General features: G+C 41.9%; 1 long non-coding RNA gene across 2 annotated transcripts; it reads left to right on the top strand.

Moving 5' to 3' along the window:
- The first annotated feature begins 15085 nt into the window (after positions 1-15085).
- LOC113011588 (uncharacterized) lies at positions 15086-36013 on the top strand. 2 transcript variants are annotated; one of them, XR_003270578.1, is made up of 4 exons: positions 31861-32545; positions 32635-32728; positions 33067-35365; positions 35397-36013. It is a non-coding gene; the product is annotated as an uncharacterized LOC113011588 (long non-coding RNA). The 2 variants fall into 2 exon arrangements; XR_003270579.1 differs by lacking the exons at positions 31861-32545; positions 35397-36013 and adding an exon at positions 15086-15117 and having other exon boundaries at positions 33067-33940.
- Positions 36014-72089: the final 36076 nt, after the last annotated feature.

Below are 72089 nucleotides of genomic sequence, written 5' to 3'. Positions count from 1 at the left end.
ATAAAGAGTGGGGCTATTCTGGAATCCTTGAGGCAACCTTGTATAAGTATACTTTTGATTGTTAAAGGTGAATCCGAATAGCTTCTGTGAATCAGGGTGTAGAGGCACAGAGAAGAAAGCATTGGACAAGTCTATTACAGAGAACCACTGTTCTTTCGGTGTTACCTGATTTAAAATTGTGTGTGGATTTGCAACCACCGGAGGTATTTGCTCTGTTACCTCGTTTATTGCTCTTAGATCATGAACTAGGCGATATTTTCCTGTATTAGCCTTTTTTACTGGAAAAATTGGTGTATTACACGTGGCTTCATTAGTTTTCACGAGAATACCTGCTTTTTGCATATCTGCTATGACTGGTCCAATTCCTTCTCTCGCCTCTGCACTCAAAGGATATTGTGGTTTCACAGGCCTATATGTGGTTGTAGTTTTCACCACTACTGGATCTGCTTCTTTTATTAGGCCTACATCTGTGGGTCCTTGAGACCATAATGTTTGGGGTAGCTTTTCTAGTTCAGGATGTGTTTCAACTGTTAACACTTGTCATTCGTCTTGCTCTGTTGTGGTTAAATGTGTAGCTGGTGTGGCTGTCACCGGCCAACACAGCGTGAGTCTCATGCACCCTGTTCTACGGCCTTTTTGCCAGCCCTCACACTCTGTTTTGTCATACCTGTCCATTTCTACATTTCTCAGCACTGTGCCTAACTCAGACCAAGGTGTTTGGTCGTTGCATGCAACAGATACATGAGGGTTCAACATTTTATTTATGCGTTGCACTGCATCTGTCTGTAACACTGAGCATACTGCATTGCCACTCTGTGTTACATACAGGTGTTGTAGGACTAGTTTTTGTGGTCCTAGTCTATGCACTTGCTGATCATAAATTTTGTCTGGGCCTGGGACATGTTTATACCACAGGGTGTTGTGGTATGCTGCTGGGTCCTGCCTCTGTGAGTGCTCAGGTAAATACACATTAGCCTTGGCTTCCAGAGGTTCAAGTTTTGGTAAATCTAAGGTCCAGTAATAATTTGGCTCACCTGAACCTTCACAAACAAAAATGTCTTCAGTTTGGCTCTGACTTTCAGAGAGTAGGAGTCTGGCTTGCATGCCACTTTCTTCAGGGATAACTCCTATTTTTAATTTTGTTAAAGCATCTCTTCCTAACAAATTTAGTGGACAAGATGGGTCATAGATGCACTGGTTTTTGCAGCCACGACCACTCTCTCTATGTGACATAAAGAGGGGAACGGTTAGCTGTTGCAATGTCACATGTCCTGAAGCCGATTTCACAATTAAAGTGTCTTTTGAGAAAGTTACATTTGGGACTTCTACTGTTAAGACAGATCTACACGCTCCTGTGTCACAAAGAAATTTTACTGGGACACCATTCACGTGTACTGTAACTGTTGGCTTTGCTTCTGATCCTAGCAGTAGTTGTTCAATATTGTAAACTTCCCCTTCACTTGTTTCACTTCCTTCCTCTCGTGCTAGTCATTCATCACGGCGTCTGCGCCTGTCATCATCACTTTCTTGTTCCTGGCTTACACTTCTACAGTCTCGAGCAAAGTGCCCGTATTTACCACAGTTATAACATTGTATATCTCTTTTGTCTTTTCTTTGTCCTACTTTCTGCTTTCCCTTACGTGGCTTAAAACCTGCTGTGTGTTTTTGTTGTCCTGAGAAAGCTATAAAGCCTGTCTCTGGGTCAATCATGAAAACTCCTTCTGTTTTTTCTTTCTGTTTATGCACTTTAACTGCATGCTCAGCATATTGCAGGGCGTCAGGCAGAGTGCCTGTATTTTGTGTCACCCAGTGTTTGTCTACGTGTGTTTTTATTTTGGGCATTAGGCCATTCAGGAAGGCATTTTTTAATTGTTGTTGAAAAGCAGACTGTGGATTTGGATCGTGATTCAGTCCTGAATTTTGCCCGAAAACAGGACGTAAGCGATCCAGATAGTCTGATGCTGTCTCTCCTTCCTTTTGTTTGCACTCTCCTATTTTTCCATAATCTGGCCTTGGGGCTAAATTGATTTCTATTCTGCCGTACAAGTCATTCATTTGTTGATCTAACTGAGGAGTATCTGGTCCTAGGACATCACCGTTTTGGTCGTTTCCTGTGTAGGCTCCTCTAACTCTAGGAAAACGTAAACCTAATAAATCTTGAAGAACTTGGAGCATCTCATGACCATTCAAACCCCAACCTCTACGAATCAACTCTACTGCATGTCGCCACTGTTGAAAACCTTCATTAAGGGGTGGGACATCTTTTAGCACATTCTCTCTGTCCTTATGGGACCAGGGTCTGAACGCGAATATCAGAGGTTCTCCATCTATTGGTATGATTCCTTGGGCGTCTACGGGCCCACTGGGTTGCCCATACCTAGGATTTGATAAGGCAACCATTGGAAACTGACCTACAGTTCCTTCTTTTTTGTAGTGATTATGTTTCATAAGATTAAGCTGATGTTTTGCCTCAGCATAGGGATCTGGAGCAAAAGGATTGTGAGGAGAGATTACAGGAAGCGGTGACGCAGGAGTTGGTGCAGCTGCTGCTGCTGCTGCTGTGTGTGTGGGCTGAGAGGAGGGTGCATAAGGAGGGGGGTTTTTTTTCTCTCCTGCAGCTCTCTGTTTATCTTTATTTTCTTGTTTTTGGGCACGTTTAGCACTGCGTTTATCATTTTCTGCTTCCCATGCTTTGAAAAGTCGCCATTCTGCTACACGTTTTGCTTTTTTCTTTTGACTTTTTTCCTCAAATAGTTCTTTTTGCAAAGCAGCTTTTAAAGCAGTTATTGACTCGTGATTGCATTTGCCTTGCCAGGCTGGACAATAAATTTTATGTGGATTTCTCCACCTATTTGCACTGACTTTTCCTGCATTTTGACAGTTTTTTTCAAGCTTTTCTTCATCTGCTGTTAATTTTACTTTAGTTTTAGAATTACCCATTTTGAACTAATTACGTCAGAACTGTGACACCTTCTTTGGCATGCAAAAGTGAGAATGGGTTTTCAATAACAGCCTTCTACTCACTTGCTATTCGAGTGAGCGGTTATTGATTTTACGTGATGACGCACAACCCTTTTTCCACTTTAACCAATACGTGAGTGTACACAGGAAAAGTGGTTCGACCGCTTATTGGGTCGTAAAAACAACTCACTCCTCTATTTCAACACAAACAAAGCGCGTTTTTATAATTTTTATTGAGATTTTCCATAGGCCTATTTCATGTAACCTTCAACCTGTTCCGTTGCAGCCACTCCTAGAGTGACCGGAACTCGTTCCGTTACAGCTGCTACCCAGAGCAACCGGAACTTTTAATAGCGATTTCTAGAATATCGCTCTTGCCTGTTGTCTCCTTAAGTCCCTCTCTGGACTATGAGATCTGTCGGCGCTCACCAGGCTTACACTATTTTAAAGGAAAATCTCAATATCAACGTATTTTAACGCTTGATGGAATGCAGTGTTTCATATTCACCTTACTGTGGCGCTGCGTTTTTTTGGGTCCGGTTCATCTGGTCCTGGCGCCGTGGGGCCTGTATAAGACGCTGACCGGAGGTCGAATTCCACGCTCCCGGTTTTTCTTTTGCTGTGCACAGACTCTTTTCCAGCGCAGGCGTCACGACGTCAGGATCCGATGAAGACCGTCTGTTGGAAAACTAGACGTTAAAAATAACAGTCAGTTCTCCGGCTACGAAGGACCAATTAAATGTCAGGGGTTTAGACATTTGTTCGAAACACAAGTAAGAGAAATGAGACAACTGCAGTCCGACTCAGAGTGTAATTAGAAAACGTGCGCACGGGTGAATGTCTCTCTGAGAAGACACCACACCGAGCACAGGCTCGCTGCTTTATTTATAAGGCAAAAATGGGTTACATAGTACTTCCTCTTTTAACAGATGTTGACGAGAGGTTAAGCATTAAATCAACTTATCTGATCTTTCACACACTGGGATTACAAATACAGAAGTATATCATGCTTTATCTGACATCACAGACATTATAGGAAAGAATGCATCATTATATCATGCTGTCAAAACATTTCAAACATTTCAGACACTTAAGTAAGGAATGCATTATGTTCTCTTTAACAATAAACTTGGTTAGCTGATTCTTCAACAATAGGCTTGGTTATGTGAAAATATATGAACACACTAAATATAAGGCACACTTGGTTAGAATATAAGGCCTACTTGATTATATTGTATTATAGAGATTTGGTTATAGTGTATAATGTAGAAAATCTCTTAACAGTGTGGTTGTGAGAGTAACAGTAACATTAAAGACAAGTGTCTTGTAGATGATAGAAATGTAAGTTTAGTCTGCAGTAGTAAACATCTACCTCGTGTGGAACTAACAATGTCAAAAGGTGAAATAAACTATTTCCTGAAACATTGTACAGCTTAAGCTGCTGCACATACTGATCTCACGCATGGAGGTAAAGCACGAGCAACTAGAGCTAATCTTTTAGGATAGTAAGTTACTGGCTTCACTTGTGGAAAAAGTGCTGTTAGTTATTTTACAGTCACCTGGCATTTGTGCTGTTCACAGAACCACAAGTCCATCGCTGGACCTCCTCTACGCTGTCACTTTTTGGAGCTTGGCACGCTCCCTCAGCTTCCATCTTATGGGCGATCCTCTCAGTCACTCCTTCTCGTCATGGCACCTCACGACATCTACAAATTGAAAAAATGACACTCCTCTCGCCACACGGCTTTCGCCATGTGTCAACTTCCCAATGAGACATGTACAAGAATGTTGCACAGTCCCCCTAAAACAATCTCCAGGGTTTGTCCCTTGGAGCAGCTTCACTCCAAGCTGTAACCCTGTGTAAAAACATTAGTCAGCACTTAAATGTTCAGCTTGTTTAGCTCCCAGCTCCTGTATCACAGAAGACAAAGTCTTAAATTTAAAACAACTTCACATTTGCAACCAACTGTAGATCATAAGAGTAATAAAGTATTTAGCATCACAGAGACAAGTATCATTGCAGGTTTATTCTAAACTCATTAAACTCCTACTTTTTCCCATAATTTGTTCCAAATTATTTAACATCTCAATGTTATTCCACATTGTAATCAGTGACTTCCCTTAAGTTTGTCACTCACCATGAGCCCAACAGTGTGGTCAGATAATGAGCTCCATGTAACTATTCTGTAACCACTGCACATCTGTTCAATCGTCACTTGTCTGTCTGTGCTGAATCCTTTACAAATCACATGATCAACCATCTGCTGTAAAAAGAAATGTAAATGTTAGCGCTGCGCAGGTGTATACACTTTCTCACAGTAATGTCTGTGAGCACACAAGTTAGTCAATGACACACACATGGTAAATTCACAGACAGAGAATTTAAACTAAAAAGGTTAAATTTTCAGAGTTCACATAGTCATGTGACCCAAGTTTCCTCCTCTGGTCTCCTTCTCCTGCAACAGAGACACACACAGAGATACATCCACACCTTTGTCAGGTGGGGGTTGACTTCACACAATGGTGTTAAGTTAGTCAGTCAGTTCCCCATTTATTTTAAAATTCTTACTCATTCACTCAGTGATTCCTTCTTTTGCTAATTGTGGAAATTATCGTCGCATTCGTTTCCACGCTCAGCAAAACAACGTCATTTCAAAAAGAAAAATAATTTAGACTGGATTTCCTCGTTGAATCCTTTTGGACAGGAACTTGTTTCCTGATTGTCCCAAATAAGAGCCCATTTTAATTTTGGAGAAGCTCACTTTGCAACAGTTTTCTCGACGACGCTTCGATTCTAATCGTGCAGATCTGCTCAAACAGAGATCATCAAACAAAACTTTCAGTGCACCATGAAAGTAACAAAATAAAAGAAAGATAGGCCTTGTTTAAGTCATGACACGTGTTCTTCATGCCAGGGGGATAAATCGTAACAACCCAATTGGCAGGTTCAACTTAGTAACAAAAGACAAATCAACAGCCAGTTTAATCTCAAACATTCATCCAATCAGCCATACACACAACATACAGCATAACCCTGTTGTCTTAGCACATAATAAGTTTTAGTTCTCATGTAACTAAATGTGTGCCATGGTAAAACTTCTTCACACACCAGAAACTCACAATCAGCTCACTCAGCTCACTCATTTAAGACCTCTCATCAGCATTCTGTTTTCTCCTCTATGATGCAACCATCTGTCCTCCTATAATATTCAGTCCACTAGTCTATGTATCACTTTCATCTTACTAGTGACTTGGACAAGATGACAAATACAGCATAACCCTGTTGTCTTAGCACATAATAAGTTTTAGTTCTCATGTAACTAAATGTGTGCCATGGTAAAAACTTCTTCACACACCAGAAACTCACAATCAGCTCACTCAACTCACTCATTTAAGACCTCTCATCAGCATTCTGTTTTCTCCTCTATGATGCAACCATCTGTCCTCCTATAATATTCAGTCCACTAGTCTATGTATCACTTTCATCTTACTAGTGACTTGGACAAGATGACAAACAGAATCTCATGCTTAAGATGCTGATAGGTTTGTAGCTTGAACCCATCTGCTGGAACGTTGAAGACAATATAATTACACTGCAAGCAAGATGCAAGTAGGCAAACTTCTTCATGGTACTCGTGCACGGGAGAGAACCAGACAAACGCCGTTCCTTCGCTTGACCCCAGTAGCTCTCGTCCGTCCTCCCGTAACACTGTCCTTTTATTGAGGTTACATGAATATGCATAGGTTCATTAACATACAACGTCTACATACAAACAAAGAGTACCTTGCCTGTGTGTGTGTGTGTGTGTGTGTGTGTGTGTGTGTGTGTTGCTGATCAAAGGGTTAAACATCCTTGGTCAGGAAGAGGGTAGCCTCCCCCTCACCCTAGATGGTTCATCCTAGATAACACGGTGAGGAAGTCCTGCAGTTCATCTAAACAAAGAGCACTTAGACTAGAACAGATGTAGCTACGTTAATCCTACCATAAAACAATAAGACACGGTATGACCTCTCATGCTCCCAAAGTGCTGTCTAATACACACAGAGTTTGCAGACTATCAAGGATCAAAACCTCTACCAATCTACAACTAATTACAAAACTCTAAGCATATATAAGTAAATATTTCTAAGCATAAATGACAATCAACAATACAAATCTAACATTTCCCCCCTTTTTGACCTTTATGCTTGAAAAGTTCCCAGGTATGAATACCTCATGTCCGACAGTTTCAATGCAAACCTTTTTATACTCAGCATATGTCAAATCACCCTAAATTACTGAAAAGGTACACAGTTTAATAAATGTATTAGCAGTTACCCCATTCATTGAGCTCATCTCATGGCAAACTGCATCTTACGAGCAACCAAAGAAATTGTTAATTTAATAGTGAAACTAAAAAAGTAACATTTTCAAAAACATCTCAGCTTGGTGGTGCTTCCTCCGGGTGTGCACATCACATGTCTCTCTGCAGAGTGGTTTAAGCTCTGCAGGGCGTCATGAATGTCTCTTCCAGTTGTTTCCATCACTGTCCATAGGACCAGAGTCCAAATGTATGTAGAATAGACATTCAAACATACCAGTTGGTTTTGTTGTTCGTCAACATGGGTCTCAGCTATTTCCAAGCTGCAGACCTCTCAGCACTCTAGTTTTATGGCCTCTTACCAGCCCCCATCACCTGACTTCAGACCTTCGTCTTGTGAGGGGGATATTCATGACTCCTTAATTGTCCACGCTCTGCAGAAAAAGCTCTCTGTGGAAAGGGTGCTGGGTTCCATTATCTTACTACTGTTATGATCCCAGCAGCCTTCAGAGTGTCATCGTATGCACAGTATAGTGGCACCGCATTAGGTGATGTTCATAGGAAACTGCTGTCATCACCACCATAGCTTCTGGTTCCTGTGCTTTCTCAGAATCATGATGTCATCCTCGAACTCCTTCTGCGCTGTCGATGGAGCTTGGCACGCTCCCCTCATCCCACGAGTTTTCATGTTCCAACGCTGCTACGCTGCTGAAGATGATCTCTGATCCTCCTGAAGCCTCTCTCCTGGCCTCAGCTCCCATCCTGTGGACGATCCTCTCAGGCACTCCTTCTCGTCATGGATAGTCCTGATTTTGGCCCTGCTGGATCTGTCTCAAAACACTCAGCTTCTCTGCCTTCCTCCTGGTTCAGCTGATTCAGCCATCACGCCTCGCACTTGGTTGCCCTAGAGTTGATCAGAGGCTGGAGGTTGAAGTGCGAGCTTACCCTACGGGGGCTCAATCAGCACTCCCCCCTCACCACCGAAACAACCAAGTGTGAGATTTCTCTATTGTGCTGTCTTGAGGGTGCTGGGGTTTCCTGGGACCTCAACCTCTTTGCAGTGGATCTGATAAATCCAGGAGGGTCTCTCCGCTATTTTGCAGGCAGTTTCATGGTCCTTGCTGTGGCTCCAAGGTCTGATCTCATGATGGGCCCCAACCAGCTTGACCTTTGACCTCAACCACTGCCTGGGCTATGCCTGGAATGGTTCACGCTTCTCACTGGGCCTCTGAAGATTTCTCAGGAGATTACTGCTGCACCTGTATTTCCTTGCTAAGAAGAAAAACTTCTATTTGGAGAGCATGTCAACAATCATCAAACCACATTCTTTAGTTCAGTGAACTTCACTTATAGGCCATCAAAGCCTCATCTGAACATGGATGCACCACTTGCATAGGTTTAATATTTAATCACACAAATCACTGCAACAATAATAGTAAACATTGTTTAATGTTAATCCTTGCACTCCACCTCTTGACGCATGGACATTCCCATGCGCCAACACACCAAACCTGGATCCCTGTCTTAAAGAAAAAGATTAGCTAGATCATGTCCCAGGCAACATCAGGGCATCTCCTCTGGAGTAGCTCCGTAACCCTGCAATAAAAGATGTTAGCGTGTGTTGCATATTAAGTTTGCTTCACACCTGGCTCTCCCAGGAGCCTGCATACACACCATCACGGCCTGGAAAGCAAAATCTGGAAGTGAAATCAAACTTCATACCTGTAAACAATTGTATCATAAGAGTAATAAGCATTCAACATCAGCAAGACAAGTGTCATGTGCAGGTTTTCTCAAATCAGTAACTACAACTATTACCCTAATTCACCTCAGACATGGATTATCCCATGTACTCTGTTAACATTAATGTAATCAGTGACTTCTCTTAAGCAAAGTCACTCCACTCATATATTATTATTATGGGTTCAAAAGTGGCCAGCAAATGAGCCCATAATAAACTATTCCATAAATACCGTAATCTCTTATTTGTTTTACTCATGTCACTTGTCCGCTTCAGCTGAATCTACTACAGCATTCTCAAAGAAACAAACATTAGCAATACACATTGACTGTGGTCAGACGGAGGTCAGACACAGGTCAACAGATTCTAGAGGTGCCATAAAACGCCATAAAGTTAACACTCGCTGTGGAAACAGTAACACTGGTCTCATCACAGTATGTCTCAAACTATATTAATTTCTCCATCAACATATGCCTGTAACTACAGTTTTCTTCACACATAAACCCAGAAATCTTGTAGTAGAGAAACATTAGCCAGTATTCCTATAAATCACATGATCAAACACATGAAGAACCGTAATGCTGTAAAAACGAAAATGCAAATGTTAGCGCTTGCGCAGGCGTATGCATACTTTGTCACAGATATCTCTGTGAGCACACAAGCTAGTGAATGACACACACATAGTAAATTCACAGACACAGAAAATGGCATTTAAAATGTTAAATCATCACGCAACCTCGAGTGTTGCTGTCATCTTTCTGCTTCTGTAAAGGGAAGCACACACAGACTCATCTGCACCCCTGCCAGGCGGGGGTCAACTTCACACAGTCGTGTTACATCAGTAAAGTCTTGTCAGCTTTTGTCAGCTTTTACCAGTCAGTCAGTTTGTTTTCCTTTCACTCACTCATTCATGCATTCATTCTTTCTTTCTTTGCTGATAGTGGAACCTATCGTCGCATTTAGTTTCCACTCTCAGCAAAATGACGTCATTTCAAAAAGAAAAAGAAGAACTTTAGTTTGGATTACATCGCTGAATCCTTTTGGACTGGGACTGTCATTTAATAATTGTCCCAAATAAGTGGCTTTCTCCAGAGTCCATTTAAATGTGGAGAACTCACTTGACACAATTTTCTCGACGACGTGTAGCACTTTCAATTCCCGACGTGCGGATCTGCTTAAAGAAAAGAAAATAGACAAACAAAATCAGTGCCTGTTCAAAAGATAAAAATGAAAAATAACAAAGATTATCAAACAAAACTTTCAGTGCACTGTGAAAGTATCAAAATAAAAAGGCCTTGTTAAGTCATAACACAAACTCCTCATCTCAGGAGGGTAAATCATACCATTAGCATGGTTCATCATACCATCATACTAATCGGCAGGCTCAACTTCACAACAGAAGAAAAATCATCAGCTAGATTCACTCCAAGCCAACCATCAGCTGCACAACACACAACATAACCCTAATGTGTCTTATTAGCTATGAGTTTAATCACCAGGTCTGTGCTCTTCACTCATTTAGGCCACAGATCTATTTTATTCAATTTTCCTTTTCCCTTCATCATAAAACATGTGACATGCTGTCATGCACCTCATAAAAATAGTTTGTTCTGACGTATTCAGAGTTGTGTATCTAGATACAGAATTCACTCGCACATCAAAACAGGAAACTCAGTGTTTTAGAGTCTCCACTCAACACAACAACTCCAACACATCTCATTCACTCGTGCTAGAATTCAGTCACCTTTCATTAATCTAAGAACCGATCAACTAATTTGCATATCAGCTATTAACCCACTAAGTTGACAGGACAACAGGAAAGCATGTTCAAAATAGTATCACAAAAATAGAATTTCCCTCATACAGTAAATTACTTATGCTGCATTAATCAAGCAGGAAGCTTCTCCCAATTTACCATTTTAACACTAAATTTATTGTCTGATCACTGGTTGGTCAAACCAGGATCCTTTTTTCCCCACAAAGGTTAAATTGTTGTCCTGCAACCTAGAGAGTCAATTTTTTTTTCTTTAGGATAAATTCAGTATTTGATAACAAGTGTCTGCTAAATTGACACTATTTTAACACTGATGAAAGATAACAAGCTAATTTTCATTGCATGGGTGTTTGTGTTATTAGGCAGGTCTAATGCATGTCTGTGGAGCTGCATCTCCAGCAGAGCATGTTCTTAAACCTGCCTTTCCTACACACTTCTCTGCTATTATTTAATCATTTCTTAACTAATGTGCTATGAGTCTTCATGAGTTATTTTGTGTTTGGAATTGTTTAGTAGGGTTAATTCATGTTCTGCTTGTTGTGTGTGTGATTTTGTATATGTTTCTATTTTCGCAATGTTTCAGACTCCGTCTCAATTTTCCAACTTAAGCAGTCAGTTTTCTTTTCCCCAGGTTTGCTAACCCAAATTTTGATTTCCCCACATTAAATAATTCCTATGTGTTCTCACCTAGTCTTCTCACTCTGTTGTCCTCTCCCACTTCAACAGTCCAACAGCCGGCAGTTCTCCTTCAGCTTGTCCTGTGTCCCCACTGTCTCTTCTTGCCATTTTACTCCACAGGTGGCAAATGTCAAACCTCCCAACTGTTTACAGTTCCTCCTCAAACGTTTTCTTTCACATGCACAGTGAAGTTTCATGCTCTGAGTTGGAGAACACCCGTGCCTTCTTGCCGATAGTCTGGCATGATGGGTCCTAGCTGCTCTCTTCTTCTTGCCGTGCTGTTTGTCCCCCAACATTGCTGCTGCTCACTGGGACTTTTGTTCAGGACTTTGCTGCTGTCTCTTTATCTGCCATGTTATTGCTTTTGGAGCTGCATTCCTTGTCTTCAGGGAGGTGTGAGCTTGCTTGTGAGGTTGAGGAACACATGGTGCTGTAAATAAGTCAGCCAGAAACTTGGCCTGAACGTTTCCAATGATGTTAAACTATAACTTTCTTCCGACCGCTACATGTGGAAAATTGATTCAGGTCTGCTTTTCACCTGAAAGTGACAAACTAAGACATGTTCATTATCATCATCACTGCTTAATCAACACATCTCTCTCTCTCTCTCTCTGTTTGTGTGAACAATCCTTTCTTAAAAGCAAAAAATGACATTGTAGTTGTTTTTCGGCTGATCAACACAAAACCTTTTTCCTATGATTATTTTTCTTCGTCTACAATGTAATTTGTCTCTTTTTCACTCTTTTTTTTCCCTTTACAATAGCTTGTGATCTGCAAAATCACTGCTCTCACTCACAATCAGAGGCAATTACTTTTGCACAGTGCACAAAAACACTGTGATGTCAGACACATTCACACTCACTTTGTCATCTGCATAAATAAATCATATGGCTGGAGATATGTGCCATGGTGATCCATAGGCACGATCACACGTTTATTTAATTATTTTCAACCCAACAAAACAAATAAACAAAAACATGATGCTGATGCTATGAACACTCCACACACATGAGTCAAGATGCAGGAAAACTGCTCATGGAAACGCTGCACACTCCAGTTATCATATGTCTGTGAAGGTTCTCAGTCATCCAGGTCATCGTAGTCAAAGGAGCTTGCAAAGAAAAGCGTCTGGACTTCTTTAAGTTGCTTGAAGACGTTTCACCTCTCATCCGAGAAGCTTCTTCAGTTCTAAGGTCAAATGGTGGAGAGTCCCAGATATAAACCTAGTGGGAGTGACCCCGTGACCCCCACAGAGGGACAAAAGGACCCCCTGATGATCCTCTAATCACCTGAGCCAAGGTGTGAAATTGGGTGTGGGACCCAATCAGCCAGAGTTTCGTGTGTGTTAACACACACCCAGGAGTTGTTTGCTCAAACACTCTAAGAAATATCTGTGCTGTTAACACAGTTTCATGCTTCAAGAGACACTCTTTAAAGCCTCGTGCTTTGGCACAAACAGCTGGCTTTTCTTTCTCCCTCTTTTCAATGGCTTCCATCGTCAGCACTACATCAACGAAGAGGCCATCATCTGGTTTTCCAAAATGTCCAAAGATTTTCTGGAGGGCATCATGCTTGGCCCACCACCGTGTCTCACCTATTGGACTGAGGCGTCTGTGTCTTGTGTTTTTGGTTTGTTTCTCCCACTGATTAACCCTGTGATAGGACTCCTTGATGAACACAGCTATGTCATTAAGTAAATTAAAGAGTGATCCACTTTCAATGACACTTTGTGTTGTGTCAGCAATCACAAGATTAAGTATGTGTGCATAGCACCACACATGCACATGAGTTGGAGACTGGGCAGTCATGAGTGCTGAAAAGCCTTTGTACTGGCCCTGCATATTTGAAGCACCATCTGTTGCATTCCCAATGCACATGGCCTTGTCTAGATTCAGATGCTCTAAAACTCCGGAAAGCAAGTTTACAAAGTACTGCCCCGTGGATGCTTCGCACCTCACTATGGAGACAAGCCTCTCCTGCACAGACTCAGTAACATACCTGATGATTACTGAACACTGATCATAACCTGTGATGTCTTGGGTTGTGTCTAGCTGAACAGAAAACATCCCAGCTTTCTGGACATCACTGGCGATGCTCTCTTGAAGGAGATGGCCAAGTGCATCAATCACTGAGTTGACAGTTGTTTTGGAGAGTAGGGTGATGAGAGATCCTCTACCTCTTGATCCACTGGTCTGATGCAACTTCTTGCTTTTTTTCAATGCAGTCATTCAAATGTTCTCCAAGGCACATATCATACTTGCCTAATAACACAATCAGTTCCAGAAAGTTACCATGATCGATGGTGTTATCACCTAAAGTGTATGCAGCCTCATTCTCCACATGCCTATAGCTGAGTCCCCTCTTCCCAAGTACTTTGATCACATCCACTATACGCTCTAAAACTTGCCGTCTCTTTTTCACTTGTGCTCTGTGAGCTGACAACTGACTGCCAGCAAACAAGCTCCTGATGTTGCCTTTTGAGCACCTTAAGAAAAAAGCTTCAGCACAGGTCTGGTGTGTATTGCTCTTTTCATGCTCCTCTGTGCGCAGATGTATATGTCGCCAGTCACTCATGCCTGTTATAAATGTGCTGGTGTCAGTCAGCCTTGCAAATGCCAGACACACAAAGCAGAACAATAAATGGCGTTCTTTGCAATAAGTAAGCCACTTCCTGTTGGTGCCATCTTTACAGCTGAACACCCTCATCACAACTGCACTGCTACTGTTCTGCTGTGGGTGGTAATCTAAGAAGGCCTGTAATATGGCAGGTTCAGGGCGAGCAAAGTAATCGATGCCCTGGCTCTCTCTCTCTTGCTCTTCCATCTCTCTCTCTTGCTCTTCCATCTCTCTCTCTTGCTCTTCCATCTCTCTCTCTTGCTCTTCCATCTCTCTCTCTTGCTCTTCCATCTCTCTCTCTTGCTCTTTTATTTCTCTCTCTTGCTTGCTCTCTCTCTTCCTTTTCCTAAATCCCTCGTTTTGCACAGTCCCTGACGTGCTCGCCGTTGTTTTTTCCCTGCTAATTTTAGCATCACACGGCACAGCTTCTGTATCACGTGGTATAAGGCTCCGCCCTTGTCATTTGTTGAGCAGGAAGAGTGAGCGCTTGTTTTCATGCAGAGTACGTCCCGGATCAAAATGTGAAGTTTTACAAATCACCACTTCTTTAGTGAATATCATTTCAGTCTCAGACAATCTCGTTTCTCTTACAGAGGTTGAATGCACCTTCTGCGGATGGCGGTACCACACAGTGTGCGTGGACTTCCCCTGCACAGAAGGCAACTACAAATGATGTGAATGCTAAATAAAGAGAAACAAATGATCCCTGTTGTCTTTGCTTGATGATTGGTTTGAGTCTTGACAATCCACATTGCTGGCGTTGGATCTTTCAATGCCAGCAATGGCAGGTATCAGTGCTCAAAGCTTTTGTGTTTGTTTCCAACAAGTTGCCCACCTCGGGAAACAAAAATGTGTTCTTTTACTTGTCAGATGAACATATGAGCCACTTTGACTCTTCAGTGCAGTGTGGAGCCTAACAAAGATCTGTTTTGTGTCCCAGCTGATCAGCAGGAGGAGGAGAGTCTGACGGAGCAGCAGAGGAACATTTTCAGCTACTTGGACTCAGCTCAGCCACTACAGAGGAAACAATGAGCTCAACACAGAAGGTGACAGACAGAGCAGGACCATATGACCAAAGATATTTATCACCATATACATTTGAACATTTGCCATAACGATGTAGCTGACGATAGAATTGACACCAGACAAAATACTTTACAGCTGCACAACTTTATTAAAAACCCATCAATGTATTTTCACTGAAACAAGCAGCTGTTGTTTATGTGCATTAAAGTTATATAAAAATGTAACAGTGCAAATGCAAATTCCTCGCTGACAGTTTAACCAAAAGGCGTTTCCAGTGGAAACTGGCCGACACATCCTGAGCATAACCATGTATAATATCCACTAAACTTCAGAAGAGGTTATACAGTCGTGGCCAAAAGGTTTGAGAATTGCATAAATATTGGAACCTGGAGAAATTGCTGCTTAAGTTTTTATAATAGCATTTTGCCTGCACTCCAGAATGTTATGAGGAGTGATCAGATGAACTGCATCGTCCTTCTTTGCCATGAAAACGAACTTAATCCCCAAAAAGCCTTACCACTGCATTTCATTGCTGTCATCAAAGGACCTGCTGAGACCATTTCAGTGATCGTCTTCTTAACTCAGGTGAGAATGTTGGCGAGCACGAGGCTGGAGATCATCATGGCTGTATCCCGATTCAGGTTCTGCAGCTTTAAAGTCCTCAAGGGCCGCGTACTCAAAGACCGCTAAGGCCGAAGTGCGAGGCTCGTAGGCTCGTGAAATGGGACGTCTAGCCTCCGTCGCGCTGCCCAGGTTGCCTAGCAACCATGATACTAACAGCTGGAAACGTTTCATACAGCTTTGTTTGACAGAAATGAAGGAGAACATATTTAGTTCATTTGTTTCTACATGAGCTCTGTGTGATTTGATGAGTATATGAGGCTGAGACCACAGGACTGTGAAACATGATTGTTGGGCTTCATTTCTGTGCTGAACAGTCGTTTAAGATTAGCTGTAAATAACAATTAGCTGATGTTGTTCATGAGACTAAAGTCATCTCACTGTGGTAATGTAAATATAATATGGCCAATATTATAGTTATTATATTAATCACTTCACTCACAGACAAGTATCTGTGACAGTGTGTATACAGATGTATCATATATAAGAGACAAATATTGTTCATTTAATATGTTGGTACTAAATGTGGCTCAATGCTTACATATATGTGTAAAAAGCAAATGTAGGAGCTGTGATAACTGTGTCTGATAGAATGAAGAGTAGACTGATATATGAAATATTCCTTTATTGGGTGAGAAAATCAGACCATGTCATAACTGCTTTAAGTCACACAGAATAGATAAATTCAAATTCAAATTTTATTTGTCACATACACAATCATACACAGTATGATATGTAGTGAAATGCTTGGACAACTGCTCGTGACCTAAAGAAAACAAAAAAGGAAAAGGCTATGAATAAGATAGGAAATAAATATGAAAAATTAAAAAGGGTAAATTTAACTCGGAAGGAATAAAATATAAATTAAGGTTAAAAATGAAATAACTGTACAACACACTGGGAAAGAATAAGATAAAATATATAAATTAAATTGAAAATAAAATAACTGTACAACAAAATACACAATATAGAACTATATAAGAATGTATGAACAAAATACACAAGAAGTATAAATAAATATATACACAATAACAGCAGCAGTGATTTAAGTGATGAAGTGAAAACAAAGTCCAGAAAGTCCAGTGTGTGTGTAAGAACTGTATGTGTGGGTCAGTACTGTGTGGTGGTGTGATTGAGAGACCGTATCGCCTGCGGGAAGAAGCTCCTCCTCAGTCTCTCTGTGTTGGTCTTCAGGGAGCGGAATCGCTTTCCTGACCTCAGCAGAGAGAACAGTCTGTTGTTGGGATGGCTGAGGTCCTTCACCATCTTCCTGGCCTTGGTCCAGCACCGCCTGCTGTAGATTGAGTGCAGGTCAGGGAGCTCGGAGCGGATGGTGCGCTCAGCTGACCGCACAACCCTCTGTAGAGCTCGTCTGTCCTGCATGGTGCTGTTCCCGAACCAGGTTAAGATGTTTCCCGTCAGGATGCTCTCTATGGTGCACGAGTAAAAGTTCCTGAGCACCTTGGAGGGCAGTTGGAAGTCTCTCAAGCGTCTGAGGTGGTAGAGACGCTGTCGGGCCTTTTTCACCACGGTGTTGATGTGACAGGACCATGACAGGTCCTGCGTGATGTGAACTCCGAGGTATTTGAAGCTGTCCACTCTCTCCACTGGGCACTCGTTGATGACGGGGGTCTGGTAGTTCCTCTCCTGCTTAGTGCTGAAGTCCACTATCAGCTCCTTTGTCTTACTGACGTTTAGAAGGAGGTTGTTCCTCTGGCACCAGTTCTCCAGATTCCTAATCTCCTTCAGGTCTCGTTGTTATCAGAGATCAGGCCCACCACGACGGTGTCGTCAGCAAACTTGATGATGGTGGTGGAGCTGGTAGTGGCCACGCAGTCATATGTGTACAAAGAGTACAGCAGGGGGCTCAGAACACACCCCTGGGGGGCTCCAGTGCTGAGAGTGGTGGAGGCTGAGACATGTCCGCCCATCCTTACTGCCTGTGGTCTGCCAGTTAGGAAGTTGGAGATCCACTGACACATAGATGAGCTGAGTCCCAGATGCTCCAGCTTGGTGGTGAGTGTGGAGGTAATTATGGTGTTAAATGCAGAGCTGTAGTCTATGAAGAGCATTTTAACATAATTCCCCCTTCTAGTGTCCAAGTGAGTGAGTGATGTGTGGAGGAGATGAGAGATGGCATCGTCTGTGGAACGATTTGGACGGTAAGCGAACTGTAGTGGGTCCAGTGTGTCTGGTAGTGAAGAAATGATGAAGTCTCTGACCAGGCGTTCAAAGCACTTCATCACTACTGAGGTGAGGGCTACAGGGCGATAGTCATTGAGAGAAGCAGGGTGGGGTTTCTTCGGGACAGGAACAATGATGGACTCCTTGAAGCATGTGGGGATCACCGACTGAGATAAAGAGATATTATAGTTATTATATTAATCACTTCACTCACAGACAAGTATCTGTAACAGTGTGTATATAGATGTATCATATATAAGAGACAAATATTGTTCATTTAATATGTTGGTACTAAATGTGGCTCAATGCTTACATATATGTGTAAAAAGCAAATGTAGGAGCTGTGATAACTGTGTCTGATAGAATGAAGAGCAGACTGATATATGAAATATTCCTTTATTGGGTGAGAAAATCAGACCATGTCATAACTGCTGTAAGTCACACAGAATAGATATCAGAGCCTTAAACAGGCTGACTTCTGCTAAATGGGTCAAACTGGGCAGAAAGTCTACAAACACATAACATCCTTATAGAATATGATGTAACACTTGTTAAGGTTCAAAATTGAGGAAGGAGAGTACAAACCACCCATGGTCCAGAAGCTCTTGGTCAAACAATGATTTTTAATGAATACACACGTGTGGGAAGACAACTCTGTACGCAGACAGCAATTAGTCTTCAACTTAATCAAAGCATGAACAGATATTTTATAGCATCAGGGTTTGATTTACTGACGCCCCTTCATGCGTCACAGATACATTTTATACATAGATCAGATCAACACCACAATGACTTTTAACCCAGAAGATCATCTTCTATTTTCATGGATGGTACTTTCCGTTCTTGTCTTAAAGTGAATTGTTCCTCTTTCTTGCCGAGACATGACTAATCTCTCCTCTAAATAAATCTAACTCATGTGTGTGTGTGTGTGTTGACCTCACATGCTCTTTGTGTCACCTCTTCACCTACTAACTGTCTGTGTCTCGTCCTCAAATGCTCTTTCTCAATTCACCTGTTGCACTTCTGACCTTTCACGAGACCAGAGGCTCACTGAGACTATATGTATGTCTTCTACTAAATAAATGTTTTAACCAAGAACCTCTACTTAAAACCTTAATATGAAATGACCTGATATATAAGTGTTTTGTAAGCATGTATTGCAATTCCTTCTATGTTCTAGTTTTCCCTCAGCATGTATCACCTGAACAGTCACGTCAGTGAAGCTTAAGACCTTTAAAGAACCTGAACATCAACTCAAATAAGCACAGATATGCATTGTGTACACAATAGTTATAACTGCATCTGAAATACAAAATTAACATCATCATAAACATCTTAAGGCCATCTTAAAGCTATCTGTTACATTGTCAAAGCAATGATCATACTGCAGATTATATTATTAATGCAATGGTAATAATGATGATTATTTAACAATAGCAGTAAAATAATTTCCCTGCTCCACACTCCCTCTCTCGACCTCTGGAACACCAGAGGTCGCAATACATTGTGTCCTCGCTCAGCAAATCAGACAACCTCCTGTCATCTAAGTGGTCCCGTAATAAACACCAGCTCCCCTTCGAGAACACTCCATGTGTAAGCTTTGGTTTTCTCGGTCCCTCTCTTGTGGTCTCGGACCTCCCTGTGGTCGTCGAGATCTTCTGCAAAGGAAACAAAACACCTTTTCCTGCACCTCCCTAACTTATCCTATCTGGGACTCTTTAATCAAAAGCATGATCCTAATTATCTTCTTAACTTATTGACTTGTATTTATGTATATTCTTCAACGTTACTCATCACTTTAAAACTCTTTAAGCCCTGCTTTTACGTCCGGTTGCTCGCTCTATTTTCCCTATCTGATCATCAACATCCTGTACACAAACTGTCCACCTTTTTAACAAAAAATCATTAGAACCAGCCTATTCTACTAAAAGCTCCAAAAGAAAACAACCACTTTAATCAATTAAGTTTAAGCATATAAGCAATTACTCCTGTATACATTTCATCATAGCTAAATGCTGCCTAAAAACAACTCCTGTGTGTTAACTTCATTTTAACCTCACATTTCCTATGTTATAACCCGTTTTTGGTATAGCCTTTTTATTTCATTTGCTCCTTTTAATTTAACAATACCTTCTAATTCTAGTTTATCAGACTTAACCAAAATATATGCTTTCCTTCCTTTGGTCCTTCTTTAAGTTCAGTTAACAACTAAATGAATTTGAGGCCTTTTGCCTGGAATCAATACTGTCATGTGTGTTTCTTAACTCTGTGTCTGTAAGCGCGTGCAATCCTTCAATAACTTCAATAACTCATATCAAAAAATGCAATATGTATAAAAATCATTTCTATTTATAAACTCTCCCCTTTATCCTAAAAATACCTCCTATGTAATATCTATATGTGTAAGCCTACATTATAACCACTTCTTCTAGAAATCAAAAAAGAAATCAAACCTGTTCTACTCCTAGAACCCTCACTAATTTTCCCTCTAAGATTTGTACACAGCTTTGAAAAAGCGGCATTGTATCTTCTAAACAGGATTCAGTTCACTTTAATCCTTTAACCTTAACTTAAAAATAACAGTTTCAGTTTTACCATATCCAAATGATCAAAAACCCCAAAAGTCCTAAAATGATCCTAAATTATTAAACAATTAAATTAATACACCCTAAACCCCCCTTTATTTTGACACATGAAATGTGTCAAAATACTATACAAAACTAAAAATGCTCAGTTTTCCCCACTCATGTTCCAATCTATATCATAAAAATAAACTTAAAACAGAACAATTATCAGTCATGTGTTCCTCCAAATAATGGTAACTGAGTTATATCAAAAATGTTTCCCCTTTAACATTAGGCATTCTCCCAACAATATACTATAACCCCATAATCTAACCCCAGTCAACAAAACAAAACAGAAATTTTCTCTGGTAAAAACAAATTGTTTGTCCACATTTATTCATCCTCGCATTCACTCACACATTCACTCCATATTTTTGCTAATAGTGGAGCTTCCCGCGGCAGTGATCAGATTCTCCACCCTCAGCAAAATGAGCTCAGTCATTTTTTATTTTCCATAGGAAAATATTTCTTTATGCTTTTGGGCTGGATTGACTCGCATAAAATCCTTTTTACAGGGACTTACGACCTGAATAGTCTCCCACAGGTAGCTTTCTCCTCAGCCAATTGTAATCTGGAAAGCCCCCTTATATTTGCTCTTCCCAAGAATTTTCAGCGCCGTTATTCACTGTTGCAGGCCTGCTTAAAACAGAAATGAAAAAAAAAAATAGAGCTGATTATTAGCTCACAAAACACAAAACAAAATCACCTGACAGGTTTTCTTTAAGTGCACTGTTACAAAATAATGGGCCCAATTTTAGACATGTCGATGTTTCCTAAAACTCCCTCTATTAAAAACAAAAACAACAACCCAAACCTAACTGACAGAATCAACCCATCACCACAACAACCTCAACAACCTTAAACACACAAGTCTTGCCACCACATAATTTCACCTCCTCAATACACCGAAAGTCTCATTAAAACCACACAATTTGCACACAAAAATCACCCCCTTATGCTCTGTAACATACTTAAATTCAGCATAAAACCCCCTTACGACAACATATAATCACTAAACTATAAATTTCCTACCCCAATCTGCACTTCTCGTCTCTGCTATGCTTCCTCTTCTGAAAGTCACTTCCTCAGTCACACACACACACACACACACAGGAAGTTCCTTCGTCACCACTCACTCCAACTAATTTGCATATCTTTGTGTTCTAAGCCAGGTTTAATCAGTATCTATACAAATAATCATCATGAGCTTGTCTTGTCTTTATAAGGTTAATGCATTTTCTGTTTGTGTATGTTGCTTTTGCAGTGTGTCAGACTCCTTCATAATTCTCCACTTAAGCCGTCAGTTTCTTTCCCAAATTTACTAACCCTCATTTTGATTTCCCCTTAAATAACAGCATTCCTTGTCCTCAGCCAGAAGGTAGGGCTCCACTTGCCACTTACCCCCTCCGCCTTAGCCCAACGGCTTTACCCTTGAGGTCCCGTCTTCCTCACTTCATCTCACCAGTGAGTCTGAGCTCACAGGGACTGAGTGAGGCCGAGTAATCGTGACTGTGCCCGCCTTAGGTTGTCCCAGGGTTTCGAGGTGGGATCTTACCCGTCATGGGCTATCCAGCCTTCCATACTCGCCTGATACGGGGCCCAAGTGGGCAGGGGAGGGAACACACTGGCTCTGGAAATTAAAGGAGTGTAAGCTGCTTCCTTCATTGCATCTTATATTAAACTATCTCACTTCTGACTCCTTCCTAGAATAATTTCACATATGGCAATTTGTGTATGTATGTTTTCTATTCATTAATGTAATTGTCAGTTATTTTCTCTCTTTATTTTAATTTTTTATCTATTTGTTTGTCACTTTCTACTTTAGTTCTACTAAATCCTGATGTAAAAACAATACTCCCTTATTTCACGCACACACTCTGCATTTTGCCTACGCACACACTTCTCTCTCAGACTTCCTCTGTTCACACACCGCCTTGCACTCACTCTACTATCAACTTTCATAGTGTTATTATTATTTAGTATTTTGTACACATCACACAGAATCATTCAAATCGAGTACTCACAGCATTCACATCACAACCTCAACTATCACTTTCAATCCTGCAAGACGCAGAGATGGACATCTCCTTCACCTAACATAAAACTAAATTACCATATCAACATACAATTACTGAAATTCAAACTCAAATACACCGTCTGTTTTAATAAAGTAAAAGAGTAAACGGGTGTACCAAGTGTATGTACTTATGCGTTCTTGAACTGAAAGAAAAAGAAACTCAAACTCTTATAACATCACTCATGCCTCTCTCAAATTAAAAACACTTTCAAACTTTAAAACATCCTACTTGACATCACCAAACAAATACCTCTCACCTTTATTCATCATTCAAAACCTTCTAGTCACCGCATTCACACACTTAAACTGTGACCAGAGTTGAGGAATATAACTCAAAACACACTTTCCTAAGAGTACTTTAGACATGCTTATCATAATCAGAAAGAGCAAGTCAAAAACAAACAAACGAAAAATTGAAACCTCCATTAATTCTCACCGCACACACAAGAAATTGAAAAAATAAACCACACCAGCAACTAATGCTGGAGAAAAGTTACTACTGAAAGTAATGTGTTAGTCTTAAGTATATACAGTGCACTCAATATATTTATATATCTACATCCAAACTCAGTCAATTACTATACATCCACTACGGCAACTCAAAACTTTATTTATAGTCCTCTAATGAACATAAATGGCATTTGAAACACACACTCAACAATGTTTGCAGCAGTATTTGTAAAACCAACTGTGGTTTAAACAGTTCACTGCTTACTCATTTGCATTTTCACTCACACACACACAGTCTAAAAATAGCTCCAGCATTGCCTCAGACTCCTTTCACACAGAGATCTCTTATTTTATATTACAAAGACATCTTATATTTACAACCACTGTCAGATCTGTCAGCTTTAGCGCCTACACAATTTAGACAAATTTAAAATAACCGCCCAGCGGATAAACTCCCTGAGTTTTTTGCGACCAATCAACCAGTATCAGACTTTAACTGTTTCTGGCCTCATCTCTAAAATCCCTAACTCAATTTAAAAGCGTCAACCAACCCAAACTTTGCCTGAAGCTCTATTTTTGGCATTACACAGCCAAGGCTTACCCCGAAGTTTTAAGTTAAAGTTACACGCCCGAAGTCCAACTTCTTCTGACCAAAAAAGCGCAGACTACCGTTCCAAACGGTAAGGAGACTCTAACTCCTAGCTATTTTGGAGGTTCCCAAGTTCTCCCCGGTTGCCGACCATACTAACCCTATTCGCCGATAGGTCAGGGCCAAGCGTCCTTGGCCGGGAGGGAGCGTTACCTCCGAGAACTGCACTTCCTAGCAGACTCTACTGCCGTTCTAGAATAATTTATAATACTTTGAAACAACAATCAACACCCAAAACAAGTGTATGACTGAGGCAGATCTACCCTGATGGACAATGGGGACTCTAACCCACAAAATGACCAACCAAGGTCTGACCTAATGACCAACCGGGACTTTAACCCACACAATGACCAAATTTCCTACCAAACTACTTGAGACTCTAACTCAATTTCTTTGGGACTTCAACCCAGTATTTAAACTTTTCCTGGCAGACTCTAACTGCTCTCGCAGACTTTAACTGCTTTCATTTCTTCTTTCTTCTTAGCAGAACTCTAACTGCTTCAACTCATGAGATTTTTCATCAAAATCAAAACAGACATCCACCAGTAACTTCAGTGAGTAGACTTAAATTTTATCATATCCAATTTGGCACACTTTGGAAATAATTCAACAGGTAGTGCCTTACCTTTTGGATAAGCCGGCTTATGCCCACTCAATTCGACCACTGGAATTCATGTCTGCCCGTCAGACCACCTAAGACCAAATTTCTCCATCTACACCTCCAATTCTCCCTCCTCAACCACCGGACGAAGCCCCCAAATGTTAAGGTTCAAAATTGAGGAAGGAGAGTACAAACCACCCATGGTCCAGAAGCTCTTGGTCAAACAATGATTTTTAATGAATACACACGTGTGGGAAGACAACTCTGTACGCAGACAGCAATTAGTCTTCAACTTAATCAAAGCATGAACAGATATTTTATAGCATCAGGGTTTGATTTACTGACGCCCCTTCATGCGTCAGATACATTTTATACATAGATCAGATCAACACCACAATGACTTTTAACCCAGAAGATCATCTTCTATTTTCATGGATGGTACTTTCCGTTCTTGTCTTAAAGTGAATTGTTCCTCTTTCTTGCCGAGACATGACTAATCTCTCCTCTAAATAAATCTAACTCATGTGTGTGTGTGTGTGTTGACCTCACATGCTCTTTGTGTCACCTCTTCACCTACTAACTGTCTGTGTCTCATCCTCAAATGCTCTTTCTCAATTCACCTGTTACACTTCTGACCTTTCACCAGACCAGAGGCTCACTGAGACTATATGTATGTCTTCTACTAAATAAATGTTTTAACCAAGAACCTCTACTTAAAACCTTAATATGAAATGACCTGATATATAAGTGTGTTGTAAGCATGTATTGCAATTCCTTCTATGTTCTAGTTTTCCCTCAGCATGTATCACCTGAACAGTCACGTCAGTGAAGCTTAAGACCTTTAAAGAACCTGAACATCAACTCAAATAAGCACAGATATGCATTGTGTACACAATAGTTATAACGGCATCTGAAATACAAAATTAACATCATCATAAACATCTTAAGGCCATCTTAAAGCTATCTGTTACATTGTCAAAGCAATGATCATACTGCAGATTATATTATTAATGCAATGGTAATAATGATGATTATTTAACAATAGCAGTAAAATAATTTCCCTGCTCCACACACTATAGATCAACTTAGCTCAGAATATATAAAGCATATAAACAGTTACAGCAATATGATGCAACAAACACAGCAGATACTGATCCAAAATACTCAAAGCTTCATAGAACTGAAACCAACATTTATTTTTAGCTCCATTCTGCTGCTGATACAGACTTTAGGTTTCTGAACATTAAACTTGTTGCTGCCTTTCATAGTGTGTAACTTGAAGGCCCTGAGTACTTTCTCCCACACTGAAAACACTGGGAGGATCACATTATGTGAACATTACCTAATAAGACTGATTCAGCACAGACAGTTATGTTAAACTTTCCTAGCAGTCCTTCACAAACAGGGAACAGTCTGTCTATTCTCTCCATCTGTCAGCTGCTGCTGGCTCTTCCTCCTCCTCTTCCTCACACACTGCTGAGTTTGTCCTGGTGGATCATCAGGGCTGCAAAGCCTCACAGATGATGTGCAGCAGTGGCTCCCTCAGTCTGTCCTCACTCTGGACACTTGCAGTCGTCACACATGGAAATCAAATGTGTGATAAGCTGCAGGATTCAAACACAAGTGTAACTTATAAACACATGTTCATACTTTTATTCCACAACCAGAGAGAAAGAAACAGAGAGAGAGTGCAGGACAGACAGACAGGTGACAGTCTCAGGTGTACACACTGCTACACAACAGCAGGATTTAGTGTTTGTGTTATTACGAGTGTAAACAAGAAGAGTTCCAGATGGTGCAGTGGACACATGTGTGACTGCTGTGATTGAAGCATCTTTCTTTCAGCTTAACGAGTGAACCGTCAGCTCGTTCAAACACACGTTAAAGTGCGTTTGGCTCGACACCACCGAACAGAGGCAGCAATATAACACAGCTAACATTAACAGTGCAGTGAATCCTGCTTGTGCCGTGATGTTCAGGACTGCAAACCGAGCAGCATCACTGACTTTCAGCTTGTTGTGTTTGTGGATATATGACTGACTTTAATTATCCACAAAATCATCACATTCTCTGTCAGATTAAGGTCGACTATTGAACGGCGTATATTTTAAAGGCTTTAAAACCAAGTTAACGCTGAAAGTACAAACATCACTAATGTCACATAACTCTGCCGACAAGGCATAGCTATGGCTATGAAATGCTCTTTGTGTATCACTTCTTCATTATGAAAGATGTCATTAATGCACTAGTAATGTCTCATCTGGAGTATTGTTCAATCATTTGGTCAGCAGCTAATGAGACAGATCTTAACAGACTTCAGTTAGTCCAGAATAAGGCGTCCAGATTAGTGTGAAGATGTTCATACTATACTAATATTGATCAAATGCATAATAACCTTTCTTGGCTTCCTGTACAGGCTAAAATATTCTATGGCTTACTTGTAGTTCTGAAGAAACCAATTCTGTTAAACACACCACATTTATTCTGCTCAGCTCCAGTATCCAGATGAAATACATCATCATATTACACAGTTTTCAACAAACTGCAATTTAGTAAATGCTCGAGTTAAAAGTAACGTTTTGTAAAACTGTTACATTTAGAGCAACTTTTAAGTGGAATAAGTTGCCTTAAAAAATTAGAGAATTATTCAAAACTTCAATGAACACTTAAAAGCCGATTTACAGAGCTTTTAGTTGTTGTAAATATTGTAAGACATGATTTGTTTTTGAAATTTGTGTAATGTGCCTCAATGTTATTGATATTATTATTATTGATTGCTTATATTTGAACAATTGTGAAACCTCACTGTGGATGTAAGAGTGAAATTATGTGGATATCTTGAATCCACTTTATTGTGTAATATTTTATGTGAGTATTTGACGGAAGACGAGCAACATCTGTTGTGGAAGCTAACGGGGTTCCTTTAGAATAAACAAACATAGGATTTATTATCACTGAATAATTCTGTATAAATCTATACAAATTATAGAAATATGTAATAGGAAACAACAAAATAATCTAAATTATAAAATTGTGTGTGTGTGTGTGTGTGTGTGTGTGTGTGTGTGTGTGTGTGTGCATGATTTTAGTGTTTGAACAGTCATGAATTATCTTTAACAGCAGGTTGGATGTAATGTGTTAGAACTACCAGCAGGTGGGGATAAGAGACCTTTAAGGTGTTTGGTGCCACGCTCCACCTTCAGGTTTAAAACTAGTGTTAATGGAGTTTGAAGGTTGAGTTTGTTCCACGACTGCATTTCACTCACTGCCTCTGTTTGTATCTCTGTCACTGCAGGACCAACATGGAGCCAGAAGTCAGCGCTCTCAGGAGGCCGACAAACCTCACAGAAGAAAGGGAGAGAAAAAACACACCTGTGACGAGTGTGGGAAGGCTTTTACTCTGAGGGCTACACTAAAACGGCATCAGGTCATCCACACTGGAGAGAGACCGTTCAGCTGTGACTTGTGTGGAAAGTCTTTTTCCTTGAAGGGTCACCTAAAAACACACCAACTCATCCACAGTGGAGTTAAAGCGTACAGCTGTGATCAGTGTGGCAGAGCTTTTACTCACAGTAGCCACTTACAGAGGCATCTAGTTACCCACTCTGGAATTAAGGCATACAGCTGTGACGAGTGTGGAAAGTCTTTTTCCTTGAAGGGTTACCTAAAACAACACCAACTCATCCACAGTGGAGTTAAAGCGTACAGCTGTGATCAGTGTGGAAGAGCTTTTACTCACAGTAGCAGCTTACAGAGTCATCTAGTTACCCACTCTGGAATTAAGGCATACAGCTGTGACGAGTGTGGGAAGGGTTTTACTGAGAGGGCTTCACTAAAACAGCATCAGGTCATCCACACTGGAGAGAGACCGTTCAGCTGTGACTTGTGTGGAAAGTCTTTTTCCTGGAAGGATTCTCTAAAAAAACACCAACTCATCCACAGTGGAGTTAAAGCGTACAGCTGTGATCAGTGTGGCAGAGCTTTTACTCGCAGTAGCAGCTTACAGAGGCATCTAGTTACCCACTCTGGAATTAAGGCATACAGCTGTGACATCTGTGGAAAAACTTTCAGCCGGAGAGGGAACCGAAATACACACCTACGCATTCACACCAGACATGATGTGTACTGCTGTGAACAGTGTGGCAAACAGTTTACAACAGACGCACACTTACAACGACACATGTTTACCCACACTGAGGAGAGACCTTATCAATGTGACCTGTGTGAGAAGACTTTTAAAGCTCCACATCACCTGAGACAACACCAACAGATCCACACCAGAAAGAGACTCTACAAGTGCAGCTACTGTGAGGTATGTATTTATATTGTTATCTTGTCATTTTAGCCTGACTGTTTGGAACAACTCTGCTCATTAAACTGTGTTAGCATGTTAGCAATTCTACTGCATGGAAAAGCAGCTCTGAGTGATTATTCAGATTTTCCTTTCAGTTATGATTTTAGTATTACTGTAGTATTATGGTGGTAGTATTGTAGTTATTGCAGCCCAGTAAACTGAGTGTGTTAACTGAAACAGTCAAATGTAGTTGGACGTCTGCAGAGATGCTCTTTATTTCAGGCGACGTTCAGGATACAAATGTTGAAGGACTGACTTACACTGTCTTTGTGTCTTTGTTTAGAAGCAGAGCGACACAGATGGATCCAGTTCTCAACCCTGTCATCACTGTGGTGGTGGGAAAGACTTTCATTGTGACCTCTGTGGAAAAACTTTCAGTCAGCAAAAGACCCTAAAAGTACATCAACGTAGACACACTGGAGACAAACTGAAATACTGCAAAGAATGTGGGAGAAGCTTCACCACACCAAGTGATTTAAAACGACATGAACTGATTCACAGTGGGGTTAAAAAGCACCTCTGTGATCAGTGTGGGTCATCCTTCACCACTGTAAGGGACCTTAAATCACACAAACGAGTCCACACAGGAGAGAAACCACACAAGTGCAGACACTGTGAGAGAAGCTTCTCACAGTCAGGTAATCGTAACATTCATGAACGTACACACATGGAAGGAAACTACAGCTGTGACCAGTGTGACAAGAGCTTCAGGAATCTCAGATCATACTCTGAACACAAACGATCCCACGTTACTAATAAACTGTTTCACTGTTACCAATGTGCCCAAACATTCACCTCATTGTCTGCTCTGTGCAAACATCAGCGCGATCACTCAGGGCTGAAATCACTCCCATCACTGGATCACAGTGAATCTGAAGACACAGAAAGATCCTCTGGTTTCTGTGTCAGACTCAAAAAGCTTGAGATCAGGCTCCACAGAGTTCAGATAGAATCATTTAAACTTGTGTTGAACTGAACTGGTTGCTGGGCTGAACTTCTACATAATACAGATCTACATGGGATCTTCTTTTCTGTTGTTTTACTAAGTCAGTTTTATCCTTTTTTCTCTGTCCTGGTTTTGCTCGTCTGTAAATGATTGAAACTCAGTCAAATAGTTCATTGTTCTCCAGCAAAACGTTTTGGAAACTCATGTTTAACCTTTAAAACTCTGACATGTTTTAGCACACAAGGCTTCATCGGGGAGTTCACTCATGATTGGACCATGAGAACAAAGGTTTTTAGTTCTTTCAAAGAGAGTCTTGGAGATGTTTGATGTTTCTGTTTTTCTGAAACCACCTGAAAGAAAAACTATTTTTCTTGCTTTATGTAGTGTGGAAGTTTTTAATGTTTCTTCATCTGTGATGTTCTTGAATGTGTTCACGTGAAGATGGTACAAATAAACTGTCCTTTCAGCTTTAGCTCCTAATTTATTCATTATTTATGGATGTAGCACAGCAGCCGTCTCTTGATTAACACATGGAGGGCTCGGGATCTGATGGTGTCGTCTCCCTAATTTGCCCACTCAGTAAATCTCACTCATGGCCAAGAAATTGAAATAAACCTTGTTTCCCTGCTGGATAGTGATCCACTGTAACTCTGCTCCTCCTTCCTGTTTAGGATTTCTGTGGCTGAAGTAAAATTCCCTCCATCCATCACTTATCCCAGCTAACCCAAAGTGAAATAAAGTTTTGCTCGTCTTAAAAAAGCATTACAATAATGGGCATTACCAATGCAAACTGAATGATACAGAAGATGTAAGAAGAGACTTTGATCAGTTAATAAAGCTCATGATCTGGATTCATTGTGGCTGCTACACAGATACTTCTGGGTCACTTCTCTCAGTTAGGAACCTTCCTCACCAAACTGACTGTTGGACCACACCCCTGGTTTCATGAGAAATTGTTTCAGCCATGATTTCTCTTCCTGTATTTCAGAGTAAAGACTGAAGTGACAAATGGAAGCATGTTTAAAAAACACAATGTGAGAGAGACGTTGAGGTCCTTAGAAGTTACCCTGGGTTTTTCTGTCACCCTGCTAGATGTTACACACCTTGTTATTGGACTGGTTTCTACTGCTGGACTACTCCTGCGGAGAGTAACAATACTCTTACTAATTAGCTCCCTTTCACACCTTTGGGGATATTTATTTTTGTGTTTGCAGCGCTGTGAGCCAGAACAGCGAGAGAAAAATCTGCAACAGCGACGAGCCGAATGCTTACGTGAATCGCAGCAGCTGCACATGTGCTACGCTGAATTAGAGGATATCTTTGCTCTGGATTTCTATTTCTACTTTTTCATTTCTATATGATTCTTCTTGCATCTAAACAAAGATGATTCAATTTGCTAAATGTTGATGGCTCTTCGTGCTCAGGTGTAAATGAGACGTAATATTTGCTCTTGGTTTGGTTCTCCTGTACAGAACCTTGCAGTACAACAGAAACCTAAAAACATTATTTGTAGTTGTTATTCTTAGTTGTTCTGCTGCCTAAATACCACAGGGTCTGATTATGAAGTTATTGAGCTGCACATACGTTACGACCTGCTTAAGTTCGAGGTCACAGCGTCTGTAGAGCAGCTGGAACATAATGAAGTCTACAAGGTTAAAGTTTTCTCTTCAGTTATTGTTCTTTCTGCTGCTTGGTTTGATGGATCTGAGAGCTTTTGTTTTTATTATTGTTATTATAATTATCATTAATATTTTACTCTCTAGAAGCTTTAAAATAGTGTTTGTGTTTGAAAAAATTGATTTAAGAATTGAACAGAAACATCTGTCCTTCTGAAAATCGCCCAAAGGCACGGAGACAAAGTCAAAGGATGCAACCTGTAACTTTCTCTTCCTTCATGTCAGGACCATCATCCATGATTTATATAAAATACATATAGCAACAGTAGCACTTTAGTTTGGACTTTATGATTTCTGTAACTGGAAAATATTATTTTGTTTAAAGACAGAAGTGACCGCATAGTTGCAACATCAAAGGGAAATATTAATTAATTAGCATCAAGTATATTTGTTGCTTAAGCGTTTGCACTATAACTTAAGTAGGATTATAACTTTTAAGGAAGGAAAGATTTCAGATATTTAGTTCACTGTTTCGGTTATTTTATATGAAATTAAAACATTTACGTTGGTCAAATATGATGCTCTAAATCCAATAAAAGTTTGAAAATAAATGATGTATTTTTAAATGCTGCAACAAATGTTCACAAAAAGTAACTATAATTAAAACCAGTTAAACAAAATCAAATGTTTGAATCATGCTTAACCAAATGCCAGGCTGGAGAGCTGAACCTAAAGTATACGTAGAAAGATTTCAACATCTGAGCAGCGATGCTGGAGGGCTACCTGGCCAATGCTGGCCTACACAAAGAGGTCCCGGCTCGGAGGAGCTGAAGAAGATCCTTGCCTTCCTCGTCAGTTTCCTCTTCAGTTCCTATCCCAACAAAACCTTCTTGCACCTATTAGCTCCAAAGAGGCTATGGTGCCCGTGGAGGTCTGGACCTGAGGCCTGTGCTCATCACGTGGATAGAAAACACTCTGACACCATTCTGGAGGTCTGATGGGACTCTGACCAAAACACAGATGAAATAAAACTTGTGGCTGGAGCTTTTAAAATGACTTTTTCACCTCATAGATTAATGCTCATGATTGCATGTTAGCCAGACAGCATCTCCCCAAGGTGAAACTCTCAGGAGACATTTACTCTTAAACTGTAATCTGGTTGAGACTACTTGAGGAGATCTTAGTAGCGAGTATGTGGATTTAGTCTCTTCACCAACAGCAGACAGACCCATGCCAAGAAAGCAGACATGTTCTCAAAGAAAGCCGAGAGCAGAGATTGGAAAAAGCTAAAAAGAAAAAGCTGCAGCTTCAGACGACTATCTGCCTGTAAGGCTGAAAAAGTCCAGTTACGCTCTATTTTGGAAAAGCTCCCAGTTTTGGTAACCTGGACTTTTATTTCCCCTCTTCTGCTACAGATGTTGACTGTGACCTCAGAGGCCAACTGGACCACACAGCTGCAGCAGGAGTGAGGGAGAGGAGTCTTCATCCAGCTTCAAAGAAAACATCCAGGTAAAGTGACGTGGATCAGCGGATAAAGCCGTCTCCACTTTCAAAGGAGATCCTCTGAGAGAGAGACTCTCTGAGCCATTTTAGCCTCAAATTATAGGACTTTATAGTACAGCAACACTTTTAAAGGACAAAAATAACATAAACTGTGACTGTAATACAAACAAAGTATTGCATGTGTTTTTAAAAGTGTTCCTCCGATGGGCAGGATATCACTATTAGACTGTCCCACCAGCCAACTTCAACAAGAGACCACAGCAGCATTCAGTGATCAGCACAGATGTTCCTCTAACACTCAGCATCTGATCCCTGTTGGTCTGTGTGCTTCTGCTTTTGCTCAGTTAGAAACCCTGCAGCAACCCGACCCAAAACTGTGTCTTCTTGTTGGCCTCAACGTTGAAGTGTCAAACGTCCAACATCTGGAAAGGAAACCACGCCAGTGTACTGTGATGTTTCACCAACATGTGGCAGACGCTGGTCCTGCCTTTCATGCTGACATCAGCAGAGAGCCCCGCCTACCTCAAAGCCTCCCCTGTCATGTATTGATCAGGATGATTATGAAGATGAGCGAGTGCAAATAAGACTGTAAAAGTCCACGAGCAGAATGTTTGGATGCTTTCTGATGATTCATGAATATCATGAGAGTGTTTGTGTGTTTTGTCTTTTCTTTGCTGACGTTTGTTACTAACAAAGACAATTTACGCTCTGTGTGTGTTTTCATCCTTACCAGCCGCACTCTAACTGCAATGAAGGAAACAAACTGTAGAAATCGTCGACTCAGTGACTTCATAAAATATTGAAGTGGTTCAGGTAGAGCCAGTTTTTAAATGACCATGAACACTGACCGTATTGTATCTGTACAGCATGTTTTTCTATTAGACAGATTTGTAACAGAGGCCTTGCTCTCAGTAAGTTTGAAATCCTTTTCTGATTTCTTTTGTAATCTCTGATCTTTGTGTATCCTGCTCAGTTTGCATGCTGCCTGTAGGAGTTTCTGTCTTTGTATTTGAAGAGAATTCATTGAATATACTCAGCTGCTTCCCTTTGGTGCCTCACACATCACTGAAGTTTTTCAGTGTCCAGTTATTTGTTTTTAATAGCTGTTTGAATTCTCTGTATGTTTGACCCTGTAGACTGTTTAATGGACTGCTCGTCTTCCTGTTTGTAACCACTGCCTGTTTAGGACTAAAGATTTGGATTTTTGACTTTAACACAGCCTCTGCGTGTCGTCCCTTTGTGTCCTCGTCCTCTGTGAATGTGTCACAGATGTTTCCATGATAATAACACAGCTTTCCCACAGTGGCTTGCAGCAGCATTTATTCACAGCACATTTGAGAAAGGTTCAGATTAACTCGATGAGTTTATATTCAGAATGATTCTGACAGTGGGCCACTGTGAATTGTGATCTTTCATCAGGTCAATGTTTAAGTTCAGTATTTCAAAGCAGGAGCTATGAACAGTCATCATGTTGGCATTAGAATTATTATTATTAATCATTATTAATAATGTCGTTACTCATGTATAACTTTGATTAGTATACATGAATTTTATCAATAGTAAAAATAATGAATAATTCATGTATAACTTTTATTGTGTTTTGTATATTAATTATATTTAAATAGAGATGTTGACCCTGTCTCTACAGTAGCATCAGTGTAACATACATTATTGGTCCAAGCTGTCATAAATGGGGAGCCTGATCCTTTTTATTATGAAAACATGACGAGTATTTTTCTTGTCAGTTGGGAAGAAGTTGGTCTTTTTTTCCTTCTTTTTGCTCAGTTTGTCTTTTCTTTGATAATTGAAACTCTGATCAAACCTACTCATGTTCACAGGATGTAAAAGCAGCTGACAGTCCGTGGCATTGTTGTTTGTAGAGGTGCAGTGTAGTGGGAGCATAAATCAAAAGAAAACAGTAACATTTATGTAATAAAACATCTGAATGAAAATGAACAGGCCCTTTATGAACTTCAAAGGGATCTGAAAACAACACTTTTTAAAAGAGTATCTTGGGGTGTAGGTGGTCAAAATAGAAAACTGAGCTGAGACTCTAAGTTCAATCCATCCATTCGTTTTTACTTAGGAGGAAGAAATGTCAGGCTGGTGCAGGCTGGTTAGGTGCATGTGGTTATCTTTACCTAAATGAGTTCACTTTGTGGCTGCCAGGTTGGGCAGAAGTACCTGTCCCCTGTTAGGCTTAGCAAGGTTCTCCAGGAGTTTCTCCATGGGTAGAGCTTCTAGCTCCTCCAGCACATCTGTGGCCGTGCAGGCTGCCACTTTCTTGGTTGCTCTTTTTACCCCACTGGTGGATGAGCTGCAATGGTCTCCATTTGTCCCATATGTGTTTACTTCTTCTTCTTCTTTTGCATATTAAACACATTATTCTGTTTCTATGTATTTGCTATGATTTGCTATTTGTTAAGTAACATTGCTTCACTCACTATGCCGGGTTTGTGTGTGGAAGCATTCAGTTGCTGGCAAATCAAACATTCTGCAAATGAAGCTGAATACTCAGTTACATGTTTCTTTACATTTTATTATGTTACAGATTAAGTCATTTGTTCTTACTTTGTTTGTCTTTTCAGTCTTCATGAGGGTCAGGTGTGGGGAAACGCCCGCCCGGCATTTCCTCATTTTAAAGTCCTGCTGATGTCACACATGACATCAGCAGGTCAAACCAAGTGGAGGGGTTTGTTTGTCCATAGAGATGCTTCCTTTTGTTTGTTTTAAGGTTTAAATGGATTTGTTGAATGTGTTTCTTTTCATCAATACTGCCATTTAGTTGTGTAAATGTGCATGTTAGAAGTGTGAAGAGGTTTTGTGTTTAGAAATTGTTAGCAGAGCTGCCCTGTGCAGCATTTATGGCATAATACTTTTAAGGGAGAATAAAAAGTCGACACATACATCTCATTCCTGACGGAGGACTCTACCACAACCCCTCTCCAGTCCATTCACAGAGTCATTGCATGATAAGACATGGATAGGATATGGGCGGGGCCTTTTACCGTCATTTTATTAAGGCACAAAGTACAAACACCTGTGGACACATAATCCAACACCCCCACTTGTACACAGGTTGGGGGGAAAAACAATCCTCCAAAAAAACCATCTTATATTCCAAACACGAATCCAGAGAATTTGTCTAACTTAGACTTTGAGACTGGTTTCGTCATCATATCTGCTACCATTGACTCAGTTGGACAGTAATCAATGAGCACTTTTCTTTCATGTACAGCTGACCTTATAAAATGATATTTCACATCAATGTGTTTACGTCTTGTCTGTTCACTGGATTCTTTGACAAAGCGATTGTTCCCTGATTGTCCTCCAAAATCATAGGTATTTCATACTCAAACTCATCAAGATCTTGAATCAAATAAGTCAAATACATACATTCCTGAATTGTTGCTGCTAATGCCATGTATTCGGCTTCACAAGTTGATAATGCTGTAGTTGTCTGCTTTTTGGTTTTCCATGATGGTAAATGGCCTGCATTTGTATAGCGCTTTTCTAGTCCATAGGACCCCAAAGCGCTTTACACTACATTCAGTCATTCACCCATTCACACACACATTCACACACTGGCGATAGCAAGCTACATTGTAGCCACAGCTGCCCTGGGGCGCACTGACAGAGGCGAGGCTGCCGGACACAGGCGCCACCGGGCCCTCTGACCACCACCAGTAGGCAAACACGGGGTTAGTATCTTGCCCAAGGATATTTGGCATGCAGCCAGGGTGCAGCCTGGGATCGAACCACCGACCTTCTGATTAGTGGCTGACCTGCTCTGAGCTACAGCCACCCCTGATATCAAAGGACCATTTTCATTTAGGCTTACACAATAACCTGTCATACTGCGTCTATCAGAAACATCGGATGCCCAATCTGCATCACTGTATGCTTGTAGACCCAGTTTTCCACTTGAACATTTCCTAAAACACAGTTCTCTCCCTTGACTACCTTTTAAATACCTCAAAACATGTTTCACTGCTGTCCAATCATCAACAGTTGGCGCATTGAAATGTTGTGACAGTTTGCTGACAACATAGCTTAAATCAGGTCGCGTACAATAGCTCAGATAAATAAGACATCCTACCGCTTCACGATATCTCCTCACATCTGGTAATGTCTCGAATTTATCAGAATGAGTCCATTTCTGTTCACAGGGTGTTAACCGTGGCTTACAGTTTTGCATGTTAAATCTCTTTAAAATGTTCTCAATATATACTTTCTGTGACATTGTGACACATTCTTTTTCTTGAAGAAAATCTATTCCTAGAAAATGGTTAAGCTTCCCCAGATCTTTCATTTGGAATTTAGAAGAGAGCATTTCTTTCACGCCTGAAAGCACATTTTCATTGTTAGCTGCAATGAGTAAATCATCCACCCACACTATGATGATTACTTTTTCACTTTCAGTTTCTTTTGAATACACGCAATGATCAGCAATATTTTGTCTAAATCCACAATTGCTTAAATAGTCATGTAAGGTTTGATTCCAGTTACGACCCGATTGCTTCAGCCCATAAAGTGATTTCTTTAGTCTATACACCAGTTTATTAGTCTCACTTGATTCTATCTCAAAACTAGAGATGGACCGATCCGATATTACGTATCGGTATCGGTCCGATACTGACCTAAATTACTGGATCGGATATCGGCGAGAAATAAAAAATGTAATCCGATCCATTAAATATCAAAAAAGCACCTCACAAAACTTGCGACATGGCGTAACTCGTCTCATAACCGTAGCACGGAGCAGTGTGGTCACGTGATACAGCGGCTGTGTGTATTTGTAGTCTCGCTACCAAACCAGCATTTCATCTCCGAGGAAGTTATCCCAGAGAGAAGTAAAGCAAGTGTGTAAGTTCCTCTCTGAATGTTTGTAAAGCATTCCCACGTTAAGCTTAACAACTGATATATGGAGCAAGTGCCTCTCTCTCTCTCTCTCTCTCTCCTGCCGCTACTTCATGAAACTGCTTAATGATCAGCTGATCGGCTTTTCTGTCGCGACTCCGTCTCTCTTGTTTGTTTTTGGCCCACTTTGCACCAGAAAGAGGAAACCAGCGGCTGAACAACAGCAGCACGTTTAAGCTTGATAAGCTGTTGTTAGAATTTATTTAATATTACTTTCTACACCAGGATCTTTTTCTATGCAGCTGACGCTGGTAACTGTGCAGGGGCGGATCTAGCAAAGTTTAGCCAAGGGGGCCGATAGGGCATTAACAGGGAAAAGGGGGCACAAAGACATACTTTTCTTTCTTATTCTCATTTAAAATGTCTAGCTTTTAATAAATAATTATCTGAATCTTACACCCAAAGTTTTAATCTGATGTAAAATGTATAGAAGTCCATTACTGTATATAGTAACTGTTAAGTCTAATATACCCTAGTAAGCTATAGTACTTTTTCCTTTGGGAAAGTACCATCTGTGCAGTCTGCAATTCTGTTGAAGAAAGATGTTGAATCTATTTAATTATTCTTGAAAAAATAATTTATTTCTGTGCATTTTTTTTTCACACTGCATCAAATTAAAGTTGATTACATCGATTAAGCATCACAAAGTGGAGGGTGGAGGGTGGTTCCCTATTTTTTTTTTTTTTTTTGCTGGTAGTTTGCAGCCCTATTAGTTAGGTTGCTTAATATTTCTGCTAAGTACTCTTTAAAATACCAGAATAGGAAGGATGGAGCAGGTTTAAGTTTATTAGATTGATCAGTGTTGCTGAACTATGAAATATTTTGGGCGCAGTGTACTTTTTACACACAGGTATAACAGAATAGCTTTAGCGCTGTTGTTTATTTAAACTTGACTATGAACTTATACAAAATGCAGCAAGATATTAAAAAACAGTTTTATTGATTAAAAAACACACTATATCGGATTCATATCGGTATCGGCAGATATCCAAATTCATGATATCGGTATCGGTATCGGACATAAAAAAGTGGTATCGTGCCATCTCTACTCAAAACCTTCTGGTTGTTGTATATATATTTCTTCATTTATTGGTGCATGTAAATAGGTGGTTTTTACATCCATCTGGTGAACCAACATATCATCCTGAACCACTTTCTGCATCAAAACTCTCACACTCGATAAATTAGCAGTCGGTGAAAAAGTCTCCTCATAATCAACTCCTTTCGTTTGACTAAAACCTTTAGCCACAAATCGAGCTTTATATCTGTCTGATCCGTCTGAGTTCTTTTTAACGGCATAAACCCATTTACCCCCCACTGCTTTCTTTCCCTCTGGTAAGGTGGTTAAAGTAAATGTGTCATTCTCCTTAAGGGATTGAATTTCTTCATTCATCGCTCTTTCCCATTCTTTTGACTTGCTTGACACAATAGCTTCGCTAAATGATGTGGGTATTTCACACAACAATCTGTAGCAATAATCAACACTGGTTTGCATCTGTTCATTTTCACACTCTTTCACATCCGTGATATAGTCACTCAAATAATCAGGTCTCTTTCTAATTCTGGATGGATAACGTGTAGCTCCAGCATCTACCTTATCATCAGTTTTAACCTCAGACTCAGTTTGACTGCTTTCACTACCATCTGGAATGTCCTCATCCTTCGTCTGTTCGGACCCACCATCTTTTCTGGATTCATAAACCTCATCTTCACACATCTGATCACTCTGTGTTTGTTGATCCATTGTCACGGGATTTAGTATTTTTATCAATCTGTGCTTTTCAACTTTCCCGGTTTTTGGGAAATAGATCAAATATGCTGGACTGTTTTTGTCATATCCCAAGAAAACACCTTTGTCGCATCTTGGATCCAGTTTTCCCCTATTTTGTTTATAAGCATAGCACAATGATCCGAATTTCTTCATTCTAGAAAGATCAGGTCTTTTTCCAGTTAACATCTTATACGCTGTCTGACCTGTGCGTTTATTAAAACACCGGTTCCGAATCACTCCCGCGGTTTGTACTGCATATGGCCATAAAGACTTTGGCAATTCGCTCTCAACTAACATGCATCTCGCCATGTCAAAAAGTGTACGCCAGTTCCTCTCTGCTGTTCCATTTTGATGAGGCGAATATGGCGCCGAAGTTTCCTGCCTAATGCCGTGTCTACTTAACAAATCTCTGAACTGTCTACTTGTAAATTCAGTTCCATTATCAGAACGAATGCACTTGATTTTCCCATACGATGCCACCTCTGCAATAAATCTTTCAGTTGCCTGAGTTGTATCACTTTTGTGTTTCAGATTATATACAAATGTTGCACCTGAATAATCATCAACAAACGACAAAACGTACTTAAACCCTTCTTTAGAGTTCGGCGTAATCGGACCAGCTAAATCCGTATGTACCAACTCTAATGCTGTCCTGGCCTTTTCATCGGGTTCTCGGTTCCTAGTTTGGATAAACTTCCCTTGTATACAGGCTTCACATTGCATATTTTTGTTGATTTTACCCTTAATGTCCATTCCATCGATGACATTTTGCAAATTTTGAACATCCTCATAATTACAGTGCCCTAGGATTTCATGCCACGTTTGCATATCAAAACATCCATTACATTTCTCCTCAAACTCTTGCACAGTGTTTATAAAGAACAGTCTCTCATGTTCACATATAGGGAATTTTGTTCCATCAACATGTTTAAGAAAACTGTCCCCGTGTTTGAAAACCACAGTGGCTCCGTTACTAGTAGCTGCTTTTACTGACAAAATGTCCTGTGGAAACGATGGAATGTAGAGTGCTTGTTTCAATGTTACCTTGTGACTTCGTCCTTTACTGTCAATCATACTTATCTCAGCATCTCCTCGCCGCTTTGCAGCTCCTCTGCTCCGCCTTCCGTCAGCCAACTCTACACAATGAGCCTCGGGTCGAAATGTGTCATCAAAAGTCTTAAAACTCTCGATCTTCGTAAAGATATGTGACGTCGCTCCCGTATCCACCAGTAGCTGATTGTTCAGCATCTCCCGGCCGCCGTCCGGGACCCTCTGGGGTTCGGAGCCCGTCTTGAACGCGTAGTCCTTCTCCATAACCCCTCTCGCTTCATCCCGTCTCAGCTTCCTTCTACAGGTCGCATCTTTGTGTGTACTACTCCGGCAAAAACTGCACCATACTCTGGATCGGCACGTTCTTGCAGTGTGTCCCTTTAGTCCACATTTAAAACACACAATCTCATTATTCTTTGATCTTCGGTCGTCTGCTCGCCAAAAAGTAGAATCCTGATCTAATTGCACTTTTGTCCTCATTACGTTGTCATCTGTTACAGCCGCACGCATTCTCTCGGTTTCTTCATAACTTCTGAGTTTTACTTTAAACTCTGAGAATGTGATTTTTGCTTCGCTCTGTGTAACGTGCACAATCAGGGGTTTAAACGTCTCTGGTAGTCCTTTCATTATCATTGCGATCAGAAGTCCATCAGTTAATTGCTCACCCGCATTTTTCAACGCTGTGATAATTGCTTCTGCTCGGATAATATAGTCCGTCACACTTTCATTCCTTTCATTTGTGAGAGAAGTAAGTTCGGTGTACAGACTTATAATCCGTGGCTTGCCCACTCCTGCATAATGACCTCTCAAAATTCTTAGAGCTTTCCGTCCGTCATCAACTGCATCTCTCATAACTAACGATAAACTTTTGTCATCTAGAAAGTGTATCAACTCTGCATATGCTTCTGCATTTTTGTCATCATCTTCACCTTCGGCTTCTCCATCACCCTCAGCCTTCAAGATGACATCTTTCAAACCTTGTAGTCTGAGATGACCAAGGAACTTTGTTTCCCATATCTCATATTTCCTTTCATCTCCATCAAACTGCAAACAGGAATATCGACTACCCGACTCTGCCGTGCGTCTGCTCATGATGCTCAAAATCGCTTACTCACTCAATCGTGCCAAACTTTTAACACCTGCCGGTATCTTGCGGTTTCAGGAAACGCTGCCCTTCCTTTGGCAGTTACAGGACCTCCTCTTTACTGCTGTCTGGGCCCATAACCTGTTAGCAGAGCTGCCCTGTGCAGCATTTATGGCATAATACTTTTAAGGGAGAATAAAAAGTCGACACATACATCTCATTCCTGACGGAGGACTCTACCACAACCCCTCTCCAGTCCATTCACAGAGTCATTGCATGATAAGACATGGATAGGATATGGGCGGGGCCTTTTACCGTCATTTTATTAAGGCACAAAGTACAAACACCTGTGGACACATAATCCAACAGAAATGTATAGAAACCAATCATTTACTGACAGCATGTCTGATGGAAATAAGTGCAGATTATGTATGAAGTCTAACTGCACACAGTAACTGTGTTACAATAAGGACTTAACAGCGCCCTCTGCTGGAGTGTTTCAGTACTGCGTTAACTAGAATACACCACCTCCTCCTCACACCACCTGCTACAGCTCTACTCTTCTATGACTACAGTCATCCACAGCACTGATGTGAGGTCACATGGTTCATATGTAAGGAGCACAGCTGACCTCAGGTCAGTTTAATGACTGTGAGCAGCAGCTGTGTTATTGTCACTGTGACAGGGAGACACTCTCAGACACAGCGCTCATGTCAGCTTGTTCTCATGCAGGAGGATCAGGAGCTCCATGTTTGTCTTTCTGTTTGAATCATGATGTGTTTGTGCCATCAGAGTCTGTCATGAGTACTCAGGGTTTCACAGCAGCTCTTCTGGATGCTGACGAGGACTCCAACCTCATGTTTCACCTCTCTGAGCTTCTGATGTCTGTGAACACTCGTGTTTCTTCTCTGGGCTCATCTGGACAAAAACACCTTTCTGTGTTTGGCTGCAGCCTCATTCTGACTGACAGGAAGTGTGTTATCCATGAGCTGCACTTCTGTGAGGAAGTTTCCTGCTGTGTTTCCTGTCTGTGGACAAACACGAGTGTTCCAGCTGAGGACTTGGTTCCTTCCACCTGTCCATACAGGACATCACGCTGTCTGCAGCTCTGTAAATGCAGCTCCAGGTCCTTCCACGTGCTGCTCTGTATTTGTGCAGTTTGTAGTGTGTCCTGGGAAACGTAGCACACATGGTGTTCTTCTGCTGTTTCCTCCTTTCACTGAGTGTGAAACACTGACGCTGTGCTGTTGTTCACAGAGGGGAGCTGATTCTAGCTGCAGCTGGACTCTGTCATCTAACTGAATGTGTTGGTGCTGATCACGGGGCTCTGAGGGGGGAGCAGCAGGAGGACTCTGGATGCTGACGTCAGTGTATCTGTGGAAGCTCCCACAGCGTGTCTGTCATTCAATATTGTGCTGTATATTGTATCTATGCAAAGATGAACAGACTGTGTGTTCACTGGTCTCTGTGCTGCAGCTCTGATGTCATCATCACTCCCTCCTCCACCCTCAGCAGTCCCAGCATGCTGCTGTGGTGCACCCCACCCTCACTCTACACCTGAGCCACAGACCACACCCTCCACCTCAATATACACCACAGTTTTCTCTGCTGTGGAAATGAGATCAGGAGGAAATCATCATTATTATTATTTAATAAACGCTCACGTTAATGTGGGCTTATTTGTTTCATATTAGAAACATTAGTTGAGTGTTTTTAGTATAAAATGGTCAAAGTTCCTCTTTTGGCTCCTCCCCTCACCTGTGGATGGGCGGTGCTGTTACCGTGGTGACAGCTTGGATGTGTTTCAGTCCTGCCTGGTTATCACTGCAGGAATCTTTCACATTTATTACAGGTAATAACTCTGATTTTTCTGTGTATTATGAACCAAATGTATCCTGATACACACAGAGATGGATGAGCAGAGGTCACATGATGAAAGAACAAACATGGAGTCTTTGATTTATTTAGATATTTATTGATGAATGCAAACAAACCTGACACTGAACCATCGTCCAGCAGAACAAACCTGATCACATGACCTGCTGACCCAAACAGTGCAAAGCTCCATGGCAACAACAACAAACAGCCTCACATATGTTAACAGAGGCTGTTAGAAGCACAGAGTCTTTACAGTCTTTCTCCTGTTTGGACACAGATCTCTGCACATCTTCATCACAGTTACTCACAGACGTGCAGAGTGTGTGGATATCAAAGCTAAGTTTCCACCATGTTTGTAGTCTGTACTGGGACTCATGGAGCATCTCTCTATGAGCACTCAGTGCTTTAAACAGTGAGTCCCAGTTTAACCAGCAGCCTTCACACCACACATCACACAGACATGGAAACTTCAACCCTCAGACTGAAGACACCATCAGAAATAAACAGATTGTGATGAAGATGAAGAACTGGACCAGTTTGCTGTGGTTTCTTCTGTTCCTGTCAGAAATAAGAGACTGGCAGCACTTTGCTCTCCTTCCACATGTTTAAGGAGGAAGTGAAGAAGAGCGAGTGAGTCGTCTTCCTCTGTGGGCCCAACATCAGGCAGCAGCCACGTATTTTTAAAAACCCAGCACACTGCTTCAGAAACACTGAGTCCAGGTGACCAGAGTCATGTGATCAGTCAGGTCTTCACTCAGGACGTCACAGCTTCAGGACCTGATTCAGAGGTTTATAAGGACGTGGATCATTGGTGCTGATGTTGTGTGAGAGCTGGTGAACCATGGGGAACATAAATAACAACCAGGCCATCAGCAGTTCTACCCCCAGCTCTAACACCTACATAATACACTATACATATAGTTATTGTTAAGGTTCAAATATTGAGGAAGGAGAGTACAAACAACCAGGTCCAGAAGAGCTTGGTCAAACAATTGATTTTAATGAACACACGCGTGGGGGGACCAGCGCCGTACGCAGACAGCGCTGATCTCCGACTAATCAAAGCATAAACAGATATTTTATACCATCGGGGTTTGAATTTAATGACGCCCCTTCAACGTCACACAGATACATACATACATACGTCAAATCAAAACCACAATGACTTTTAACACAGTTTGAAAAGAACATTATCTCTATCTTCATGGCAGATGTTTCCTGTCAACCTTTTGACTGCTGCTTCTCCAAAACCACAGACCATGCTCTGCAGTAAGATACCACTTCTGCACGCCCGCAGTTGCAAGCAAACATGATTAACCTCTCACCTATAACTGAATGTATCTACTATGTGTGTGTGTGTGTGTGTCACGACCTCACTTGGCACTCTGTGTCACCTCTCACCTACTAACACTCGCAGTCACAGAGGCCACTCTCAAATGTGTTAGCAGTTTACTAAAACTATATATGTAGTATATTGAATAAATGTTTTAATCAAGAACCTCTACTAGAAGCTTAATAAAAGAATATAAAAGTATAAAAGATAATAATGAACAACCTGGTTATTCAAATAGCATCATCCAAACAGCTCCTCAGAATAAGCTGCACTTACACTCTGCTTTTAGTTTCACTTTTGCAAAAGCACGCTCTGCAAACCTGCAGTTTCCTGTCAAGACTTTGCACAGAGTGTCCTCAGAATCAACAGAATCAGCCCATACACACTTAAGATTATAACAAGCATTCAAAAGCATTTAAGATCATAGATTCAACTCAACAGTTTAAAGTGGTTATAACTGCACCTGTAGTAAAGGCTAATTGGGTACCAAAATGTTTAAACATCTGAATGCAATATCAATGCTGTAGATTATATTATTAATGCAATGGTAATGATGATGATTATTAACAGTAGCAACAAAATAATTTCCCTGATCTCCACATTATATAGGTTATAGTATGTTCTATATAAATGTAGCTGAAGCAGTTTCATTTGTAGCTTCACGCTGCACTTCACATGTTTGTCCACCAGATGGCAGCACAGAGGCCTGTGTTGGAAAGCTTTGAGTAATGAAGCGTTTTCAATCCAAGCTTCAGAAAGCCTCATGTGGTCATCAAGGAAGCAACCAGGAAATATCTGCTGTGTGTAAAAACAGCAACACAAGAATCCAGGATGAAGACAAGAAACTCAAAGCTCACAAAACAGGTGGAGCTAATTTTGTGACGTGTTTCTGTAAAAACACCACAGAAGTGAATCATCAAAGTTTCCATGTGAGCTGATGATGCTGCTGCAGAGTTTCTGTGAACCTCCTGTGACCCCGCCTCCTCATACAGAGACATCTGATTGCTCTTCAAACTGCATCACGTGGACACATGTGATTGTGTGTTGTAGTATTGATCCCAATGCTGGTATCAGTCCTGGATCAATAACACTGGATGGATGCGTTCAGCATGGAGCCCTGAGCTGTGTTACAGACAAACATGGAAACTGACAGGTCTGTGTCATTCACAGTCTGTAATACTTCTAAACAACAGAGGCTGACCCAAGTGCCTCAGAGCCAGGCACGCTCACATCACAGCTCTCTAAATAAGCCAGTTTCAAAATAAGAGCTGAAAGCTGTGTTTGCTTGTGTTAGCTTATTATTGTGGAGACTAACATTCAGTGATCATGTGTTCAGACTCATAATGATTACTCTCAGAAATCCTGATCTTTGTATTTACTGTGTGTTGGATCAATAACTGAGATTCATGGTATCACACAGCTGTGCTGCTGCTGATGTCAGCACATCTGGAACAATACGAGGTATCTGCTACCAGACTGAGCAGGATGTGAGACCTGTGGACTGTTTAAAGCTGTCCCTCCACAGCTCACTCAGACCTGATCCACACCTCAGTGATATTCTCTGACTTCCTCAGTAGAGACAGAAACCATTCAGATCTGGGACCATCAGCTGACTGATGATGTCACACAGACTGTGCTTTTCAGGAACAGTGATTCTGATGTGAGCCTGCTAGCTGACAGCAGACCTGATGAAAGCACATGTTCACATCTGTGAGGACAGACTGGACTCTTTGACTGCACCTTGGTTCTCCTCAGAGGTCTGTACAGGAGCATGTCCACCCCCACTGAAGATCTCAGTCACTGTGAAACATAGAAAGCTGCTTGTGTGGCCTCTGCCTCACATGTAGATACAGCTACAGGTTTCTCTGTCAGTCAGACTGAAACAGTGTCCTGATGCTGCATCATTCAGCTCTGTGCCCCAGTCAGCATCACTGGGAGCTACCAGTGTTTCTGCCCTTTTCCTGTAACACTACACTCAGCACAGGCTCAGCTGGTATCCAGTGTTGGACTTTGGCTTCAGCTGCTGTGATAGATCCTCTAACATAGATCAGCTCTGCTACATGTTGTTAGATAAGTGCAGCTGCTGTCATGTCCTGATGTTTCTCTGGCTCAGCAGCTTCTCCATCAGAGGTTCACATGGAGCTGATCCAGTATCTCCAGTAACTGTGTTCTGTGCCTCACTGGTTCATCCTTCTGTCTGTGTGACGTCAGTCAGATGTTGAAGTTAAACTCTGTAATCTTCACTGTGTCACAGAGTTCAGTGAGTCCCGTTATTCACAGTATCAATCAGATCATCAGAGAACAGCTGATCAGCAATCAGTGGTGCCAACAGCGCCTCCTGTGGTGAGAGGATGCAATAATGCAATGTAGCATTTTTCCACTCAACACTTGCAGTCATGGAAACTGTCTGTTGGATCTGTGTGACGTTGCTTTCTTGGTTAGAGTTCCTCACAAATGTCCAGATGATTCTTCTAATGAGGCGTCGACCATGTTTGCAGCTCTTTGGAAGAAAACGTCGCCCTTTGCCATCCTTACTTTTCTTTGACTTCTTCAAATGCAGCTGAACTCCAGATTGGTATTTTCTTGGACTTTGCAGCTGTTTCTGGTCATCAGTTCATTCCTGCAAACCTCTGAAGCTGAACAACAATGATGCTGCATTGCTGGCTGATCCCAAAAGGTTGATTCTGTTCATCTGGACGTTTTCAGAAACGTTTGCTCACTGATCAGGTGACTTCTTCAGTCTCAGCTGACTGCAGCTTTACAAGCTTACAAACAGCACATTTGCACAATGACTGAAAGCAGCAGCACCTGATATATATGATACTAATATAATACATATACATATATAATCCATACTAATGATGAAGGAACTGAGCTCACAGTCCATTGTTCATTCAGTGAACTACTCAGTTTATTTTGGGCCTCAGAAATGCTCACTCTGTTTGTACATCACTGTCAGCAATAGACTCATTCTGCTGTGTGGACAGGAACACATGTGACATCACTTCCTGTTTGTTTGTGACTGAAGAGGAAGAAGTTTACAAGGAATCATTTAGAAGAGTTTCAAACATCAACTGATTGAATCCATGAATCTGAAAACGTGTTTGTGAGTGAAAGAGACAGACATGTACAGACTGAACTATCTGTTCAACAGTCAGAGTGTTTCTGTAACAGGAGACACTCTTTACACTCCACTCAGCACAGGGACACTGAGGAACCAGACCAGACCATAAACCCAGGATAAAGAGTTTGAGTGAATGTGGTGTTGAAGGTGTGGAGGTGGATCAGAGTGTCAGAGGAGACTCTGTAGAAGGACAGAGTGCCAGCAGGACAGTCCACATACACTGCTGCTCTGTTAGAGACAGAGGAGGAGGAGGAGGAGGAGGAGGAGATGGATGTTAGTCTGTTATTGTGCCTGACATAACGAGGACCATCATCAGAGCAGCTCAGACTCCAGGACTGATCATTGTTTCCAAACACACAGTCTCTGCCTCCTTTCCTTCTGATGCTTCTGTAACTCACTGATATATAAACTCTTCCTCTCCACTCGACCTCCCAGTAACAGCGACCAGTCAGACCATTTCTACACAGCAGGTGAGGATAAAAACCATCAAATCTGTCTGGATGATCAGGATATGACTGAACCTCCTCCACACAATGTGCCTCAATGTTATTGATATTATTATTAACATTGTTATATAATAATAAAACCTTTATAATAAAACCACTAAAAACCTTTATTCTCATGGTCCAATCATGAGTGAACTCCCCGATGAAGCCTTGTGTGCTAAAACATGTCAGAGTTTTAAAGGTTAAACATGAGTTTCCAAAACGTTTTGCTGGAGAACAATGAACTATTTGACTGAGTTTCAATCATTTACAGACGAGCAAAACCAGGACAGAGAAAAAAGGACAAAACTGACTCAGTAAAACAACAGAAAAGAAGATCCCATGTAGATCTGTATTATGTAGAAGTTCAGCCCAGCAACCAGTTCAGTTCAACACAAGTTTAAATGATTCTATCTGAACTCTGTGGAGCCTGATCTCAAGCTTTTTGAGTCTGACACAGAAACCAGAGGATCTTTCAGTGTCTTCAGATTCACTGTGATCCAGTGATGGGAGTGATTTCAGCCCTGAGTGATCGCGCTGATGTTTGCACAGAGCAGACAATGAGGTGAATGTTTGGGCACATTGGTAACAGTGAAACAGTTTATTAGTAACGTGGGATCGTTTGTGTGCAGAGTATGAACTGAGATTCCTGAAGCTCTTGTCACACTGGTCACAGCTGTAGTTTCCTTCCATGTGTGCACGTTCATGAATGTTACGATTACCTGAATGTGAGAAGCTTCTCTCACAGTGTCTGCACTTGTGTGGTTTCTCTCCTGTGTGGACTCGTTTGTGTGATTTAAGGTCCCTTGCAGTGGTGAAGGATGACCCACACTGATCACAGAGGTGCTTTTTAACCCCACTGTGAATCAGTTCATGTCGTTTTAAATCACTTGGTGTGGTGAAGCTTCTCCCACATTCTTTGCAGTATTTCAGTTTGTCTCCAGTGTGTCTATGTTGATGTACTTTTAGGGTCTTTTGCCGACTGAAAGTTTTTCCACAGAGGTCACAATGAAAGTCTTTCCCACCACCACAGTGATGACAGGGTTGAGAACTGGATCCATCTGTGTCGCTCTGCTTCTAAACAAAGACACAAAGACAGTGTAAGTCAGTCCTTCAACATTTGTATCCTGAACGTCGCCTGAAATAAAGAGCATCTCTGCAGACGTCCAACTACATTTGACTGTTTCAGTTAACACACTCAGTTTACTGGGCTGCAATAACTACAATACTACCACCATAATACTACAGTAATACTAAAATCATAACTGAAAGGAAAATCTGAATAATCACTCAGAGCTGCTTTTCCATGCAGTAGAATTGCTAACATGCTAACACAGTTTAATGAGCAGAGTTGTTCCAAACAGTCAGGCTAAAATGACAAGATAACAATATAAATACTAGGGGTGCATCGATATTGAACCGTTCGATACAGTGCTTTTGGTTCGTACGCATATGTATCGAACAATACAAAATTTGTAATTTATTTTATCAACTTTCCGTCTGACGATGCTGTCTGTGTTGAGCGCTCAGTGAATCTGCTTTCGACTACTCCGCCTAGGCTGCACTGTCGAACGCAGATCCACTGAGCGTTCAACACAGACAGCATTGCCAGAATGAAGAGTGCAGGGAGACAGAAGTTAAGCACTCCTTGCAACATGGCAAATTGAACCTCCCCCACCCTCATTCAGATCTGGCGTTTGGAAAGTAAGTGACGGAAGTGACGAGTAAGGTAAGCGACCCATGTTGTAGGTGACGTCAGACGCCGGAAAATTGGCGGAAAAAAAAAAAAAAAAAGCAAATGGTAGCATAGAGTTTAACAAAGGTTTTTCAAGCTTCAGTATTACCAAATATACTAATCAATTGTCATATAACTAACAACATCTGTTCTATCATCTCTAACACCCTGGAGGACAACGGGGGGTGTTTAGACGCTCTCAAAGATTACATCGACCGCTGTTTTCAAGATTTAGTAATGAAGAAGGCCCTCAGTGCATCCTCCCCGACCAAAATTGAGACGCCGTCATCGAAGAGATGTCGCCTGGCAGACTCCCCCGGTACAACATTGCCCGCCGGCAAAGACATCGTAGACATCCTGGAGTCAATCGACAAGCGATTGTCCAGTTTCAATGCGAGGCTGTCCCTGGTGGAGATTTTACACCGGGAATTTAAATCTCTGAGAGAATCCCTGGAATTCAGCCAGCAGCAGGTGGAAACGCTTGCCGCTGAAAATACCACTCTACGGGAGTTGGTCAAATCTCTCACCGATAACGTGACCCAGCTGAACATTGAAAATAAAAAAAATAAAAGAGTCCGTTATCGATCTACAAGCCCGTAGCATGAGAGATAGTCTTGTGTTTTCTGGTATTCCAGAATCTGCCGGAGAGGACGCGGAGGCAACGGTGAACAGCTTCATTAAAATCCACCTGAAGCTGCCGGAGGACACCGTAAAGAACATCGACTTCCATAGAGTACATCGCTTGGGGGGCGTGAGGTCGCGGACCGGGAGACCACGGCCTATTGTGGCCAAATTCGGTCAATTCAAACAGAAGGAACAGGTGAAGAGTTGCGGCAGAGAGCTGAAAGGAACGGACTTCAGCGTGAACGACCAGTTCCCCAAAGAGATCCTGGAACGATGCAAGGTCCTGTTCCCAGTTCGACGTAGCTTCATCCAGAAAGGCTCCCGTGCTGTCATCGCCGTGGACGGACAGCTCTACCGACCCCGGCACCACACCGTGGTTATATTGACTCTCTTTCTTGGCTCTCGGTGAAGGCGGTCGCACTTTTCTCCTCTCCTCCTTCCCCTTATCTTCCCTGCTTAGCCTCTTGTGTCCTGTCTTGTCTCGTGTGCACTATTTTTCCCTCGAACAGTCTCTCACTGTCGTTCTCTAAAACCTAACAGAGAATTATGGATTTGATCAACTGGTCTCTGAATGCTATTGACACCCTCTTCTCAACGAGAAGTCTGGGCTCGGGAGAGCCCGAGTGCCCTGGAGGGACTTTCCCTGCCGGATACACGATGGATGGGTGGCAGACCTGGAGGATCTTGTGCCTGGCGGGACTGTCTATCGAGGACGCTGAGGATATTTACCTATTCGGAACCATGATAACAGGGTGTGACCAGGAGATATTTTATTTTGTATTCTTATGATCACAGTTATAATCAGAAGTATCAATCATTAATCATTTACCATTGTTGAACCAGTTGACAGAATAATCTTTGAACCATATCTATGTTAACATTAATCTACACAGATTATCAGTACTTTAATCAGTCTATTGTTGTTCTGTACTATTCATGTTATTTGCTTAAAGCTGTTTCACAGTTCTGTAATCACTCAGAAGCCTGTGGGGCCTGCTGGACCCTGCCTTGGTTCTATGTTCAGTTCTGCACGTACACAGGCCTTTAGTAAGAATAGGAGGGTCGTCTGAGGACAGATATACTTTCACAAAAGGCACGAATGTAATACACACTTGTTTTCTCTAACAACTAACAGTTGATGTCCATATTAGGTAAACTCTCTGAACAGGCCCAAAACTGTTATCATTTCCAGTAAGGTCTGACTGTGTTACGTCATCATGGGATCATGGGTTATATAAGGATGGGGAGCGGTCCACTCTTTGGAGATCTGTGGCTGTACGCTTGTCTTCCCATGCTTCTGTCTTAGAAGTGTGCAATAAAATCACTATGTTTGTCACCTACACGGACTCGGCTGTTTTTCCTTCTTACCCAAACTGAACCAGACGTAACAACTTGGTGCCGAAACTCCGGTTGGAGAGGAGGGGAGCTTGCAGCTATCGTGTGGGTGACAAACAGGGGCGGAGGCCAGCAGCCTGTCTGAGTGACGCCAGGCGTCATAAGAAAAGGTGAGTGCCACCTGTTGATTTTTATCCAAAGGCGCTATATTGGAAGTTAAAACTAAATTTAATTAAATAATATTCACTCAGTCTGGGCTTCTGGCGTTGGTCCATAGTGATCTTGACTAATTAGTTTTAAAATAGGGCATAGTAGTCTGACTAAATTCATTGTTGTTCATTTTGGGGGTAAATTTTGAGTTAAGAAGTTATGTGTTTAAGTTAATACGGTTTAAGGTGTGTGGAAACAAATAGATACGGTTTAAGAGGTTTAAATGTGGGTTGACTGGGAATGCCAGCCAGTCAATCGGTAGTGTAGGGATAATTTGGTTTTAAGTGGGTAGCAGAGACGGTCTCGGGCTTCAGATAATTAAACGGGGGGGCTGAGAGCTCACCGTGAGGCTTTTAAAAACAAGTAAATTCGTTTAGGACTGAGAAGCTAGGCTCTCTAAGAATGCAGTTTGTTCAGCAGGTGGCGCTGACACCTGATCCCGGACGCGTGGTTAGGTTCTAGCCCGGTTTTGGCCTCCCGCTGGGGACTTGGGACTCCCGGTTAATTGGCCAGGTAATCTATGAGTGATTGCCTTCTACTGCATTGATTGATTAAGAAGGTTAGACCTGGCTGCATCCTATCTAAACGTTGGGCACACTGAGCTTTAAGTAAAGCCAAAAGCGTGATCTGTGATGTGTCACGTGCCTGGTGGAGCTCCGTGTTTTCCTGGCGGGGAAGTAGTTTTAAAAGTAAGTAGAATTTAGTAATTTGACCGTTTTTCAAGGCGGCGTACTTGAAACGGTAATTGATCAGCAAGAGCCGGGCTCTGGGCTGAAAGATGCTTTTAAATTAGTCAAAAATTTAGCAACACCAGCAGAGAAATAGAGAAGTGAGATAAAGTTGTTCTGGCATATGGTGTTTTCTTAGGAATTCGAGCGCTATCGGGAGGGCGTTCCCGAGGTGTGTATTGACCAGTAAGGCTAGGCCTGGGCTATAGGTGCTTTTAAATTAGTCAAAAAAGTTAGGAGTAACCTCTTCTGGGATATGACGTCTATGCGGGCCCGTGTATACTGTATATAAATTACCCGTGTGTCTGTGCATTTAAAAGTGTAAATTGTATAAACTGTCTTGTGTTGTTGAATTTTTTCTGTGTGGATTCAGAGTGTGAAAAAACGAAAACGCCTTTCTCTTCTGTGTAAATAGAACATAAATTACCGGTGTGTGTAAATAAAGTGTAAAATAGTGGTATAAACTGTCTGTTGAATTTCTCCTGAGTGTTGAAAAAAGGAAAAACTCTTTTCTGCTCTCTCTGAGAGAGGGGCTGTGTGTGTGTGAGACAGGAAGTGTGCATGCCCATAGAAGGAAAGAGATGAGGTAAACTCGGTGTAGATAGACCGAAGTAAAAAAAAAAAAAAAAAAAGGAAAAGGGTCTCTCTCTGTCTCTGTGAGAGAAAAAAGGTGGGGGCCAAGTGAGCCCGCGGGGCCGAGCGGGTCCGCGGGAGCGAGCGTGTATGCTGTATGAGGAAGAAGGGAGTGGGAAGGAGCGAGTGAAAAGAGTAACCGAGTATTTGGTGATTTTTTATTATTTCAGAGGCTCTGGGTAAGAGTTTTGACTTTAGCTGTGAGAGTTGTGAAAAGAGCAGGTTTTTCTTTTGTTGTAGACTGTGAGTGATTGGTGTTTTTCTGCCTAGTGCTGCGTGGAAGACACCGAAGTGTAGAAATGTTTGTGGTTTATCTTTGTTTGACGTTTTATATAGAGTTGGTTGATTCAGGGTGATTTCTCCCGTTTAAGGGAGGAGTTGCAGTGTGGTTATGTTAAAGCTTTGCTGTAGGGGTATGTGTGTGATTTTGTGCTGGCTTCGCATGTTTAAATGGATGCACAGAAGTTTGTGAGTGAGAAATTGTTATGGTGGGGTTTAAAGTTAGTAAAGAGTCAAACAACGCCCACTGTTTTAAAAAGGCCCAAAACATCATAAAAGACACCTCACATCCTGGCCACTCCCTGTTCGAACTGTTGCCCTAAGGCAGACGGTACAGGGCAAGCAGAGTAAGGACTAATAGACTCATACACAGCTGTTATCCAACTGCAATAACACATCTGAATACTACAAAAATGTCCACCATGCCACTCTTGTGTTAATCTATGCACGGTCTGAAGCATGACTGTGGGAATACTTAGTATGTTAAGTATTCTATCTATTTTATTTATTGAATTTTAGTGTTTTTTTTTTATATTTGATATTGCTAGGGATGATGCAATGATCGGGGACCATTCATAATTTCGTTGGTCTCATGACAATGACTATAAAGATTCTGATTCTGATTCTGAAATCCACCCTCCTCAAGAGTTCAATAATTTAGGCAGTTATGTTTATACAAATACTAAATGTATGTTTAGTGTCTTCATACAGGTGTTTTTTCTTAACCTGGAAACCTGAGTACGGCAGCAGAAGACAGGCCAAGCTTTGGCTAAAATTCACGGCTGGACACCAGAGTTGTCCTCACCCCTCCCGGAAAAACAAAAAAGAGAGAATGTAGTTTGAGGCAGGTTTTTCTCGCTGAACTGCTCTGGGTGCTGTGTCCCTGAATCTCACCAGTGTTAACCTCTGGCGGAAGACATGGGGAAAAGGAAGAGATGTTCCTGGTAAATCACTGAAACAAATAAAACCACACACAACCAGAGGAAGGTATGAGAAGTGTGAGGAACAGACACATGTGCGTGTTAGAGAAATGCCTCGTTTGAGAAAAAGTTAAATTAACCCATATACAGACGCACCCATACATGCAATGAAGAAACAGCTTACATACATGTGCACGTACATGCAAGGTTAAAGTAGCGACACTTAACATACACCTGTTTTTAAATGATATAGTTTATACATTACTGACAAATAAACTCTTTGGGTTGCAGGACAACAACGTAATGTCAAAAGACAAAGACACTGGTCTGATGATTAAGTGAGGACACGACAAATTTAGTGGTTAAAAGGGTCGACTTGGGACATGTTTTTGTTGATTGTTTAAGACAAATGACTACTGAATGGTAGAAAATTCCTTTTTAGGTTTCTAAACAGGATCTTATGAATTTTAACACGTACCTGTGTTGTCCTGTCAACTTGAGGGGTTATGAGTTGATTATATGGTGGAAAAAAAAAAAAACAAAAAAGGGGGGAGAGGAGACCCCGTTGTTTCTCCCCTCTCTGGATAACACAGCCAACACAACACAGCCAACACAACATCATTTTCCTGTTCGCCTGTTTTGTTTTGTTTTTGTTTTTTCTGAAAGCCGAAGCTGACCTGGACTCCTACCCTCCCCTCTACCATCGTTGCCCTCTCCGCGACCATCTTTGACCCTTTGACCCCTGAAGGCCACAGCAGCTGGACTCACAACAACAACTTGAGGATGTCAACAGCGCTGCAAAAAAGCGATCTCATGCAGTAGAGACGGAGAGCACTAAACCTAAAGCCCGTTTCACTACACGGGGGAAATTCCCAGGCTGCGTCAGCTGACAGAGCTGTGACGAGACGCGCATTAAGCCCGGAGGAAAAGGGAGGGTGAGCAAAAGAATGCTGACCTCTGAGAAGAGCCGAACGGAAGAGCTGCAGAAGGCCGTGGAGCAGAGTAAGGACAACATAAACAGACTCCAATCTGACGTGGAAGGAAAAGACTCTGAGGTGTTTGCCCTCAGTAAGAGCTCAAGGCATCAGAACAGAAATTGAGCATGGCTCCGGAGGAGCTGGCTGCTAATTGAACTCATCAGTCAGACTTGGAGTTTCACGTACAGGACTTGTAATCAGGCGGAAGCTTGCTGGAGCAGGAGGTCGTCAGACTTGACGCAAAGCTCCAACAGCAGGAGTAAACCCTGAAAGACCATACAGAAGAATGGATGAAAGACTGGAAATAAAAACAAACGGACTGACTGGTAAAAGATGACAAGACTTGACCATGACTCAAGGTTAACCACCTCCACCTAGATAGGATAAAAGGGTGGATGAATTTATGTGTGTTTCTTTTTACAGGAGTAGAAGGATGACAAAATATTCGAGGATGAGTGAACCTGTAAATGCCATTTTTGTGTCTTGTGTTGCTTACAGAGGTAACTGCGCAGCGTTACCATTTACATTTTCTTCCCTACAGGGTTACAGTTTTAATGTTTTTCTATTACAGGATTTCTGGGCGGATGTGTGAAGAAACGGTGTTTATGGGTTAGGAGTTGGGGATGCTGTTACACTGTATTCTGGTGAGAGTGTTGGGTGAGACACACCCTGTCTTGAAAACTGTGATTCTTTTACAGGAAATGTTTTTATAGCACCTATGGGATGTGGATGCCTGACTACGGTCAATGTGCTGCTGATGTTTGCTTTGCTTTGGTGAGAAGGGTGCAGTAGAAAACAGACAAGTGACATGAAAACAAGTAACAATAACAAATAACAAATTTGGGGACAGTTTGACCTAGAGCCCACTAACTGGCCATTAGGGGCTCTCTCTCTCTTGGAATAACATTGCCCAAAGGGTGAATAAAGCAAATTGTGGCAATATTAGTGATTTAATGATTGGAGAAATCCTGAACATGATACTTGTCTGTTGTGCTGAATCTTTTATTACTCTTATGATTTGCAGGTGGTTGTAAATAAGCTGTTTACTTTAACAGGTTTGCTTTTTAGCTGAATTGCAAAATACAACTAGAACGATTAATTGAGACTAATCGCTACTAACCTGAAACTGAGGAGGTTCTATATAAGGAGGAATTAAAACAGGTATAAAATGCATCTGATCTTTAATTGCAGGTGGGACCATGAAGATTTTTTGGTACAGATTGCAGGTTGTTGCTCATTATTGAAGTGTGCTCATAAAGGTAAAAGCTATATAGGGGGTCTATCATTTGGTCTGTGTTTTGATAATTTAGGTATGGCAAAATTAAAGGTTTCTAGACAATTTAGGGAACGAGTGAGAAGCATAATTAGATGATCAGAAACGGAGTACTACACTCAAGTTAGAATTAAGAATGCCCAATTTGTTTGAGGTCTGTTGTTCATTTTTATACACACCTTGCAAATGTGCTTATAAGGAGCTGGCACTTAGTCTGTGAAGGTCAAAAGCTTCATCCGACAACGGATCGGATTGATATATTGGAGCTATTGACTTCACGTGCAGAGGGTTAAATGCATGCACGCTTACACACATAAGCATGGCATAGGATTGGAATAAACAAAGTCAACAACATTAGGTTAGGAGAGCCAGCGCAGGAGAGGTGTGGGCTTTCTGTCTCTTGCAGAGAAGGGAACAGACACCAGACGGGGACACGGAGATATGGGGATCCTTCACAGCAACTGGGGTCAAGTGTCATGGCCTTGGGGCTCCTTGAGAAGATGGATCCCATAACCACAGCGATAACCAGGAAGGGGTTGGCGAAAACTAGGAACACCAGAGACCAACGAGATCTGTGTAACGACTGAAGGGTGGTATAACCCCGGAAGTCGAAGAAAGAAGAATCTGAGGGCGTTTCTTCACTCCAAGAGGAGGTGGTAAAGGGGCCTGAAGCGTGTCAGGCTGAAACTCGAGTCCGAAGCTAAAAGAACAGCTGGGTTGTGGGAAAATTGGAAAACAACGGAGGCGTTGGGATTGATAAGTGTCATAACGTGTTTGTTTGGTTTGGAAATAAATCCTGGTGTGAGTTGGGCTGGCTTGCCAGCCCAAAGAGGAGGAATGTGACCAGGAGATATTTTATTTTGTATTCTTATGATCACAGTTATAATCAGAAGTATCAATCATTAATCATTTACCATTGTTGAACCAGTTGACAGAATAATCTTTGAACCATATCTATGTTAACATTAATCTACACAGATTATCAGTACTTTAATCAGTCTATTGTTGTTCTGTACTATTCATGTTATTTGCTTAAAGCTGTTTCACAGTTCTGTAATCACTCAGAAGCCTGTGGGGCCTGCTGGACCCTGCCTTGGTTCTATGTTCAGTTCTGCACGTACACAGGCCTTTAGTAAGAATAGGAGGGTCGTCTGAGGACAGATATACTTTCACAAAAGGCACGAATGTAATACACACTTGTTTTCTCTAACAACTAACAGTTGATGTCCATATTAGGTAAACTCTCTGAACAGGCCCAAAACTGTTATCATTTCCAGTAAGGTCTGACTGTGTTACGTCATCATGGGATCATGGGTTATATAAGGATGGGGAGCGGTCCACTCTTTGGAGATCTGTGGCTGTACGCTTGTCTTCCCATGCTTCTGTCTTAGAAGTGTGCAATAAAATCACTATGTTTGTCACCTACACGGACTCGGCTGTTTTTCCTTCTTACCCAAACTGAACCAGACGTAACAAGGGTTCTTGCTGATCGGAGCTGGCTTGGCCCTGACTTATCGGAGAAATAAGAGAGCGGAATCAGCTGTTCAAACCCCCCCTAAGCTGACCGCTGGAATTGAAGCGATGGGACGAGGCGCGGCCTCCCACACCGAACGCAGCATGGTTAACACCTTGGAGACGCTTACAGCTGCCGTGAAGACTCAAACTAACACCATTGAGCGTATGATGGGATACATCAGAGAGGGGCCTGCTCACAATAACACCCTTGAGCGAAAGTTGGATAACATCGCAGAACGGTTCACTGCAGCTGTGGGGTCTCAGAACCAAAAGAACGAGAACACCACGGAACAGAAGCTTGATACCATCATGGGGAGGCTCGCGGCTCTCCAACGGGAAATCGAGGCCCCAGTGTCAGAGTGCTAAATTCGCTGCTCGCATAAAGGAGAAATCAACAATATTCTACATTTGGACACCACGGCGCCAGCTGCTCAGGCCCAAGGCTGGAGCCCACCAAAACAACTCCCTGATAACGACTGTGTGATGACTATTCTTCCCATCCCATGAAGGACACCTGGATCGGCTGGAGGACTGTTTACTTAGCCTGATAGGCCGAAGGACACTGTCTCAGCTGAACTATGGACACGCACACACATACACTTACACTGATAAGCACGCACTCATCCCCCCTCCCTTCCCAACGCCTTCGATGCTTGTTTCCTGCGAGGGAACACGGCGGGTCTGCGTGCCGCGCTGGAATGGTAGCGCTGTGCGGGGCGGCTGCTGTGTTCGCTTCGGATTACCCCTCACCCCCCTCCCACCCCTGTGGCTTGTCATGTCTTCACAATGTTGTGCTGTGGACATTTATGTGCTTTTTGTGCAGAGGAGTTTTTTTGTTTCCTGTTCTCATGCTGTCCTACCATGGAATCATAGCATGAGTAGGGGTCTCTTTTTTTCCTCTTGTACTTTCCCCACTGTAGAGTATATTTCAATGTTTTTCTGATTCTACCAATCTCCGACCTGTATCCCCATGTAATGTTTGTGTTATATATGTACGGTCGGGGGGGGGGGGGGGGGGGGGGTCCCATTTCACTGCAGGGCAACCTGCATGTGACGAATAAAAGCTTGATTGATTGATTGATTCCAGATAAGAACCCGCTACACTCTTTTCTTATTCATTCACACTTTCTCCTCTAAAATGGGTTTAACCTAGTAATATCAGTAGGATGTCATAGCAGATATAACACCGTCACCCTCCGTCATTACTTTAATTGGAATGTTTCTGTTTCGTTTCCTTTTTTTGTTGTTGCTCACAGTTCATGTGGTTTCTTTCTTTCTCTTGTCTTTCACTGCTGTGTTCACCTACTTCCCCACTCACCTACAAACAACACCCTCTATTTCTCCATATTTTCACACCACGATCACGCAAACACATCCGCTCAACGGCAGCACATTCACAACAGCCTCACAGCACGCACAGACTTGCAGGACACATAACACAAGCCACGCTTGTTCATATTAGTGAATATTCACACACATAGTCAGACTTATGGAGCCTCTCACCACACTTTTTCTCTCTCTCTTTCTATTTACAAACAAGGGATGTTTCCACACTCTCTCCACCCGTTTAAACGAAACACCCAGCATACATCATTAGACATACACACACAATTATGGGCATGCTGAGGTTTGTCACATGGAATGTAAATGGAGCTGGCACCAGAGGAAAGAGGTTAAAGATATTTAACCAGCTTAAAAAACTACAGGTAGATGTTGTTTTATTACAAGAAACTCACAGACCTGTCACAGGTTTAAACAAACTTAAAACACCTGAGTTTCCTAACGTGTTTGCAGCCTGTTATAATTCTAGACAACGGGGAGTAGCAATTTTAATACATAAAAATGTTAATTTTACAGTACTCGATACAGTTATAGATCCAGAGGGTAGATTTCTAATTATTAAACTATCAATATTGAACAAAAAACTATGTATTGTAAGTATATATGGTCCAAATGTTGATGAACCCTCATTCTTCCACGGATTTTTTAGTACACTCTCTGAACACCTCGATTGCGCACTCATTCTTGGCGGTGACCTCAACCTTGGACTAAATGAAGAAATGGATAGGCTCAACACAACAGGAACTCAGCGCAATTGGCAATCCACAAATATAATCAAACAGTATATGAGCGACTTTGGCCTTCGCGATGCATGGCGCTCCCTTCCCCCCAACAGTAAGGAATATACTTTTTTCTTGCATGTTCATCACTCTTACTCTCGTCTGGATTATTTTTTGGTCAGCAGCTCACTGCTGAGCGACATTTCAGACACTGAGATTCATCCTATAGCTGTCAGCGACCATGCTTCTGTATCTTTAACACTAATGCACAAGAATAATACTACGCCAAGTAAAAACTGGAGATTTAATACATCACTGCTTAAAGATGAAGACTTTATTAAATATTTTAAAAAGGAATGGACTTCATATTTAGACTTTAATGACACTCCCGGAATATCTGCTTCTGTTCTATGGGAAGCAGGGAAAGCTGTGATGAGAGGTAAAATAATTTCTTTCTCATCACACAAAAAGAAAGAAGAAAACAAAAATATTCAGGAATTAGAAAAAAACATCAAATCACTAGAAGAAGCCTACGCGTGCGACCAAGATCAGGAAACATTGAACAAAATACGCAAGACAAAACTAGAATTAAATGAAACTATTAATAAAAAAAAAAAAAACACACAATTCCTTATACAAAGACTTCGCTTGCAGAATTTTGAACACAGTAACAAATCAGGTCGATTTCTAGCCAACCAGTTAAAAATAAAGAAAGAAAAAAACAACTATATGTGCTGCTAAAGATTTATCGGGGAACACAATATATGACCCTGGAAGAATAAACAACATTTTTAGGGATTTCTATGAAACTTTATACTCACCACAAATAAACCCATCTAAAAATGAAATTGACCTGTTTCTTGACAACTTTACTCTTCCAAAATTACTAGACAGTCAAGCAATGGAACTGGATTCGCCACTGACGCCAAGTGAATTCCAGGAAGCCCTGATAAGTATGCCCAATAATAAGGCTCCAGGTCCAGACGGCTTCCCTGCAGAATTCTACAAAGAATTCTGGACAATTCTGGCACCAGTATTCCACGGAATGTTGCAGGAAATCGAGGAAAATGGCAGACTACCACCAAACATGAATTCTGCCAACATTAGTCTCCTGCTAAAACCAGGCAAAGACCCTTTATTTCCCACAAGCTATCGTCCAATTTCTCTTTTAAATGTAGACCTTAAAATAATCTGCAAAGCTCTCTCAAAGAGATTAGAGAAAATGACCCCCCTCTTAATTCATCCTGACCAAACTGGTTTCATAAAAGGTCGGCACTCCTCAACAAACACTCGTAGATTACTTAATTTAATAGACTACTCATACAATAAAAACATCGAAACCATAATATTATCTCTAGATGCAGAAAAAGCATTTGACAGAGTTAACTGGAAATTTTTATTCGCAACTTTACACAAATTTGGTTTTGGAAACTCTTTCATAAACTGGATAAGAATATTATACAATTCCCCAACAGCTCGTATCAGAACAAATGACCAGACATCCTCCAGCTTCTGTCTCCTGAGGGGCACCAGACAGGGATGCCCACTCTCTCCTTCACTTTTTGCAATTTTTATCGAACCTCTAGCAGCAGCATTTAGACAGGCTACAACAATTAAGGGCATAAAATGTAAGAACATAGAACATAAAATCAGTCTCTATGCGGATGATGTGTTGCTTTTTCTGCAAAACACACAAACCAACCTCTCTGAGGTAATTACTCTAATAAACTGGTTTTCAAGAGTTTCAGATTATTCAATTAACTGGCCAAAATCTACAGTTCTCCCCATTAACTGCTCCTTCCATAATTCTTCCTCTGCCCCACTGCAATCCGGAACTATTAAATATTTAGGTATTAATGTTTCTCCTAAGCTTTCAGACTTAACTAAATTAAACCACATCCCACTTCTAAAGAAAGTAGAAGGCGATCTGACTAGATGGAAATCTTTACCCATATCACTCATGGGAAGGGTCGCCACTATAAAAATGATGATCTTGCCAAAAATAAATTACTTATTTTTGATGATCCCTAACAAACCATCACAAGATTGGTTCAGATCTCTGGATTCATATATTTCCAAATTCCTTTGGAAAGATAAACCCCCGCATATCAGCTTAAAAATGCTACAAAAAAAAGGGATAGAGGAGGATTAGAACTGCCTAATTTTCACCAATACATCTTAGCCAACAGGCTTCAGTTCATCTCGGAATTGTTAAAACATACCTTCTTAGATGAGCCCTGGCTAGATGTTGAACAGGCACTATGCAAGGATCTAGAGATTTCAGACCTACCATTTATTAGCTCAAACATCAAAAGACATGAATGCTTTAAAAGTATCAACATCAGCTTTTCTCTGACAGCATGGTGGGAGTTTCTAAAAATAACGAAGTCTTCATTAATCCCATGCAAACGTACACCTATCTGGAATAACCCTGACATATTACAAAACAATAATATGATTAATTTCCCAGAATGGAGTTGTAAAGGAATTAAACACTTAGAACATACATTAGAGGGAACAGAATTTATTCCATTTGACAGACTAGTTGCACAATATGGGATCAACAAGAAAAGATTTTTAGAATATCAACAAATTAAATCCATAGTAAAAAAGAAATTTAACATCAGTCAAGTTGAATTACAAACACCACCAAGTGCGGCACATTTCCTTACTCTTAAATCCCCCAAATTATTATCTAAAATATACAGAACACTTTCTAAATTAGATGAATCAATATCACTTCCTATTGCAAAGTGGGAAGCAGATTTATCAGTCAGTTTAGACCAAAACTTCTGGTCTCAGGTATGCTTAAAAACCTTTAAATTGATTAAAAATCCCAGTCTGCAATTAATACAATACAAAATACTACATAGAGTGCAGTATACAGGTCATCGGATGTTCAAGATCGGCTTTACATCTTCCAACAACTGCTCACACTGTCAAGGCAATACACCAGACAATTACATTCACGCTCTTTGGTTCTGTCCACCAGTGCAGAAGTTTTGGCGCGAGATATGTGAAGACTTATCAAAATGTCTGAAATGTAACATTCCAACTTCCCCCTTAGTGTGTTTGTTGGGCAGCTTAGATAATGTCACTTCAGAAAAGAATATAGCCCATATGGTTTTCACTGCCCTATGTATAGCCAAGAAAACTGTCCTCATGAACTGGAAAAATAAAAACAATCTTAATTCTAACCAATATAGAAATTATCTATTAGATTACATTAGTCTTGATACAGCCTCGGCCACCACATCAGATCAATTGCTCTGGGCTCCTTTGATCAGCTCCATCACCTAGTGGGGGTGGGGGGGGGGTCATAGTTTGGTCCCGCCTTCACTGTTGTGATTGGTGTGGGGGTAGGGACAGGCTTAGGGCGTCGGGGGGTTCCCCGGAGGCATCTTCCTTGGGGGGCTCAACCCAGGGTAGCGGTCATGTCCGGTTGGGGGCTCTTCTGGCTCTCAGGTGACTGTTTCCTCGTGGCTGCGTGCAGCGGGGCTAAGGGAGGGTCTTTGCTGACGGACGTGGGTTACTGACCTGGTAGCCTGGCTGCCCCTGGGTGGGTCCGGGATGGGCGTGAGGTTCTGGGGGCGCTCCGTCTCTGGGCTGGGGCCCTGGCCGGGCCTCGGGGCCTTGGATCCTGGTTGGTGTGTTGCCGGGGTTGAGGGCGGGTGGGTGCATGGGGGCCCATCCCTGGCGCAGGGTGCCGCCGGTGCGTCGAGCCACCTGGGGGGCTCTTCAACTGGTGGGGGAGATTGTCACACCTTGCAGGAGCTTTCCTCTCCTCAGGAACTCTCTGCAGGAGGGGGAGATACAGGAGAGGTGGAGGAAGATCTCAGCCTGGGTGTCTATTGTCTCATGTAGTCTGGAAGATGAGTGGATGGTGGGGTGGGTGCAGTTTTCTCTGTGGTGGGGTTGGGTGGACTGTCCCGGGGCTGGGGGGCGCTGCTGCGCTGGGTCCCGGTCTGGATGGGCCTGGGCCCCCTTTCCCTGGCGGGTCGCGGAGTATGGGAGTGCCTACTGGGGTCAGCGGGGGAGCTGGCCCCGGGGAGGGGTCACCTGCCCCTCCCTTCCTTCGCTCCCCATCTCCAGCTGCCTCCCTCTTCCCGCTCCACCACAACCACCCACACATGCAGGGCCTTGGAGTAGGGGTATGTCACCAGGGTGCAGAGGAGGCTACCCCCCACCCCTCTGTCCCCTTCTGGCTGCCTCTGCCTCAATTTTATCCCACATCTTAGACATTCACATTACTCACACTCTCATTACACATACATATAGGATCTTGGGGGTGGGCACGATACACGGAGTCTAAATTACCATCAGGGTTGTACACCTCACCCCTGGCGTCGTTGCCCACCTCTCAATTTTAAATACACGTGCGACATTGAGGGCTAGCAGGAGGGACTATGCGCTTACCTGCTGCTCTCTGGCAGGTAGCTCCATGCCCTCCTGGGTTTTAAATGCACCTTAGAACACACATGCATCAACACTACAAAGATGCGGGTGGAGGGAGGCTTGGAGTCTTCTCTCACCCCCATTCTCTGCGGCCTGCTGGAGCGGGGGGGCTAGGAGGAGTTGGCCGTCCGACTGCAGTCTGGAGTGTGGGGCCTCCCTGCTGCTACGGAGTCAGGGCGGTCTGCCTCTCCCCACCACAGGGAAAAGGGTAACACCACCTAGGTCTGGGTGCAGTTCCCCCCTCCAGGGGCAAGGGTACCTAGACCTGGTTCGTAGAGTACGCTTGGGGAGTGTGTACAGCGTCTCTTTATGTCCCAACCACATTGGTTGAGTGTGGAGTAAGTGCATATGAGAGCATGAGGGTGGGAATGGATGTTTGTGTCTGTGTGTTCCTGTATGTCTGTGTCTATATGTCAGGTTGGGTATCAGACGCCACATCTCTGGGGACATCTCAGGCCCTCCAAGGTTTGGAGGCCTATCTCCACCACCACCATTTCCCCTGCCGGTGGCGGACTCCCTCAGGTGTCGGTGCATTGGTGGTTCTTTGTGTTTGGGGGTGGGCATCCGGGTACACACCGGCTCACTCCTTGGCGGCCGCTTATCGGGGCCTGGAGCCTGGGGCTCGCTCGGGCCACTTCGAAGGTGGGGTGCCCCCGGCCTCTCAGCCTGGGGCTCGGTCACTCAGGCACGGCTGGCTGCCGGCGGAGCTCACGGGCGCGTCACTGCAACTCCCCCTGGCTTCTGCTCCGCGGCTGCTGAGTGAGCCCTCATCTGGGACTCTCCTCAGCTCTTACTGGGACAGTGGCGCGGCTGCCCCTCTGTTGGTCTTCCTTGGTCTCTTGTGCTCTGGGAGCCTCTGGATGTCTGGAGGTTTGATCTCCTCCATACCTGCTTCATACCCTGGAGGACAGGGCTGTGGCCCCCCCACACTCCCTAGCAGATCGTTACATGGAGAAACCTTTGGAATGCAAGCATGCTGATCCACACAGGTATGCACACAGGTGTACACACGGATATTCACAGACGCGGACTACAGCTTTCTTGGCTGCTGCCTCAAAGCACATTGTGCGCTGTTTATCTTGCGTGCTGCACAATATCGTTTATTATTTAGTAACTATTGATATCTATGGCTAGCTAGTTTATTGTGATTGTGCTGTTTTTTTTATTATATTGCTCTTTGTTGTTTGCTTTCTCTTCTGTTTTTTTCCCTCCATACAGGTGACCCAGGTGTTTTATTTGTTTGTGTTTTTTTTTTCTTTCTTCCACCCCTTCTCACCGTCTCTTCTCCCCTTTGGTTTTCTTTCTCTCCCTCTCTTTCTTTCATTCTTTCTCCCTGTCCTATCCCCCAGTCATGTCTGTCCCATTTGTAGCAACTGAAAATAAAATAAATTCATATTTATAATAGAGATGGACCGATCCGATATTACGTATCGGTATCGGTCCGATACTGACCTAAATTACTGGATCGGATATCGGAGAAAAATAAAAAAATGTAATCCGATCCATTAAATATCACGAAAGCACCTCACAAAACTTTCCCACGTTAAGCTTAACAAGCGACTGCCTCTCGCTCTCCGGCTGCTACTTCAATCGTGAAACTGCTCAATGATCAGCTGATCGGCTTTTCTGTCGCGAGTCCGTCTCTCTTGTTTGTTTTTGGCCCACTTTGCACCAGAAAGAGGAAACCAGCGGCTGAACAACAGCAGCACGTTTAAGCTTGATAAGCTGTTGTTAGAATTTATTTAATATTACTTTCTACACCAGGATCTTTTTCTATGTAGCTGACGGCTGGTAACTGTGCAGGGGCGAATCTAGCAAAGTTTAACCAGGGGGGCATTAACTGGGAAAAGGGGGCACAAAGACATACTTTTCTTTCTTATTCTCATTTAAAATGTCGAGCTTTTAATAAATAATTATCTGACACCCAAAGTTTTAATTTGATGTAAAATGAATAGAAGTCAATTACTGTATATAGTGACTATTAAGTCTAATATATATACCCTAGTAAGCTATAGTACTTTTTCCTTTGGGAAGGTACCATCTGTGCAGTCTGCAATTTTGTTGAAGAAAGATGTTGAATCTATTTAATATTTCTTGAAAAATAATTGATTTCTGTGCATTTTTTTTTTCACACTGCATCAAATTAAGGTTGATTACGTCGATTAAGCATCATGGGGTGGCGCGTGAGGGGTGGTTACCTATTTTTTATTTATTTATTTTTGTTGTTGCTGGGAGTTGGAACCCTATTAGTTAGGTTGCTTAATATTTACGCTAAGTACTCTTTAAAATACCAGAATAGGGAGGATGGTGTAGGTTTAAGTTTATTAAACCTCCAACTTGTTTTATTCCATACGTTATCCATCTGTGCTTGGTGCCAAGGCTGAGATAAACGAGGAGTTATCTCATAAAGAGGAACAAACAGTACTCCAAGAACAGACAAAGCCCAGCAGAAACCTTGAGGAGGAGCTCCATTTGCCCCCACCCGGGAAGAGCCTCAGAAAGGCAAGAAAAGGGGTCCCTATTTGCCTCCAACTCTCTCAACAACACCAACGACCAGGACAAGGGACCACGACCTTCCCCAGTCCCCCAAACCCCTGACAGGCCATCACCCTCCTCCCCCTCCCTTTCTCCCTCCCCCCCACACCTGAAATTCACTGAGGAGATGATGGAGCGGGTCAATGCTGGGCTCAGATCTACCCCCCGTCCCAATCCCTTTTTGTCCCCCATAAACCCCCCACCAGAGCGGGCAAAGGTTCGCCATCGAGCCCCACCCTCAACAGAGCAATCGAAGTCACATTGCCCAGCCTCGCCCCCCTTAGTTCCTCTTTACCACCTTCACGCTCTGTCTCCGCAGTCTGATGTGTGATGTGTGAAGGGTCCGGGCTATGAGGATTATGGCAGTGGTGACTTTTCCCAGGAGAAGCTGGGACCCTGTTTACTAGAAGGTTTTAAAATCTCTGTACTTTTAGGTGACAGAAGGAGACATGTGGCCTGGTCAAAACACAGAGAGGTGCACTCTAAAAGATCTTTAAACATAGTAAACATACCTTGTGTGCCACAGACTGCTCCCAAACACGAGGGGACAAGTAATGCCTCTAAAACACTTAAGTTGGCTTTATTAAACGTTAGCTCTTTAGCTGGGAAAACATTTTTAATGAATGATTTAATCACTGAGCACAGCCTTGATTTTATGTTTTTAACTGAAACTTGGTTGGACCAAAGTAACAGTGGAGCTGTTCTCATCGAGACGACCCCTCCTAACTACAGTTTTATCAGTGAGGCCAGGGTGAGCAGGAGAGGAGGGGGGGTTGCTGTCTTATTTAATGAATCATTTCAATGTAAGCAGCTATCTCCTGGAATTTTTCAGTCTTTTGAATATGTGGCTTTACAGCTGAAGGCCCCATCCAAAGTTGTGTTTCTTAATGTTTACAGGCCTCCCAAATACTGCACAGACTTTTTTAATGACCTCAGTGAACTGCTGTCTGTGATCTGTGTTGATTTTGACTGTGTAATTATTGCTGGGGATTTTAACATTCATGTGGACAACCCTCAGGACAAAGGGACTAAAGACCTGAGTAACACTCTGGGCAACTTTGGGCTGACTCAGCATGTAACAGAGGCCACACATAATAGAGGACACACTCTTGACCTACTGATCTCCAAAGGCCTGAGCATTTCAAAGGTTACTGTGTCTGATGTGGGCCTGTCTGATCATTACTGTGTTTTCTTTGAAAGTAAAATCTCAGCCCACACAAATATATCAACAACAGTGATCACAAAACGGTGTATAACTGAACACAGTAGTGCAATTTTTAACCAGGTCTTCCCATTAACACCTGGCCTGTCCAAAGGTTCAGTCAATGAGCTCGTCAATAGCTTCAATGCTAACATGTTAAATGTAATGGACACTATTGCTCCCATTAAGGTGAAGGTTATCTCTGGAAGGAAAAAGTCTCCATGGAGAAACTCCACACTGGTGAAAAATGAAAAAAGAGAGTGTAGGAAAGCTGAGCGCAGATGGAGAAAAACAAACCTCCAGGTTCATTATGACATTTATAAAGAGAAACTTCACAATTATAATTTACAACTGAGGAATGCAAGGAGGTCCTACTTCTCTGACATCATCACTAAAAACAGCCATAATGCTCGGGTCTTATTTTCTACAGTTGACAGGCTAACGAACCCTCCTGTGTCAGTGGCAGCTGAACTTCATTCGACCATGGCCTGCAATGACTTTGCCAAATTCTTCACAGAAAAAATCCAAAAAATTAGACAAGCAATTGGTACATCAACAGCAGATCCAGGATATGTACTGTGTCCACCAAAAAACTGTTTAAACACCATGAAACAGTTTCAACCTATTAACAGCAAAGACCTGGAGGACATCTTAGGTCAACTGAACTCCTCCTCCTGCTGTTTAGATGTCCTGCCAACAAGTTTTTTCAAAAAGGTCTCAAAGACTTTAGAGTCAGACCTGTTACAGATCGTCAACTTTTCTTTATTATCTGGTGTGTTTCCAGAATCACTAAAAACTGCTGTAATCAAACCTATACTGAAAAAGGACAATCTTGACAAGACACAAATGAACAACTACAGGCCGATCTCAAATCTCCCGTTTTTAAGTAAGATCATTGAAAAAGCAGTTTCTCAACAGCTCAGTTACTTCTTAAAACAGAATAACTGCTACGATGCCTTCCAGTCAGGTTTTAGACAGAACCAGAGCACTGAAACCGCTCTGACAAAAGTGTTTAATGACATATGTCTGAATACAGACAGTGGAAAAATGTCAGTCCTAGTTTTACTGGATCTCAGTGCAGCATTTGATACAGTTGACCACAACATATTACTCAAACGACTGGAGAACTGGGCAGGTCTTTCAGGAACTGTACTAAACTGGTTCAAAACATACTTAGAAAACAGGAAATACTTTGTATCAATAGGTAACTTCACATCTGCGCAGACAAGTATCACATGTGGAGTTCCCCAAGGTTCCATCTTGGGACCCCTTCTGTTTAACATTTACATGCTCCCACTGGCACAGATTATAAACAACAACAAAATAAACTATCACAGCTATGCAGATGACACACAAATATATATCACAATGTCACCAGGAGACCGAGGCCATGTACAGGCTCTTGGTAAATGCATTGAGGAAAAGGAGAAAAGAGATGCAGATGTTAATAAACGGCTGTGCTCCCTGGCTAGCTCACGGGAAGCAAGACCAAACGACACCTCAGTCTCCTCCTTGTCTGAGCTCGCCACAATATTAAACATATCAGGTCCACATAAGGAGAATCCTGTGCTAACGGCTGTCTAAATGACTTGGGTAAAGTTTGTAGCATGCTTGTTGTTTTTGTCTGCTTCCACTTGTCTTTGCACTAGGATGATGTCGGCGTAAATGTGCAGTCATATTCGTTGTGTTCCCACTAGTGCTGTCAGCGTTAATCTCGTTGAAATGATGTTAACACCAAACACGGCAAATCTCCGTTAACGAGCTACCCCTGATCGCCCCGTGCGTGGGGCTAGACGGCCAACACGTTAACGAGCCAACTGCGCTAACACACTAGTTCCCACCCATGTAATTGAGCATTGCGTGGCACATCCAACATACTGTTTTACTTTAGTCCATGACACGCTTACCTTCAGGGTCATACGTCACATGAAACCAAAATAGTTCCAAACGCCAGATCTTTTATTTATTTATTTTTTTTTTTGTCCCGTTGGGTCTTTAGCCATCAGAATTGTTGTCTTAAGGCCAAGAAAAATGCCAAGCGGATTTATTTTACCAAGTGGATCATCATGGCCTTGCCATATTGGTCCATTTGATTGACCCTTTATTATAAATTAGAGATGGCACGATACCACTTTTTTATGTCCGATACCGATATCATAAATTTGGATATCTGCCGATACTGATATGAATCCGATATAGTGTTTTTTAATCAACAAAACTGTTTTTTAAATATCTTGCTGCATTTTGAAAGTCTGCAAGTTCATAATCAAGTTTAAAACAACAACTACACTAAAACTATTCTGTTATACCTGTATACAAAAAAATATTTTCATAGTTCAGCAATACTGATCAATCTAATAGGCAAGGCAGGCAAGTTTATTTGTATAGCACAATTCAACAACAAGGTGATTCAAAGTGCTTTACAGAGACATTAGAACAAAACAAATAAAAGCATGATTTAAAATTGATTAAACAAGCAAACAACAACTAAACAAACAAACACAAACAGTATATAAAATCAAAACAGATAAAATCAAACAGTAGATAAAATCAGTAGTTAAATGTAAGTTTTGAAATTTAAGCTTAAAAGTGTGGATTTGGTGCTTTATTCAAATGCAGCTGAGAACAGGTGAGTCTTCAACCTGGATTTAAATAAACTGAGTGTTTCAGCTGATCTGAGGCTTTCTGGGAGTTTGTTCCAGATATAAGGAGCATAAAAGCTGAATGCAGCTTCTCCGTGTCTGGTTCTGACTCTGGGAACTGATAAAAGACCGGATCCAGATGACCCGAGGGATCTGGAAGGTTCATACTGGGTCAGGAGGTCATTGATGTATTTTGGTCCTAAACCATTCAGAGCTTTATAGGCCAGCATCAGAACTTTAAAGTCTATCCTCTGACAGACAGCCAGTGTAAAGACCTCAGAGCTGGACTGATGTGGTCCACTTTTTTGGTCTTAGTGAGGACTCGAGCAGCAGAGTTCTGAATGAGCTGTAGTTGTCTGACTGATTTTTTTTAGGTAGACCTGTAAAGATGCTGTTACAGTAATCAAGCCTACTAAAGATGAATGCATGGACTAGTTTTTCCAGGTCCTGTTGAGACATCAGATCTTTTATCCTTGAAATATTCTTGATAGTAAGCTGACTTTGTTATTGTCTTAATGTGTTTTTCTAAGTTTAGGTCTGCATCCATCACTACACCCAAATTTCTCGCCTGGTTTGTGGTTTTTAGATGTATAGATTGAA

This window comes from Astatotilapia calliptera, chromosome 19, assembly GCF_900246225.1.
Source record: "Astatotilapia calliptera chromosome 19, fAstCal1.2, whole genome shotgun sequence".
Classification (NCBI taxonomy): Eukaryota; Metazoa; Chordata; class Actinopteri; order Cichliformes; family Cichlidae; genus Astatotilapia; species Astatotilapia calliptera.
This window is presented reverse-complemented; position numbering and strand designations above follow the sequence as displayed.